This window comes from Rattus rattus, chromosome 11 (assembly GCF_011064425.1).
Source record: "Rattus rattus isolate New Zealand chromosome 11, Rrattus_CSIRO_v1, whole genome shotgun sequence".
Classification (NCBI taxonomy): domain Eukaryota; kingdom Metazoa; phylum Chordata; class Mammalia; order Rodentia; family Muridae; genus Rattus; species Rattus rattus.
The window spans coordinates 33,803,475-33,867,777 of NC_046164.1; the positions used below are offsets into that span (position 1 = coordinate 33,803,475).

At 45.9% G+C, this 64,303-nt stretch overlaps 2 protein-coding genes and 1 non-coding gene across 5 annotated transcripts in view; 2 read left to right on the forward strand and 1 right to left on the reverse strand.

Moving 5' to 3' along the window:
- Positions 1-7,229, forward strand: part of Thegl (theg spermatid protein like) — a 48,638-nt gene extending 41,409 nt beyond the window's left edge. The window contains exons 5-9 of the mRNA XM_032916658.1: positions 89-226; positions 1,679-1,781; positions 3,760-3,891; positions 5,067-5,242; positions 5,980-7,229. Coding sequence (XP_032772549.1) covers positions 89-226; positions 1,679-1,781; positions 3,760-3,891; positions 5,067-5,242; positions 5,980-6,094 — 664 coding nt within the window. The 3' untranslated portion in view covers positions 6,095-7,229. The remainder of the gene's footprint in view (positions 1-88; positions 227-1,678; positions 1,782-3,759; positions 3,892-5,066; positions 5,243-5,979) is intronic.
- Positions 7,230-34,172: 26,943 nt separating this feature from the next.
- On the reverse strand, positions 34,173-60,742 carry Hopx (HOP homeobox). 3 transcript variants are annotated; one of them, XM_032916656.1, is made up of 3 exons: positions 60,418-60,742; positions 41,374-41,533; positions 34,173-34,967 (listed from the first exon to the last, which is right to left on the reverse strand). In XM_032916656.1, exons 2-3 carry the CDS (start codon positions 41,515-41,517, stop codon positions 34,890-34,892), a joined length of 222 nt encoding a protein of 73 aa, XP_032772547.1. In that variant the 5' UTR covers positions 41,518-41,533; positions 60,418-60,742; the 3' UTR covers positions 34,173-34,889. The 3 variants fall into 3 exon arrangements, with proteins under 3 accessions (XP_032772547.1, XP_032772548.1, XP_032772546.1); XM_032916657.1 differs by lacking the exon at positions 60,418-60,742 and adding an exon at positions 42,286-42,310 and having other exon boundaries at positions 41,374-41,530; XM_032916655.1 differs by lacking the exon at positions 60,418-60,742 and adding an exon at positions 41,656-41,783 and having other exon boundaries at positions 41,374-41,530.
- On the forward strand, positions 38,492-38,597 carry LOC116913016. The gene has a single exon (XR_004389568.1). It is a non-coding gene; the product is annotated as a small nucleolar RNA U13 (small nucleolar RNA).
- Positions 60,743-64,303: the final 3,561 nt, after the last annotated feature.

Consider the following 64,303-nt stretch of genomic DNA (forward strand, 5'->3'; position numbering starts at 1 on the left):
CCTGCCTGCTCTCCCAAACCTTGGGATGGATGCTGAAGAATACTGTGCTAATTTGAATCCATGTGTCTCTCTCTTCTGCTCCTTGCAGAATTCAATATTACTACAGCTGCGGAAGAGATTCTGTTATCTGGGAGATCCCTCCTCCTGCACTGATTACCCAGCCTTCCAAACGGATCCAGAAACTGGCCAAACCCAACAGATTCAAAACACAGAGTCTGATAAATAGGTGGGGTATCTTAGACTCTGCAGAAATCCTGATCTATTTGCCTAAGTGTCACAGCTTCAGTCTGAGTGAGTGGGAGCCTGAGTGGACATGGCTATTTTTGAGTCCAAAAACACTGGCTAAAACCGTTGAGTATCTCTGCAGCGGGCGTGGGTGGTCAGAGGATGGACAGAACCCATTGCATCTGACTGGGTACACGGGGGCGAAAAGTCACAGTAAAGCTTCTCCCCGTTAGACAATAAAAGGACTCTGTCAGCCTGGTACGATGGCTCCTGCTTGTAATCTACAGCACCCAGAAAAATCCAGTACGCAATGCAAAAACCACTATCTCCTTCAGTACACAATAAAAGCTACAAGACTACGCTCTCCTGCAAATATACACATCCATGTACGCATTGCAGAATACTAGCAAATCAAACCCAAACACATGTTGAACAATTCGTATCCTTACCAAAAGCCAGTTGACTACAAGTGCAAAACGCCAGCCCTACTCCAGGTCCTAAATGTCTTTATGCAATAATACGCAATCATGGTTGTCAAAGTAGATTTTTAAATCATGAGCTGCCTTTGAATTTTGCTCTTTGTACACGTTATCACTTTATTCTGGGTCTTTGTATGACTATATGAATTTTGGTTTGGGGCTGATGAAAATACCCACAGATTAATGCTGCTGGTTGAACAGTGTGTGGATGTTTTAGGAACCTCTTAGTTGTACACTTTGAAACGCTAAGTTATATATATATATATATATATATATATGTTAATCATCTTAAGTTTAATAACAAGACCTATAGCTCTCCATTCTTGGAAAGTCATCACTTATTTGAGAAACCTTTTTCCATGCTAAGTTTGTAGATTTGTCGAATGACTGGTAGATTTTTGATCAGAGAAAGCCTGTGATAACTGGCCAAGTGCCCGAGAGTTAAGACAAGGACTATTACACACCACACTACAGAGAACGGTGCACAGAGCATCCTCAGTGGGCACTGAGGGAACTAATTATCTCAGGGAACTAATGAGGTGTTGATAGGAAGTGAGGTTTTTTTTTGCAGAACCAATCCAAAATGGGACATTAATTCTAAGGTTTTTTTTTTCTAATGAAATCAAACTTTTGAATAATTAAATCAGAATATGAGGCATAGAAGCAGTATCTTGGAATTTTGTTTTGTACATACGAGCATATTTGCACACACTGTGACACTTAAAAATGTACCTCATACTGTGGCCAAGTGAGAAACAGCAATCTGGTAAACAAACAAACAAACAAACAAACAACACTAATGCGAGTGGGAAAGAGCATGCGCACAGCGGCAGGTGGGTTGGTGGGTTGAGCGAAAGAGCATGCGCACAGCGAAAGAGCATGCGCACAGCGGCAGGTGGGTTGTAGCGATGCGCTCTTACTGTCCTTCCAGTCGAAGGTCACATTTGATTTCTGTTTGCATCTCACCCCTTCAGAGAGAACTTACCAGGCACCCTTCGCTATTCCGATCCCTCTCCCCGGATTCTGCGACTCTCCATAGCCAAAGGCACAGATCCCAACTACATCCCTCCTAAGACTGTAAGTGCTGGCTGACCTTACCATGCAACACTCTCTGGGTTGGTTACTTCTCGTCCAGTAACCAAGTACAGGACAAGAGGCAAATTGGGGGAGGGTTTACTTGGGCTCACAGTTTGAGGCATACGGCCCATCCTGGAGGGGGAGGCAGGCAAGTGGTGGCTCCATGGTGGCAGGGGTATCGTAGGTGGAACTCCTCCCTCCGTCTCCCTCCCCCTCCACATACAGAACACAGAACAGACCACTTCCTGGGTGCCGGGTTCCAAGTCACTTCTCCAGGTCCAAATGAAGTTGTTGGTATTTTGTTGTTGTTGTTGTTGGTTTTTTGTTGTTGTTGTTGTTGTTTAATGTTCTAAGAATAAACACAAAATCTTTATTTAAAGGCACAATTTTCACTCAGCTTCTCAATTATACATGTACTAGACCAAATTCTTTTAACTGTCCACACTTAAGTGAATTGCCTGTTTTGTATTACAGTTTGTATTACTTACTGCAATTTATAAAATTACCACTTTATTCCTTTATTAAACACACACAGACCAGTGGAAATGAGGCCACCAAGAGATAATTTTCATTCCCATTCTCACTTAAGTGTTGGCCGTAGCAGGCCTTCTGCATTCCACAGAAAGCTTAGAGTCCCTTGTTTTCCGACTCATCGTCATGTTTCACTTTATATAATTGACTAATGAGCGATTGTTTTAATCCCCCTTTGATTGAAAGGCTTAATTAAAGTCAGGAGTAGACGTCTTCCTAAAGTTCACCTAGAGCCCTGTACCAGACAAAGCTCTGCTCATACAAGGTGCTTTAAATGCTTAATGAGGTCTTCACGGTGTTGAGACACGCACCATCCTTGGTTTGAAACCCAACTTTTCCATTTCCTAATTAAATAAACATATACTATTGAGCCTCCAATGTCATGGTGCTTCCATCAGCGAAATAGGGACAGAAACAATAAGCCAGGCACGCTGTCTTCATTTTAAACAGCACAAGAACAAATTTGGAAAACAATTTGCTATTTTCTCTGCCTGCAATTAAAGTGTGTTCAACCCTTCGTTTCAGCCTATCTACCACGAGGGAGGGGTCATGCCCCACAGCCCCCCAAGCCTGCTAAAGTCTTAACCAGCTGCCTAGCAGAGACACAGGCTTCTGTTTTCTTCTTGGCTTTTACTGCTTTTCTTCCTTATCCCGATTAGAAGAGAGCCATTTAGGCAAATGTCCTTCGCTGTGGCAGTCTGTGATGCTGAAAGCTCCTTTCCTCAAAGGGTTAAAAAAATCAGGACACGGTCTTCTCGCTTGGGTGTCCACATGCAATACAGCCACACCTTCTCCTGGCCAACTGCATGTTTTATTTTTAACTTTTTATCACATCCATTTACTGACATGTGGGTGCACGCCCACGTGTGAGCACACAGGTCCCAGCCTGTGTGCAAGTGCCCGTGTGCGTGCAACCGTGCCACGGCACACTTCTGGAGGTGAGAAGACAGCCACATGCAGCCGGCTCTCACCTTCTATCTTCATGTGGGCTCTGGGGATCGAACCCTGGTCTTCAGATTGGTATGCCAAGCGCTTTACCTGCTGAGCCATCTCCCAAGATCAGCATTACCACGCATTTCTGAGGTATTTCTAACATCGCCGGCTGTTTCTCCCACACCTGCCATGTAAAAATTAAACCTAGGCATAGCTGGCGTGGAACCCGTACAATCCAGTTTGGGTGAGATAGAAGCCGATCCTGGCCAGGGTTACTGAAGGGCTCCCATCCCTCCTGTTGAGTTGTTGGAGCCCGGTTAAGAGCTCGGACCATGGGGTTGGGGATTTAGCTCAGTGGTAGAGCGCTTGCCTAGCAAGCACAAGATCCTGGGTTCGGTCCCCAGCTCCAAAAAATAAAAAAAAAAAAAAAAAAAAAAAAAAAAAAGAGCTCGGACCATATTTACAATGCTGAACTGGTCACACACTTACGTACTGTTTTCTCTTTCCTTCTTAGATTCAAACTAAGATTTCCTTCTCTACCCTGAGTGCGGTTGCAAGTCCAAGGATTGTAGACCTTGCCCACCCAAGGATTAAGATAGAGGGTCTATGCTATGAAAGAGAAAGGAGTGAATTGCCCATCCGTCCTGTAAGCCATCCCTGCCTCACTTACTGGCTTTCTTTCTGACTGCTCCTAAAATGCTATTTTGCAAGATCCAGGCCGAAATTATCAGAAACGATAGCGTTGAAGGTGTTCTACGGTTGGAAGGGAGGGCTACCTTCATGATAAGGAGGAAGGCAGAGGAGTTGAGGGCGAAGAATGTGGGCTTTGAAGTTAGTGAGGTGGGTACTCGTGTTCACTCTTCGAGGTGAGCACCGGCTGGTTGCTATGCAACAGCCTTCTTATTTTTACCAATAAAGAAACAATATGGAAGACGTGCTTCCTTTCAAAGTCTGACAAGAGGAGAACAATCAGGCAACATGCATTCGTTTGGCACCTATTAGGTGATCGGGCAAACAGTCTCCCCTGAGCAGTTCATATTCTAATGGGAGAGGCAGATGATAGGCAAACGAAGTGTGTTTGTGCTTCAGATACATATTACGAGAAAGATTAAATGAGCCAGGTACGGTGAAACAAATGTGTTATCCCTGTGCCCAGGACCCTGAGGCAGGAGGATCTCAGGTTGAGGCAAAGTTGAGTCATATAGCATGAGCTAGGCACCAGGGCTTGTCAGACTGTCTCAGACAGACAGGAAGTTAAGGAGTGTAGAGAATGGTCCATTAGAAAGGGTGGTCTGTTTCCACAAGTCAGGAATCCCTCTGTGAGGGTCTGAGGTCGGAATGCAGAGACAAGGACAGTGTGTCTCAGCCAAGACTGAGGAAAGGTGTCTCCCACAGAACTAGCGAGTGAAGAGATCCTGAGGCAGAAAGAGGCAGAACCAGAGGCCTTGTGTAGTGGCTCAGGGCCACAGTGTCCTGACGGGGAGGGGGAGAGGATGAGGTCAGAGACGTGGGGTTCAGTGTCAGCAAAATGAGGGTTCCTCAGAGGAGGCTAACACCTGAGGGTAGTGTGCTCCAACTTAGTTTAGAAAGCACTTGCCTGGCGGAGTGCTCTGACAATGGAGTGGGCATGGTAAAGCCAGGTTGTTCAGAGCTGTTCATTCTCCAGCAGCCATCAGAAGAAGGCTGGACTGCTTGGCCCAAGAAGGGAGGCAAGGGGGTCAGCAGGGAGTATGGCTACGGTATTTCAGGGGTGAGTGAGAGGGACACAGGGAGGCACAGGGAAATCTGGGATGGCATTTGTGTCTTTGTTTTTTGCTACAGGTAGCCCCTGCTGCCCTGCTTGCCAATCCTAGTGAAAGAACGATATTTCTAGCAAAGTCCAAACGTGTTCACGAAGACTATCTCCCTATCCGAGATGCTCGATGGCCTATATCTTATGCTGCAACTCATCCTCACGTGTCTCACAGAATCCAGGAACTAGCCAATCCACACACAAGGTACTGAAATTTAAGGTTAAGGAAGGGTTAGGGGTCTGGAGAAAGTTAGTGTGTGTGTGTGTGTGTGTGTGTGTGTGTGTGTGTGTGAGAGAGAGAGAGAGAGAGAGAGAGAGAGAGAGAGAGAGAGAGAGAGAGAGAGAGAGGAGAGAGAGAGCAAAACCTTTGGAACCTGACAGCTTGCAGACCCTAGATCATGGTTATATCATCTTTGACCCTTCATTTTCTCACCTGTTTAATCGATGTTTTTGTCCCCTGCTGTGTCTCGCCAGCAAGAATACGCTGGAACACATGAATCCTTCCGAGCCAAAATGCTCATATTTATTAATAATAGAGGGCCCGGGGCGCCAGCATGGCGCGGCTTATATACACCCTAGCACGGCGCATCCACACCTGATTGGTCGCTTACCCATGATCTCATTAGGCACGCCCCGGAGTGGGCAAAGACCTGGCACGAAGGCACTCTTGCACATGCGCACACAGTTAACTTCCTGAAAGGAAGTCGGATGGCGCGGCAGAGGCCAGCGCCATCTTGTAATGGCGAAAGCTATCCCGGCCTTCCACGAGGGGCGCAGTGGAAGCCAGCGCCATCTTGTGGTGGCGAATGTTATTGCGGCCCTCTACAGGCCTTGAAATCCCAATAGCACAATAATATGCTACTTGGCATGGGGGCGAGGGTGTGCTTGGGTGTCACTGCCTTTTCTGTTACATCAGGTTGGTTTCTCTTTCTCCTATTCCAGGAGTCCAACGCACGTTGTATATTACGACCCGGATGTCTTTAAAGTCAAGCCTTCTGCTTTGAAAGCACATTGTTCCAACAGGGTCAAGGAGCTGGCGGAGCCCATTGTGCGTTAACTGTAGCAGGCCACCCCAGGCAGACACAAGTTATGTATGTGGAACGCGCGGCAGATGTCCTTGTTCCCAGCCTTGGTGTTTACATCTTACCGATCACCTCCCAGACACGCGACTTCCTGGAAACACTGCCGTGAGCATCAGATGGCACTGTGTGTAATCTTGTCTTTACCAAGTTTGGGGACCTCACCCAGCAATAAAAGAGAAAGCAGTGCCTGCCTCATTACCCTCTTCGTGCTGGGATCTCTGTTGGCCCCCGTGCTTGCCGCTCTGCACTGCACACATTCTCTAACGTGTGCACTCTGCTCTCCGCCACCGCCTCTGGATGGGATGACGTGGTTTCCATAGTCCCTGTGAGGGAACAGCCTACTTTAACTTCTTTACCAGTCTCCCCTGCCTCACTCCATGCTCACAGCCACTCACCACGAAGGAGAGAAAAGAGATATCTACATGGTGATGCAACGTGGCCTGCCTCTATAATCCCAGCTACTTGGGGAGGCCGGGGAGAGAAGATCTCCCGAGTCTTGAGAGTTCAAGAGCAGTGGGCAACAGTCACATGCTGTCCCCAAAAGATAAGTTTTAAAAAGAAAAGACTAGTGGTGTGGTACATGTCTGTAGTCCCAGAATTTGGAAGACAGAAGCAAAAAGACCTACTCCGTGTGTGTGTGTGTGTGTGTGTGTGTGTGTGTGTGTGTGTGTGTGTGTGTGTTTGTATGTGCACGTGTGTGTGTATGTGTGTGTATTGTTTTTAATGGCAAGCATGAAAACTCTACCAAATTGTATTTGCTGAGAGTTTTTGAATTTAGTTCTGTCTACCACTATTACAAATTTTAATTTTTCTGGGACATGCCTACATTTGCACGAAGATGAATTTGCTCAAAATCTTAAATTTTACCCTGAAAGAGCTACTGTATATGGCAGGGCGATGAGAGGCAGTATTATAATGGTATTGTTTTACTTTGAGTTTGGAGTTAGAGGGATTTGGGTTTGTATGTCTCCTGGACCATTTACTGGGCATTTGAGCTTAATCAACTTCTCTGCTTCCTATGTCTCAGTTTCCTTCTAAATAAAGTAGGCTCTCCCCACAGTGTTGAAAAGTTTAAATGGAAAAATACATATAATAAAGCACAAATTTGAATTAAAGTGTACTGTGTTCGCTGGGAGGGAGGAATGGCATCATTAATGCTAATAAGGAAAGTGTGTCCTGATTTTTCCATCAAGTGAATGTTCGTTGACTGCTTTTCAAGGCACTGTACAAGGAGTGGGAGGCAGAGTACAGTGAGCCAATCAGACGCCAGTTCTGCTCTTACAGCCTGCTCATCTCCATGACATCCCGTTACAAATGAGGGTCACCAGCCACAGTACTAGCGCTATGACGTAATGTTGTGAAATTCAGGACAGAGAGCTTTCATCAATCTGGAAAGTGAGGGAGGTTTTCTTTAGTGAAGAGACAACTGGACTGGAACCCAAACACTGAGTAGGACTAACTGATTGCAGAGTGAACAGCCAGGGATTCCATAGCGTGGACATGTGTGTTTCAGAGATGCATTTGGTCATCCTGCCATGGTTTGCGTCCCTTTGGAGAGCATCTCCCATTTTCTCTCAATGACTTACCTTCATGTCACTCAAGCTTTACGCGGGTGGATAACACATAGCTTGGGGCCGGGGGCAGCACTTGTCTCACATTTGTGAGGCCCTGAGTGCAAACCCCATTACACCTCAGGGAATGCATGCAGTGGAATGGTTCCCTATGTTACTGGCAAAGCACCCACATGTTTGAAATAAAAATAAATCTTCAAAACAAAAACATACAAACAAACAAAACAAAGTTTTGAGGGGGCTAGGTGAGATAGTCCAGGCCTTTAATTCCAGCACTTGGGCGGTAGAAGCAAAAAGATCTCTCTGAGTTGGAGGCCCACCTGGTATAAATAAGTTCTAGTTTACCAGGGCTATACAAGAGACTGTTCCAAAAACGAAAACAAACAGAAACAACAAACAAAAAAGTGACTTTTCTTCAAGGTGGCCTAGTAAAAGGATGAGTATGTAACTAAGCCGTCTGGGCTAGTGGCCGTTGTCTGAAACTTTGGGTCTTGAGTAGAAGGGTGTAAGAGTAGGACTCTCTTTCTAGGTACTCTGATGTGTTTCCCACCTGTCATGATAGAGCGTCCCTTAGTCTCCTGGCCTTCAACTATTCCTCTGATTCAGGAACTCCTCATAACATTCTAGTAAATCCTTCATAGCAGATGGGAGAGCTGAAAAGAGTCCACGTGGCTCTAACCTTCATAGAGGAAGTGGGAGGGGGGATGGGATGGGGGTTTATAGACAGGAAACCAGGAAAGGGGATAACATTTAAAATGTAAATTTAAAAAATCCATTAAGAAAAGAACAAGGGGCTGGAGAGATGGCTCAGAGGTTAACAGCACTGACTGCTCTTCCAGAGATCCTGATTTCAATTCCCAGCAACCACATGGTGGCTCACAACCATCTGTAATGAGATCTGGTGCCCTCTTCTGGTGCGTCTGAAGACAGCTACAGTGTACTCATATTAAAAAAATAAATCTTAAAAAGAAAAAGAAAAAACAAAGTAACTGAAATTGAAAGAACAAGGAGTCCCCATGTACTCCATGTGCAGGCAGTTATAGTTAATAATTTACATTTTGTTGAAAATTGTATGAGAAAAAAACAAGTTATTTTGACATTATTACATGAAATATGCATAAGTGGGACCAAAGAAAAAGCAAATATCTAACAACATCTGGGGAAAAAAAGAACAAGAGAAAGGTCTGTAGGATGCCAGAGGAAGTTGGGGGACAGAGCCAAGCACTTGGAGCACCAGAGGTCAGGTTCACTATTTTAGTCTCCATCATAAAGGCAATGGAAAGCTACTGAGTTAATTAAAGAAGGGGACAGAACATCTTTGTCCTTTTAAGGCATTTCCTGGACTGTGGACAGAGTACCAAACTTTCTTGCATTGTTTCTTAGTTTCCGCTCAACCAGTTATAAAAGTAACATCCTATTGTCCTTGCTTGGTACATTCCAAGGCTGGGAACATTTGAAACTAAGGAGAGTTCCAAACCATTTATGTTTTTTCTATACATGAATAGATATTGTCGGGGTCCAGCCTCGACAAGATCAGAGTTCTTAACTGGAAACAGGGATATCTGGAAGGCACATAATAAATACACACAGACTACTCTTCAGGTACAAGCGGGCAGGCAAGTTTTTAAGCCTTAAAGTTACTGTCTCTGTCTCTCTCTGCTCTCTTTCCTGCTCGCTCACTCGCAGCCTGAGGCTGCACACACACTGCATTCTCTTGGGAACTCTGCTTTTCTCTTGTGCACTTTTCTCAAACTCCCACAGTCCTACACCTCTGTGGGGTCCCTTTCACTCTCACACACACTCTTCACACACACCTCACACATATCTCACACACACCACATGCACTCTCACTCACACTCGCACACTCTCCATACACACCTCACATTCTCTTTTCACTCACTCTTCACATGCTCTTCTCATGCTCTCTCTCTCTCTCTCTCTCTCTCTCTCTCTCTCACACACACACACACACACACACACACACACACACACACATGCACACAATCTCATGTGTGGCTCACTCTCCACTTGTTCTCCACTTGCTCTTCATGTGCTTATACATGCTCTCACATGCTCACACATGCTCTTACATGCTCACACATGCTCTCACATGCTCACACATGCTCTCACATGCTCACACATGCTCTCACATGCTCACACATGCTCACACATGCTTTCTAGCCTTTCTCTTGCCCCAGTCTTTTATTGATACTCCAGAAGCAGGTAGGAAAAAAAGACATTGTTTAATCATTGCCACATCAAATTCAAAAGAATAACCACATCCGGCAAAGAAGTAAGAATTTCAATTGTTTCCCAAAGTTTCAAGCTTCCCCTAATCCCAGGTCTGTAGCCAAAATAATAATTGCAAACTTACCATTATTTAAACTTTAACTTTTGACTTATTATACTTCAGAGCTCGGAGCTCTGAGGTCAGCTACTTGCATTTCCCTGTGAAGCTCTAGTGATAAATGACATGGGCAAAACTGCCAGGCAGTGGCCAGAAAGAATCAAGTTAACCCTTAACGCAACAGTTCTGCTAGCTTTCTGCTTCTGCACATTGCATACAATGACTCTCCTCAGAGTCCCAGTGTTTTGAGTAAGTTTTACTAGTATATATTTTATATATATATATATATATATTTTTATGTATTCTATTCTATACAAGTATACTTCTATACTATCCAGAAACCACTCTCAACTGTTGTGCAAAACTTATTTCATAACTTCAATAACTTTTTCCCTTCTTGGAATCCCAATGTTGGCTAATAATCTCTTTAAACTTTCTTTGCAAGTCAAGCATTAATCTGGAACTACCATTGTTCAGTTATTACATTGTTTCCAAGGTGAGAACACACAGCATGCACCTGGGCCATTAGGGCTGTGCTGTGCTGTGCTGTGCTGAGCCTCTATGCCTCAATTTTTAATTGTTTAAAAATTGTTACATCAAGGAACATCTAGTTTCACAGAATTCACCAGAGTAGAAGGAGAAAGAAATAGGAAAGTCAGATACAATAGAATAATTATGCACACCGAAGCCAACTTTTCAGTCACATACAAATGAAATCTATATAGCCATCGTGCAGGGCTAAGGTTAGGAGAAATGGGAACCACTGGTCTTTACAAAGTGCTGTTCTCACCTACTGCAGTCAGCCTCTTATTTCAGATGGTGGGTCCCCTGGAGGGATGGGTCTCTTGTGTCTCAGAATTCCACTTAACAAGGAGCTGCTGCAGGCTTCTGAGATGTCTTCATCCCAGCCTACTGCTGGCAGTCCCTGTCATGGTATGCTGTCCCCAGCAAGATATAAAATAGTTTAATTTATGATCAGTATTGTTTTTATTTTTGTGTAGACAGGTTGTCCTGGAACTCACTATGTAGGTAAACTGACCTCATATGCACAATAGCTATCATTGCCACAGAACATTATATCACAAACTGTTGGTGTGACCCCAATATCTTCATGTAGAGTCAGTCGTTCTTCTTGTGATGATGTGAGACAGCCCACTGCCTGCATGACAAGATGGAGCTATAATAATGATAGGCATGTGGCAAAGCATTTGCTGTGTCAAAAAAGGCATAAACTTAGATCATCCTGCATGTGTAGTGACAATTTGGTTTCTTCTAAAAAAAAAAAACTACAGAAATATAAGAATATGTCATCATTTTAATCCCAGGTGTGGGATATGGGCTGCTTCACATTGTCCATAGCACCTGACTGTGATTTGCTTCATGCTGTAGCAGGGGCGTGATTGGGTGGGTGTGTGTGTGTGTGTGGTGTGTGTGTGTGTGTGTGTGTGTGTGTGTGTGTGTGTGTGTATACATACACATAAACATATGCATGCATGCTAGGATCCTAAAAGGCAGTGTGGGTTGGTGGTTGGTTGCTGTGGGTCAAGGCTTGTTAAGTAGTCATGCACAAAGGAGAAAGAAGGAGAAATTAGTATATTGATGGCAAAGATCAAACTTGTCCCAAGGAACTCAGTGTCCCTACTGATCAGGAAATAGTCTATAATGCCCCCCCCCTCCATTTCTCCTTATCCTTTTTTCTCTCCTATCTACTGTTAGGGGCTTGAGAGGGTGGGAAAAGAAAGGAAGAAGAACCCACTGGCTACATGCATGGGTTTTCTTATTAAGTTAAAGATGTTTATCTTTTTGTTTAGAGGGAGCATATCACATATTCTCCTTAGCACCTTTAAATCACCTACATCACTCTTGTATGTTGGGGAAATGATTAAATAAGATAAGAGTTTTCTGAAGACAAATACTCTGATACCACAAAGATATTGTTAACCAACATCCTATCAGTGACTTACAGCTGTGTAGCTTATGTGATTTACAAAAGCAAATCCTGTCCCAGGTTGGAGGAGAGGGGGATTAGGAGAGGTTATTTCCATACTCAGAACAGAAGACAATAGACTGCAGACTGGTTACCTCAGGGACACTCTATTTGATAGCTTCAAAATATGCCTGAATGCAGGCAATTGAAACTTTGCAAAATGAAATCACAGATTACGGAGCTAGAATAAGCTAATGGAAAGGAAGCAGATTGGCTTTGGCTCATGAAATAGGGAAACTGTCGTGGTTTGCCAGCGGTTGGCTGCTTTCCATGGGCTTGTGGACAGGTTTTTTACTTTGGTAAAAAAAGAGCAGGTAACAGTTCTTCATCCAGTCCCCTCTCGGTTTACATATACCCACTCACAGTAAGAACCTGCATGGTTTGAGTAGGGAAGCATGTGGGTCACGGCAGGTCCAACTCCCCCACCTCTGCTAGCTCTTCTTTCCTCCTTCAGAAGGCTGTGAATTCTAAAGGGCTCATCTCAGGAGGTCCTGGCCCCTGACAGTCCTGGCAACAGCTATCCCAGAGGCTGTAAGGAAAGGGCCTAGAGACACCCACTCCTTCAGACTTTGTGAGACTTTTCCCTTTCCATGTCGGAGGTATTCCCAAAGGAAAGAATGTTTCTACTCAACAGTAGCTTGTCTGCCTGCCTATCTGGTTCCTATGGCCAAGGCGTGTCCTGCTAGGACTTCCAGATGATGGGTATCCCGAGAGGGATTGCAAGATAGGGTAGGCATGCAGCCAGGGGGAGAGAAAGCTGGCTGTAGGGAGTGGAGATCGGGGAGAAAGAGCCTTCAGGGTTGGGGCAGTGAGACACACCCAGATGCCAGGAACACCATGCAAAGGGTAGGCAGCTTTGTGGAATGAAGTGTAATGTGTAAGCTTGCAGACATTCGGTGTTACCTGAAGGCTTTGGCAGACTTAAAACATGGTCAATGCCAGGGAGCCATTTTAAGGCTTCTCTGGGATGATTACCGTGTAGTTGGTTGGTTGTAGGTTAAAATATAAATGACTATATCATGTAACTTCAAATGTTTGGGGGAAGCAGCATAGATAGATGACTAGAACTGTACATTTTGGGCACTGTGTCTTTAACTACTACTAATGGTAAAATGGAAGCTAGGGTAGTACTGTTATCAAGTTCGGCTCCCAGAGACCATCAGGTAGCTTTGGAATGAAGCTGAGCTAATAGGTGGGTGAGCGAAGTGCATCAAAGCTGCATTAAAGAACACAAAGATTTTCCCTCCTGGAGCAGTTTAGACCAAAAGGAAGCCCAAATTTGAATTCTCCTTTTATTGTCTCTTTTGTATGTTCCCTGTGGTTTATGCATTATCTGTCTGTTGTATGTGTCTGGTGTCCGTGTTGTTTACTTGTCCCAAACAGCAGGTTTTGCTCTGTATGCATTGAACAACACAGAAAACATAATATGGGAAAGAAATAAAGGCTACTTTATCGTCTTAGAGTTCTACTGTGTGAACAAACAGCATGACCAAGGCAACTCCTGTAAACAAAAACGTTTAATTGGGGCCGGCTTACGGGTTCAGAGGTTCAGTCCATTATCATCATGGCAGGAAGCACGGTGTCACACAGGCAAACATGGTGCTGGAGAAGCAACGGAGAGTTCTGCACCTGACTCTGGCAGGCAGCAGGCAGAGAAAGTGACACTGTGCCTTGCTTGAGCTTCTGAAACAAAGCCCACCCCTGATGACACCCTTCTTCCAATAAGGCCACACCTCCAATAATGCCTCACCCTGAGTCTATGGGGGCCATTTTCATTCAAACCATTCAAATTCAAACCACTCAATTAAAAGATTTTGCTGATTATTAGTATTAATATTATTATTGCCATTATTTATCATCATCATCACCATCACCACCACCACCACCATCACCATCATCATCATCATCATCATCATCATCATCATCATCATCATCATTATTTTGGATCCTGGGTCTCTCTATGTAGTCCTGTCTGACTGGAATTCACCATGTAGACCAGGCTGGCTTTCAACTTATTGATCTCCCTTCTTCTGCCTCCTGAGTACTGGAATTAAAAATGTGCACAAGCTCAGAAAGATACTTTTTAACAGAACTCTTAACAGAGTTTTACAAGGAAAGAGACTGGTTTACTGGTTACCCAGAATAACATAGTTTCTTTAACAGCTGAGTAGTTTAACAGATTGAGTAGTTTTAAATGGTCTTAAAGAATATTATCAATATCCAGAGGTTGGGCAAAGGTACATGTTTCTGAAAGCAGGACATTTTCAGGAAAAGTTAATCCCAAAATACGGCAGCTGGCTTTTGTAGCATCTACCAAGGGGAGGGCAGAATGTGATATTTAAGAGATTCGAGGGGTCTGGTCTAAAGCAGATCTTTCAGGAGGAAGAGCTAATGTTAGACAGAGGGCGAGATAGTGCGAGGCGGCAACAGGGAGCCTTCGAGAGCTTTTGTTACTATCCTATATTTTAGAAGAGTAACAAAAAGGGTTATCGACAGGGTCATCTTTGTGGGCAAGCTTCCTGGAGTCATTTTCCTGAAGGGAAAAGTGGAAACCATGCTCACGGGGACAGTAAGCTGTGGATGTAGGTGGTTTGAGCTCACATTCTCTCTCCATCTACCCTCAGCACTCCTGAGAAGATGAAGCAAGACAGTGAGGATGCGGTAGGTCCAGTTGTGCACGGTAAAGCCTCATGTTTATTCATACTGCTACGGTCCTATCCAAATTCCATCTCTCTTACCAACTTCCTAATGCGTGAAGCTCCACCTCCAGGGCTACTTTCCCATGACCTAAGGATTTACCTCTTTCAAGGATGCAAACACATTCAGAAAAAGGTGCCTTATTACATGTTAAAAACATTTGCACCTCAATAGGGTCTACAAAACCCCAAGTGGAGAGTCTAGAAGCGTAGAATATAAGCCTGCCTAAGCCAGTAGGAAAGACAGCACCAACAGTCCTTAAACCATCCTGGAGGCTACTTGTCCACGCCCACTCCCAGGCAAGACAAAAGGACAATAGCACCAGATCCAGAGCCTCTGACTCTTACTTCTTAACATTTATTTTTACTGGGGCTGGAGGTTTGGCTAAACAGAGGACTCACGTTCAGTTCCCAGCACCCGCATGACAGCCTCCAACCTCTGTAACTTGGGTTCTAGCAGCTCCAACATCCTCTTCTGGCTTCCACAGGCACTGCACACATGTAGTGCACAGAAACACATGTAGACAAAATACCCATAAACATAAAATAAAAATAAACAAATCTTTAAAGCTAAGATTTATTCTCATTACTTTCTGTATATGTATGGACCTATGGTGGTTTGAATGAGTGGCCCCCATTGAGAAGGATTAGAAGGATTAGAAGGATTAGGAGGTGTGGCCTTGGTGGAGTAGGTGTGGCCTTGTTGGAATAGGGTGCATCATTAGGGGTGGCACCGTGTTCCCTGCCCTGATGAGAATGGACTAAGCCTTCGAAACTGTAAGGCAACCCCCAGTTAAATACTTTCATTTTTAAGAGTTGCCACTCTTAAAGTAATAGAACACTAAGGTGTATGACTCATGTATGCAGTTACCCACAGAGACTAAAAGTGGACATCAGAACCCCTGACAAGTATGAATGGTTTTATACTATGTCATCCCTGACACTATATGAATGGTTTTATACCATGTCATTTAGTTCTTCAGGAAACACACTTTTATTTTTCCTCAAAAACATTTTCAAACTGTGGTTGACTGAATGCATGAATAGGGGATCCAGGATCCAGGGGACTGACTGTATTTGCAAACCATGTAAGGTGACCTCTTAAACGACGTGAGAGACTGCTTGCTATAACTGACTTGTTAAAAAGCAAAACGGCTCATCTCATAGCCTTGGTATCTAGGAAGCGGCTGCTGCAGGCTTCTCATGAAGGAAACTGTTTGCAGTGCTAGTGGGCTCTGCAGAGCCACAGCTCAGACTGCATAACTAGCTTTCTGCAGCCTCTATAAGTTTCCCTCCAGCCTGGAGGCTGTAAGTCCTACATGGAAAGTGGCTGGACAGGGCCTCAGCATTGCCAGTCATGTAGGCAAAGGAAAATCTCCCAAATAAGGGCATAGACCCTGAGAACCAGGCTGATTCTCGCACGGCTCAGAGGGAACCCCGTTTAATTGCTGCTGCCCAACCCCTTGGGCCTTTCCATAAAGGGTGGGGGAGAGAAAACGTCAAGCTTACTTACATCCCAAAGGAGATTTTTTAAAAAAATATTATCTTTATTATCTTTAAGATAAGGCTGTAGCTTAAAGGAGCAAAGCATTCTCACGGTGTTTTTTTAGATATTTGCATTTCGGGTGGGCTGGCTGGGGACTACTGTCTGCTGTGGACAGACATTCTAAGTAGATATAACCTGCTCGTTTAAAGTAGTGTGGTATAAAACTGCCCTGCGGTGCAAGCTCCTACACATTCCTGCTGGCATCCAAGAGGTTCCCCCTTAGCTTGTAAACTGTGACAGTCTTCTTCACGCTCCAGGTCAGGGCTCTGGTATTTGAAAATGACTGAAATTTTCTTAGTTTAGTGTTCACTCTGCTGTTTGTTCTAGTGCTATTACTCCGTTGGAAAGATCATGTAAATCCTAAAAAGGTAGCATTCCAATGATGATGTGGACAAAACTTTTGATGAAAAATGGGATTGTGAAGGGGAAAAATTCCAGAGTAAAAGTCTGATGTCATCAAATGTTTTGCACAACGGGAACTAAGACTGAGCTCCTGGCTGGCTGGAGGGTGGTTTAGTCTCAGCGCTCAGGATGCAAAGGCAGACAAATCTCTGAGTCTGAGGACAGCCTGCTCTACAGAGGAAGTTCCAAGACAGCTAGGGCTACACAGAGAAACACTGTCTCAAAAGCAACACTGAACACGTTTAGTTCACAAGAGGGAAAAATAAATCAAGTTGCGTTCTAGTGTTGATTGTTTCTGTTGAAGAGCTAGGTCATTTCATGCTGTCAGAATTCATCCTTACACATCGTGGGAGAATGCGTGTGTGGACTTTGCTCTGACCTGGAAACAGGGCTAAGATGGGCCCAAGTCACTAGACAGCAAAATAACACACATGGCTGCGGAAGTGCATCCCCTGGGCTGCTGGTAAGGACCAGAGCATGAGGGCTGCAGAGATGGCTCACAAGTTAAGAGGTCCTGAGTTCGGGGTTGGGGATTTAGCTCAGTGGTAGAGCGCTTGCCTAGCAAGCGCGAGGCCCTGGGTTCGGTCCCCAGCTCCAAAAAAAAGAAAAAAAAAAAGAAAAAGAAAAAAAAAGAGTGCTCACCTAGCACACAAGAGGTCCTGAGTTCAATTCCCAGCAACCACATGGTGGCTCACATCCATCTATAATAGAGTACTCGTACACATAAAATGAATAAATCTTTAAAAATAAAACTGGAGCATGATCGAAAGTGATCCACTGAAAGACTGGGGGTGTGGCTCAGGAGTGGAGCCTTGGCTTCCCAGTGCCACTAAATGATGTAATCCACAAAGGATGCCGGGAGTCATTGGATTCCCATGATCTCTGGAGTAGTGTGATTAATAAAACCAAGTTGGAGGTTTTCAGGCTGGAGGGATGAGGGGAAGTGGGACGAGGGAAGGAGGGATGAGTAGGGGGAACACAGAGGACTTTTAGAACAATGACCGCTCGCCGTGATTCTGATGGACACTTGGCTACTACACAAAACATACAACACTGAGAATGAAAACCACAACAACTATGAACTTTAAGAATAACCTAGCCATTTTGGCTCATCAATTACTTACCAATTGTACCCCACTAATGTAAGATGTGGTAAGTTTTGCCCAGTTCTTCCCCCCCCACTCTGTTAACTTAAAACTTCTCAAAAAACAAACAAACAAAACAAAAAAACAAAACAAAACAAAACAAAAACCTTAAAACTTCTCCAAAAACAAATCTTGACTTTTTTTTTTAAGTAAATGGGTGGCAGAGAACACTGGCTACATTATGGCATTTCTGGGGAAATCCTGAATCATCCAATCAGGCTGAAACAGGCCTATTTGCAAGGCGTGAAGATTAAGAACCAGATGAGAAGGAGACTTTGTATCTGTTGCCAAAACCAACGCACTCCTTTAAGTGACTCCCATGAGTATCCTCTCGGCATAGGCAGATGAATCAGTTTTACCTTTTAGAAAAAGTTCCACAGCTCTCTCAGCTTGTTTGTTAAATAAACACCGTGTCTTAGCAATGCTCACCATAGGATCCATCCCATTAACAAACATATGTGAAGCTACTTAGGGAGCCGCTTTAAGTGACGGCAACTGTAAGGTGATTCATGCTTTTGAAGGCAGCGGCAAGATTAGCAGCGAGAAGCAGGCATCCTTTTGATCTGAAGCAACTCGTTTTTTTGCACATGTACCTGACCTTGCTTAGACAGAGAAATGGCTAAGTCTACAGGTCCTTCTCTGTGGTGCTAGTTTGGTCAATCCAGGAGACTTCAGACTGGCTCTCCACAATCAGATCCCAACCCCCTGCAGCCCTGGGCCACCTGCATCCTGTTCCCTCAGGCCGCTAGACAATTTCTGGGTAGTGAAACCTGGGCACAAACTCAGAACTATGAAAAACAGGACTTTAGAATTCTCCATGCTTTCTGACTTTGAGCATTTCTCCATCCAGCTAGTGGGAAAACGGCTTCACAGTTTTCTAGGGTTCCAGAAGTTTCCTCAATGCCAAGATAACGTGTGATGGGAATGGGGGGGGCGGGGGGAGGCCTATGGAATTAGGAAGACCTTTAGTCAGGGTCCACACTGGTTACTGTGGAGACATGCTGTCCCCTTCCTGTGTTCTTGTCACGTCCTCTAGCTTTCTCGAATTCTCTGCCCTGCCTGATACATGGGATGTGTGCCAGGCTGCCGCCAACCCTACCAGCTTACACACAACTGCTTCTCTCTGGGGCTTTCTGCCCTTCTTGGTGACTGGGTTGCCAAGCCAGACTCATCCTTCCTGTTCTTAGAACCACAGCCTATCACCTCCCCCTTTTACTCCTGCTGTGGATGTCTCTTCCCAGTCTGGAAACGCTTCTTTTGGTCTCCTTCACAACACCTCAACCCCAGAATACTCTGAATATTTCAATTTTTGGAGTCAGGAGCAAAACCAAGCTGCACCCATTCTCTCTTGCCTCGTTCTTTCCCTGACAGTTGAAGCTGAGCTTGGTGGGCATAGAAGGGATGGAAAAGGGAGAAAAAGGAAGAAACTCATATTTCAAAGGACCACTTGGCCACATATTTATAATTGGCCCCTCTGTATCTACAGATTCTGTAACTACAAATTCAACCTAAACAGGTAAACCCATGTGGTAAAGCCAGGGGTCTGCATGCATAGCCAGTATCTGCTGGACACGCACAGACCCCTTTTGTGATTATTTCCTAGACAACTAAGTATCGCATTCACGTTGTATTAAGAATTGTAAGTAATCTAGAGGAAGTTTCAAGAATATGGGAGGAAGTACACTGGTTATATGCAAATATCTTAGCATCCATTGGCTCAAATATCCACATGGGTCTTTAAAACCTAGCCCTGTGGATGCTAAGAGGCAATTATGTCATCGGTAGTTCTTTTTCTTTTTCCTTGCTTGGTATATTTAAGCCATCTAATAGTCGTTGTTGTTGTTATTGTTGTTGGTGGTGGTGGTGGTGGTGATGGTGGTAGTGGTGATGGTGGTGATGGTAGTGGTGGTGGTGGTGGTGGTGATGGTGGTGATGGTGGTGGTGATGGTGGTGGTGATGGTGGTGATGTTGGTGGTGGTGGTGGGTGGTGGTGGTGGTGATGGTGGTGGTGGTGGTGGTGGTGGTGTTGGTGGTGATGGTGGTGGTGGTGATGGTGGTGGTGGTGGTGGTGGTGGTGGTGGTGGGTGGTGGTGGTGGTGGTGGTGGTGGTGGTGGTGGTGGTGGTGGTGGTGGTGGTGGTGGTGGTGGTGGTGGTGGTGGTGGTGGTGGTGGTGGTGGTGGTGGTGGTGGTGGTGATGGTGGTGGTGGTGGTGGTGGTGATGGTGGTGGTGGTGGTGGTGGTGATGGTGGTGGTGGTGGTGGTGGTGGTGGTGGTGGTGGTGGTGGTGGTGGTGATGGTGGTGGTGGTGGGTGGTGGTGGTTCCACAGCAGGGTAGAGTTTGAGGCATGTCCTCTGACAGTCTTGGTGTGTCCCTCCCCGAAGCCTTGGTCCGTTCAGAGGGAAGTGTGGGGTCACCCCATGGGTCCTAACAGCCACACACCTGCTGCTCAATCCTAAGACTTTCTATCCCGGTCTCTGCCAACTGCTGCATTCCTGGTCACCTCTGGAGACACTGGGTACCTCGGAACAAAAGTTCACCAGACTGGATGGAATTTTAAAATTGTTTTTCATGAAACGGAAAGATTCTAGTCCAAGTCATTAAAAAGGGTGGCAGATATTAAAGCTCACAGGACCACAAGGCGGGAATTCCAGAGTGCGCATAGCATGTACCGCTGAGCACAGGCACCAGATGCCCGTCTTAAAGTCCAAGTGCTCTGCTTGCTGATGTCCTTGTGTGAACTTGGGGACTGCTAAACAAGTGAAAACCCCTTAAGGGATGGGATGTGGGGCAGGTAAGTTTCGATGGGAGGAAGTGGGAACAGAGGGAGGAAAGGCAGCAGGACTCCCAGTGGATGGGGGATGGGATATGATTCTTAGGAACTCATCCTGAAGCTCAACTTTGCCCAGTTCAGCTCTGCTTCTGCAGAAAGGCAATACTCTGGAAACTACCGCAATCTTTTTTTGAGGGCATTAGTCATTCCTTGCTCGATTGGGCACGGGGCCCAAGGCTGCATATTTATACTGGCATGCAGTTCCCTGGGGTTTCTGCTCACTCCGTGGGACAGAATCTCATAGCCCAGGCTGTGGCCCATGACTGGGAGGAAAGACCATCTGCTCTTTGCCCAGTCTTTCTGCCCCTGCCCACCCGGGGCTGCCGGTGTTCTCCATACCTTCAGCACGGCCTTTGAAGGGCATTAATGCTTTCCTTCTAAAGCATCTAGTACCTTCCAAGGGAAGCACGGTATGTAATCTTAACTTCACCTAGACAAACTTGCGCTGCCTGCTGGAAATGAAAACCAGTTGTGCCGTAGCCACGGCCCCTGCACCCTCTAGTTGAGAGGCTCTGGGATATACGGTGAGACCTGCCCAGGAGACTCAGCACACGTGAGATAATGCTCTTCAGTCCTTGTACCTTTCAGCGAAAAAGTCTGAGGCCCTAACTCAAGAGTTCTGCATTACACTTTGTTCCATTCTGACGCTGCGTGCACACCAGAGGAGCAACTGTACTATTCAAGGCACGGAATACGGGCCTTACATATTAAACTTCAATACAAAGGCCAGACACATGAGTGTGCAGTCCTACATCTCAGTGTCCAGCTCTGAGTCTGCCACATTGAAGCAATCCTGTCAATGCTTGCAGGAATAAAAAGGAACTACATTCAATCTGTTTGTGGCCTGTGGGTATCACTTACAATGACCCCAAATAAGTCTCAGGCTCCAAAGAGATAAACTAGCGTTATTAAATGATGTCGCAGTCCCTGGTGTTCTGCAGTTGGATTTCTCCTGTTCTTTCTTCTCCAAGGGCACAATAAGAGTGCAGAAGGCAGATTAGACGTTAGAGGGAGAGGTCCTTAATGTCAGATGCTCCCGTGACTTTTATGGGATAACTATTTCACACCAGGCCTGACAGCGCAGTAGACGGCTGGCGAGAGAGGATGAAGGGACGAGCAGGAACGGCTCGCTTCCACAGACAGCTGCTCCGGTGCTGGCAGAGAGTCAGCTCCACCTGGGGCTGTGTTAGCGCCATCCCTGCTGGGGCTTTTCCTCTAGCAGTGCAAGTCAAGAGCTCTGAATCAGTTTCCGGACTAGAGTTCGCCACACCCAGCTGCGGGAGCTCACAGGTTGCTTCTAGTGTTTTCGAACTCCCTTCAGGGATGATCTATGACTTCTTTGACCAATGGCAGAGTCTCCAATTGTAAATAGAATTTCCATTCATTAATGCTTGTGCTCCCAATTATTGATGTATGACAAAAGTCAGGCTGACGACAAGTTTAATTTAAAGATTTATTTTGGTGGTTGCTGTTGTGTGTTGTATTGTATCAGTCTGCAAACAGAAATATGCATCTGTGGTCATCAAGCATCAACCTGAGTCAGCCCAGTAGGGAAATTCCCTCTTCTTTCAGTTTCGTTAAGAGAAACCAGGGCTTGGGGGTGGGGCTGAGGCTCAGGGAAGAGGGGAATGGAGACAACAAAGAAAAACACATAAATTGGATTTAAAAACTTTTGTGCTTCTAAGGGCAGTAGCAAAAAAGTGGTTTGGGGCTGGAGGGATGGCTCAGCAGTTAGGAGGACTCGCTGATCTTCCAGAGGACCTGGGCTTGACTGCCAGAACCCACATGGTGGCTCACAACCACCCCCAACTCCCGTTCCAAAGAATCCATGCCTTCTTTTGGCCTCCACAAGCACCAGACATGCTCATGATGTACAAAAATACATACAGGTAAAACCTCATATACATAAAATTAATTAAAATTAATAATTTTTAAAACGGTGGTTGGGCTCAGAGTCGGGGAACGTAGTTTGCCAATGATACATGGGATGAGGAAAACTAGCCAAAAAATTCTTACAACTCAGCAAGCCAACAAATGATTGGATTTTAAAATGAGCAAAGAAAACTCATGGCTTGGTCAGAGACCATTTTGGATTCCAGAGCTTGGTGCAGGATAGGAGGAGAGTAGTGAATTCAAGGCCAACCTGGGCTACTCTAATAAAACCCCATCTCAAAATTAGAAGAAGAAGAAAAAAAAAAAGAATTTAAGTTGGTTTTTCTCCAAGGAAAGTAGGCAAATGGCCAACCAGCACATGAAGCAATGCCCCTCAGCGATTGTCATTAGAGAAACGCCAGTCCGTGAGTGCCACACTGCGGCTGCCAGAAAGGCTTTGATGCATTTTTTTAAACAGAGAAGGCCGACCCTCTCCAGGTACAGAAGGATGCGGCTGAACGTACCTGGCCAGCTCCCCAGAAAGCTACATGAAATTACCAGGGGCTCCAACAAGGCCACTCATTCTTATGTATCAGAGAGCGGGAAATAAAACACTCGGGTGTGGACGTTGGATGCGGGAGTTCACCACAGTGCAAGTCATAGTCACGGAAGCAACACAGATGGCTTTCAGATGCTGAGCAGGTAAAACACTGCAGACGCCACACACCACATGGTGAAAGAGAACTGTACAAAGAAATCACTTTTAATTTTTGTTGCTTTGTTATTTTATTGTGGCATTTAGGATTTCGTCCTTGTGTTTTTGTTTGGGACACAGGGTTTTACTATGCAAGACTAGCTGGCCCCAAACTCACACTCCTTCTGCCTTGGCCTCTCACGTGCTGCGATTACAGGTGTATGCCATCCTGCCCAGCCCCGGAATAAGACACTGATCTATGTCCAACATAAGGGATATACCTTGAAAACATATACCAGGAAGGGAAAAAGGCCTCCTACCATGTCTCTAAGATGTTCAGACTAGGCTGGGCACAGTGGCTCACACATCCACCTAGAACTCAAGACGGTCGAAGCAGGAAATCCTGGTGAGCTCAGGAGGCCAACTGGGCTGCGGATTAAGATCCTGGCTCAAGAAAGAAAGAAGCAGAAGGGAAGGTGGAGGAGGAAGGGAGAATGGAATGTAGACGCCATGTTCCTGATGGGCAGTTCAACAGAGCTTGGCAGTTTCCGGGAGCTGAGGGATCGATAACAAGGATGGAGACCGACTACCATGGCCCTTGATTTCTCTGGGAGGGTCTGATAGCTGAGGTGTGTAGTGGATTATTATAAACAAGATGGCTTCTGTAGGTGATTGTTCCTCCGCTCTGGAGGTGAGGAAGCCTGTAGTCAAGGTGCTAACAGGTCCCATGGCTGCAGATACCACTCTTTGTTTTCAGATAGCTGTCCTCATTTTAGCATGGTGCAGAGCAGGGAGCTTTCATGGCACTAATTCTCTTCTGTTCTAGTCGCAAAGGCTCTAACTACTGTCATGACCTAGGTCACCTTTAGGACACCACCTCCATCCCCCCACAATGAAGACTGGGGTTTCAACATATAAGGATCAGGAGGATGAAGTAGAAGCTTCTGGTTGTGCCATGTGATGCAGACTCACGTGGTGCTTTGCTAAGGCGAGATCTGTGAGAGGACACGTGAAGTTTGGAGGGAATATAAATAGGACTCAGGGGCCAGTGACTGAGCGCTTGCATAGCTAGCCTTGCAATGCTTCGTTGGCCTTGTGTCTTCACTGATCTTCACTTTGTTGAGAGAGGCACAGCAGAGAACTTCTCCTGGAGTCCTGGCAAGTTCTGGTTGCTCCCACTGACTCATGTCCATTTGGCAGAGGCTTGGGGGTTTCTGTTGGATTGTGCCACAGCTGTGGATTCCGCGTTTGGTATTCTGACACTATTGAATTGGACTGCTGGTATCCTGCTAAGTGGAGATTGGAATTGCTCCAAAGAACTACTTCTAAACAGGTCCACATCCCCTTGTCCTATTTAACATCTTTTCTCCCCTACCTTTGGACCGTGGGCTAGAAGCGGTGTTGAAATGTTTGAAACCCCTTATTAAAGTAGGTTTTAAAAAATCTAAGCCCACAAGAGGACACAAATATTCAGTCCTTCCCTGAGTGCCCTGGAAGTAGAAAACAGTGATCGACATTGATGAATAATAGAAGAGAAGCCACTAACTTATGCTTTTAAATGGTGAATTTTATGTGAGTTACATCTCACATAAATATTAAGTTACCATTACACGTGCAACAGATAACTTGTTGCATGCTTAATAGCTCTCTGAATACACTTCTGGACCTAGCTTCTAGAAGTGAGAGCCCTAGTTCTTAACTTCCTTTACACATTAACAATCACAAGCGTGCTTTAAAAAAGAAAAAGAAATCCTGATCCCGACCCCAGTGGGACCTGAATCTCTACAGTAGGGTCCAGACCAAGAGTGGCTTTGAATGCATCCTTGTGGTTCTGTTCTGCAGCAAAGTTGAGCGTCACAGACCTGGAGCATCACAGCCTGCAGGTTGTACCCATTATGGAAGTGACTTCTTGGTTTTGTTTATTTCACTGTGGTTGTTATTTTAGACAGGGTCTCATTATGTAGCCCGAGTTGGTCCTAACCCTCCTACATAGCCCAGACAGGTCTGGATTGTGTGAGCCTTCTGACCAAACTCTGAGTGCTGCCATTACAGATGTGTGCTACTTCATCTGATGAAATGACCACTCCTGCTTCCTGTCTACTACTTCCTGTCCTCTCCCAGCAGTGCAGCACCCACAGCTCAGAGTCAGAATGGGTCCCTTCAGTCCTGCTCATTCGAGTTCTAACTTTCGTGGGGACCCGGGGATTTTCAATTATTTTGGAGGAGCTGAATTTTAGGCTTTCCCTTGCCTCTTTGGATTCAGTTACTGTGATCCAACTGTGGGCCAACATTCATTTGTTCCACATTAGAGCAAAAGTCGGAGTCCGTCTGAGTGGTCTGGAACCCTCTGCTCTACAAACCCCAGATTTTATAGTTTGTGAAATTCTAGGCAGAAACTCAAGATCTAAAGAGCCAGGAACATGCTAGTGCAACCGCATGCCTGCCTGTGCCTCCTCTTTAATGCTCTGACTCAGACACCCTGGTGTGTTTAATAAGACCCAACCTTGGCCTCTGTGGTCTTGGCCTCCCGTGTGCTACATCCTCCCTTCTCGACAAGCCTGTTGGCTGCCACGTCTATAGTTTGGCAAATGTGGCTAGGCTACTCTTCCAAACCACAGGGTCCTAACCAAATCCACCCACTAAACAAGGAACTTTTCTTATTCATTGTTCCCCAGAAGCCAAAGCCAATTGGTGGGAAAGATTTGAGGGAAATAAAAAAAAAAAAAAAAAAAAAAAAAAAGAAAGAGGAGGTCAAGGAACAACATGGAGAACAGAATAAGGGCGGCTTCCACTATGAGGAGGTTTAGGGAGCTGTGCTTACCGATTTTGGCGAACCTTTGTAAAAAAAATACCTCATTCTCGGCAGCTTAAAAAAAGTACTCTTGCATTTCATCTCGGTTGGGTTTGGACTGGTGGGAGGACAGATGCTCTGTTCATGTGATCCTCCCAGGGTGCCTTGGCAGTCCTCTAGATCCACGGCATTATCCCTTTTGCTGGCAGACTAAAGACAGCCAGGAGATTGGTCTTTGTATGTAGGAGTAGGAACTAGGGTTTGTTAAGCCTTCTATCACTTGAGGGAATAAACAAGGGTTTATAAGCCAGCATGGTAAATATTGTAGTACTCAGAGGAAGGGCTCAAAACACACAGGAATGATGTCTACTCTACGTTGACTACCAATCCAGAAGAGCTGGATATCTAAGGTGGGGTTCCAAAGCATCCTTGTATCTCTCTTTTTTTTTTTCTTTGCTAATGGGATAATCTTGCATGAATAGTTTCTCCAGCCTTCCATTATTTTAGATTTATTTTATTATTTTATGCGTTGGAATGTGTACCTCCCTTGTGGGATAGGAATTGGACCTCTGTCTCTGGAGAACAGCCAATGATCTTAACCACTGAGCCATTTCTGCATGACTTCCTTATAATCTTAAGCATTTTATTAACCTTTAGGAAACAGTAACCTTTTTCCCTGAGCCATTCCCTGCTTTAAGAAACAACAATGTTGCAAATGACAGTAGTCTCATTCTTTTAGTCCTCCTTGGGAAGAAAAAGCCAGTTTTCTCCAGTTATCAAGCAATTGAATATCTTAGGAAGATGGGCCCCAGGAACATGCTGTCTAAGCCAACCATGTGATCCCACGTGCTTTTTGTCTATTTATTAAATATTTAATAAGTTCCTGCTATTAACACCAATATTCTGATTTGCCAGGTAAGCATGGAGAGTGGCACATAGCCTGGTGCCTAACAATGAGACAGAAGGAGGAGACTGCCGGGGAGATGCTGGGAAAGGCTCGCCTTCTCTAGTAAGATAAGTGAAGAGACATCTATGGAGGAAGCTGGGCTTTTCCTTCAGTGTTTGGACACTAACTCTGGGATTTGGGATGCCATGCTGGGAATGAAAGTTGTTATTTTGAGACCATGAGGAGAAAAGAAGCATCTCAGGAACATGAGTTGAGAGGCCTGCTCTAGTCGCCTAACTAAATCTGGAGTCACCTGCCTCTGCTGTAAAGGAAGTAGGCGTGGGATTTGCCATTCTCAGCTAGACATTCAGCCACTGGTAGTCAACAGCAGTCTGACAGACATGTACTATTTGTCTTCATTATCTCTTTTGGGTAAGAATGAGTAAATCTGTAAAGAAAGAGAAAAGTTGACATTTTATTCCATCTCCTTCCTAGCTTTACATGTAGGGATTTCTGTTCCAAGATCAGTTTGTGGACAAATCATATCTGAGCCCTACTCTTTGTGGCTATAGTGACTGGTTGACTGTCCGTTTTATACAATGTAGAATAGACTTGGAATGGAGTCTCAGTGAGGAATTATCTGGACAAGGTTGGTCTGTAGGGCATATCTTTGAGGGAACGTGTTGATCACATTAATTGAGGTAAGATGACACCCCTCATTGGGTGGCACCATTCTCTAGTTAGAGGTTCCTGGGTGGCATAAGAATTGAGTGACAGCTGAACACCAGATTGCATGAATTCATTCTGTTTCTGCTCTTGACTGTAGCTGTGATCAGCTGCTTCAAGTTCCTGCCTTGACTTTCCTGAAATGAATTGCAACTTGGAATTGTGATCCAATAAACCTTTCTCCCTAAAGTTGCTTTGATGAGATTCAAGCACAAATGTATGTTGGCCCTGAATGGTTAACCCAGAAGATTTTTATCTCTTCCCATTTCTCATGTAACTGGTTGTTTTTACTAACAGTGAGATATGGCTGTTCGCCTCACTTTGGCCAATGAGATGTTGAGCCCAACATCTATGTCATGGAAATGACTGGTTGCTGACCCAGGCCACTCACTTTTTCCCATCCAGGAAACTTTGTGAAAGTACTTCAATGTGGAGGAAGATATACTAAAAGTTACTAAAGAGGGCAAAGGGTCTGTGGGAGCAGGGAATATAGTGCATAAGCCACTAAGAACTGAGGTTGGGGGTTAATGCAGCTAACACTGGTGTTTCCTGAATACAGAGCCTGAGTTCTTTATGCATGGTTATCCTCCAACCCTGAAATGTCACTGTCATCCACGTGCTCTCAGATGACTCATTTTGACTTAATATGACTGTATTCTAGCTTAGGACACAGGAACGAAAAAGAAGAATTCGTTCTAGACTAAGTGTGGGAGCAGAGCTCCTGTAAGCCCAGCACTTGAGGAGTTGAGGTTCCCTTATTAGAGGCTGTCATGGTTTGTAGAGTCTTAGCCCAGGGAGTGGCACCATTAGGAGGTGTGGCCCTGTTGGAGTGGGTGTGGCACTGTAAGTGTGGGATTTAAGACCCTCATCCTAGCTGCCTAGAAGCCAATATTCTGCTAGCAGACTTCAGATGAAGATGTAGAACTCTCAGCTCCTCCTGCACCATGCCTGCATGGATGCTGCCATGTTCCTGCCTTGATGATAATGGACTGAACCTTTGAACCCATAAGCCAGCCCCAATTAAACGTCCTATTTTGCTTCTCTGTTTCTGTAATAAAATTCTGACCCAAACCAACATGGCGAATAAAAGGTTTGTCTTACAGTGTAAATCATTAAACTAAGGCAGGAACTCAAGCCAGAAACCTGGAGCTGGGAACTGAAGCAAAGACAGGCCATGAACCTGCATACAGGGCCGCTCAGCCTGCTTTCGTATTCAATCCAGGACCACATATCCAGGGGTGGAACTGCCCACAGTGCCTTCCCACATTAATCATTAATCAATACAATGGCTCACAGACTCGTCCACAGGACAGTCTGTTGGTGGCAACTTCTCAACCGAGGTTTCCTCTTCCCAGATGACTCTAGTTTGTGTCAAGTCATTATGAAACTAACCAGTACAGCCTAGTACAAGTTGAGAGGCAACTCTGCCAAAGTGTGACTAGGAAGTAGATGTCATTAGAAGCATCTTGGGGCTGCTAGAACCTCTAATGGAATAGAGCGTGAGCATGCAGTCTCCAGATGGGTGGCCAACTCCTAGGCAAAGCTCAAGGTGGGAGAAGGGCCAGGGACCAACCAGAATTCTCAGCCTCAACTCTCTCTACTGGACACATAAATACTTCTCATACATTGTGTATTCTGATTTTTGGATCATAGTACCTATACCTGCCCCTAAGGGTTTAAGAGCATAGTACCTATAATCCCAAGTATTCTAGATCATTGTACCTGTATATCCCCAAGGGTTCTTCCTCTTAGGGGAAGTGTCAAATTCCCATACAGAAAGATTAAAGGAAAAAAAAAAAAGGAAGAGAGGGAGGGAGGAAGGGAAGAAGGAAGGAAGGAAGACAGGAAGGAAAGGGAAGAAGAAGAAGGAGGAGGAGGAGGAGGAGGAAGAAGAAGAGGATGAGGAGGAAGAGGAGAAGGAGAAGGAGAAGAAGAACAAGAACAAGAACAAGAAGAAAGAGAAGAGAAGAAGGAGGAGGAGGAGGAAGAGGAAGAGGAGGAGAAGGAGAAGGAGAAGAAGAAGAAGAAGAAGAAGAAGAAGAAGAAGAAGAGGAAGAAGAAGAGGAAGAAGAAGAAAGAAAGAAAGAAAGAAAGAAAGAAAGAAAGAAAGAAAGAAAGAAAGAAAGAGAATCTTCTATGGATGACTCATGAAGTAGAGCCAGCTCATGGCTGCTTGGCGTACTTCTGAGAAGTGCTAGCTAAGTCGAGATTCAAATCTATGCTTCTTATGTTTTTCCAAGCTTAGGCAGCGGACTCTGACCAGAAGCACGGGTGACCTGAGACTAGAGGAGCAGCCTCTTCAGTCAGGGCCTCTGTGTTTGGTGCAACCCAGATGATGAGAGGAAGGAAGCGGGTCTTAGGAACTGGCGTCTTCGTTCGCATGCTTGTTTATAGAGAGCAACACATCACAGCTCCAGGCATCGTAACATCTGTCTGGCCAATGTAAGCAGCGGTTGCTCTCCTAAAATCCTGGTCCGACGTGTTCCCAGGCCAATTCCTCTTACCACTCCCATCCCAGGAAGAAAATGCAAAGCTTCCCTGTATTTCTGTTACTCTCAGGGTTATGCATCGTTTGGCACTGAGTTTAGGCAGGGGTGATGTGAAACAGTTGGTGTAAGGGTTGTTTGTTGTTGTTGGGATTGGTTCTAATGCTTGGTCTTAATGCATGGGAATCTGCGTGTCCAGACACTGAGGGTCCCAATTGGGTTTTGATTGATCAATAAAGCTACTAACAGCCAATGGTTGGGCAGGGGGATTCCTGGGCAAGAAACACAGAGGAGGAGGTAGGAGTAGGATCACCATGATGGGGGAGAAGAAAGATCAGACTTAAAGACTGGCTGACATGGAAGAATTCGGGAAAGTGGCCCCAGGAGCCACTCCCCCAATTGGGTCTGGGGTAGCAGAGATGAAATCGAGATTTAGCAAAGTATTAATTCAAGAATACTGGAGGGGAGTGTGTGCTAGCCACAGGGGGGTTTAGAAGTATCTAGCCATTGAGCTAGTCAAGGCGTATCCAAATATAAAGGTTGTCTGTGTGCATAAGTGTTTACAACACTTTTTAAAGATTTATTTATTTTATTTATATGAGTACACTGTAGCTGTCTCCAGACACACCAGAAGAGGGCATTGGATCCCATTATAGATGGTTGTGAGCCACCATGTGGTTGCTGGGAATTGAACTCAGGACCTCTGCAAGAGCAGTCAGTGCTCTTAACCATCTCTCCAGCCCACCACACACCACAACATTTTTTAATTCATTTATATCTATATGCATGTGTGAGCCTGTATAAATTTGTGTAGGCCACATGCATGCAGGTGCCCTTGGAGGGCACTGGATTTCCTGAAACGGGAGGGAATTGAACCCTGGTCCTCTGGAGGGATATACATATATATATACATATATATATATATATATATATATATATATAGAGAGAGAGAGAGAGAGAGAGAGATGCATACAAACACACACACACACACACACGCACGCACACACACACACATTCCTAAGTATATAAATACCACCTGCTCAGTCCATGTAATGCTACTTGTATGTGTATTTTGTATGTGTATGATGTGTATGTATGACCACCTAACATTGAGTAATCAGTTGGGGGTGTGGCTCTTCCTTGGGGAAGACCATTTCTCCAGCTCTCAGTATCCTTAGTTGCCTGTAGTTCTTTGTCAAGGGTTGAGGCCTTGTGAGCTTTTCTCCTTCCCCCTGGCTCAGGTCTCATTTAGGCGATCATGTTGATGAGACTCCATGGGTCTTAGGTTCCCTAATATTTCTCAGAGACAAAATATCACAGCAGGTTCCCTATTCCTCTGGCTCTTACAATCTTTCTGCACCCATTTCCTTGACTTTATCTTCCCTGAGCCTGGGTGCAGTTGTGGGTCAGTAGGAGCTCTAACCAGGAACTCTTGAGGTACAAGAGTTCCTAAAATCTAGTGGATGCTGAAGCCAAAGAGAGCCAAGAGAGAGGCAGTGTGAAGTCCCTGAATTCTCTCTGGCTCCCTTTGGTGGGAGGGGGGGGTTGGGGGGGAGAAGTTGCTGAGTCAGCATTCCTTCTTTTCCGACTCTCACCTTTCTTAAACCTTTCAAGTAGCCTAAAGTTCCCAGGACCAACACTATAGTCATTCAGCATCTTCCTCCTCTCTGCCTCCCTCTCCTCACTCCTTCCTCCTCCCCACAGTTCCCCGACTATATCAAACTGTTTTCTTAAACAAGAGCCAATCCCCCACCCCCACCCCCCAATTAGGAAGAATCTTTTCAGTCTCTCAGGACAAAGGAAGGGTTTGAACTGCATAGCTTCTAATACAGCTCCATGTATGTTATCAGCTCATGCCCCATGTCCCATACATGGTACTAAAACACTAAGGTTAGTAAGAGGTTCCCTCTGGATGATGAGATCCTGGGTTGTATTGCTGCTTTTCCGGTTTTGTGGGTTTTTTTTTTTTTTTTTTTTTTTTTGCTATCTTTGTTTCTGAAGTCAATGTTATAAGGCAAAGGACAGGGCGGTCCCCATGTGACTCTTTTAATCAAGAAACATGAAGTTGTTCTTCCAACACCCCAATACCCCCCACCCCCACACCCACTGCCCCACACACTGGCTTCCACACTCTGACTTCTCATCAAACCTCATGTAGCAAAACAAGCCATCCCCAGTCTTCTCTAGGATGATAATTGTTGCTTATTCACACAACGTTTTTAAAAATGCATATTGTTTTTACATTTTGCAGTTGAAAGGGGGGGATAAAAAGACAACTCAAGTTGAATGGAACTTGCAACAAATTTACTTCTGAGAGGATCTTGTTACCTGCCAGCATATACTGTTCAGGGACTCTGCCTGCTTGGGTCCCAGAAGCCGTGGTCCTTCCACCTAGCAAGACATACTCTGATTAACATTTCTGGTCCTGCAAGACATACTCTGATTAACATTTCTGTCCTGAATTGTTATTGTTTGCAGTGTGGCTCAGACATACTTGAAAGATTTCTGACTTTCCACTGGGCACTGGCTTGGAAGGTAAAGGTGATTGCATTCAAACCAGTGACCTGAGTTCATTCTATGGTGGAAGGAGAAAGCCTGAAAGTTTCCTTGTGAGGGTCCCAAGAGCATGGTGACCACCCTACCCACCCCCACTCCTGCCTGGAATACATAAATGCAAACTGGTTTCTGGCCGGAATCTTAGACCTTATTGAAGTCCTTCTCAGCCCACGGGCAGATCTGAGCAATGTCTGCTCCCCCGCTGTCCTTGGGGCAGTCTGACTCCTCCCTCCGTGCACAGACAGCATCTAGGAGAATGCTTTGAAAAGGGAAACTTGTTCTCAGATGCTCTCTGTCACGTGTCTGCTCCTGCTTTGTCCCCGCTTTTGCCCTTCTTGTTTTCCAATAAGATGTCAGAATTTAGCCTGGGTGCTTGCTGATGGCTGTTCAGAACGTAGGTTACAGAGCGGTGCACCAGATGCCCGGCCGTTCTGCTCAGGCTCATGGTGTATTTGGGGCTCGCGGTGTGTTTGTTTACAGAGGGACTGTTTTAAGGTAGAGGAAGAGGAAGCTGGCTGAGGATGTTTAATGGGATGTTGTAAACATTTGTGTTAGCAATGAGTCTTGGTGTTCTACTCATGGACTCTGTTTTAAAGAAATGGAAAGGCAGAGCCGGCACGGTAGGTAAGAGTTCAGAAGCGCGCCCAGCGTCACTCTTGGATGGTCTAGCATGAATTTCAGAGGACCTTACGAATCTCCATCCTTTCTTATTTTCTTACCTTTACCTTCACACCCCTGATTCTGCTGGCCATGTGACCCACTTCAGCCAATGAGGTATAGGAGGAAGTTGCCAGAAAGTCTAGCCCTTGGGGGTGGAGGGCAGGAGGACCTTAGTTCAAGGCCAACCTTGGCTACTAGTGAGCCTCTGTCTCAAAACCAATCAATCAATCAATCAACCAACCAATCATAGCAAAGTATGTAGACAGAATGAACTTATATCCCCAGTGACTCTAAGGAGCTACTCTAACAGCCCCGAATTTCCAACCAGCTGGTGAGCCGATGCCTTCGTTTGTTTTGTTTTTTTCAAGACAAGGTTTCTGCGTAGCCCTGGCTGTCATGGGCCTCACCTCGAACTCAGAGCTCCACCTGCCTCTTCCTCCCGGAGGGCTGGGATTAAAGGTGCAGTGTGCACCGCCGCACTGGGCTCAGTGCTGCACCTTCGTCCCCTATGTGTCTAATCCACGGCAACAAAATTACTCTTCTGTGGGATGTGACACACACTCGCTGCGAAGGCATTCATATGCTGAGGTAGTAAGCGGACAGTAACGGGGGGCAGGGCTCGAAACTGTGTGGCTCATGGGGGAGAGAGGACCTTGTGAGAAATGCAGACTCTTGAGTCTGCAGGTCAGGCCTGTGACCTGAGATCCTGCGTGTCTCAGAACGCGCCCTTTACAGCTCAGGCTGATGGGGTAGATCCTGGACCACACTTGGAGATTTGGAAAATGGAGGCGCTTTCAGCCCTCATTTCTTCGTAAACAGCCTATTCAGCTACAGAAAGAAAAAAATAAAGACTCCATGGATTCTCAAAGTTTTTTATTTAGAATATAATTTTTGAGACAAAAAAAGCGGTTCATTTTATTCAGCAAAATAAATTTAACAAGTTCATTTAAATAAGGTAAATTCTAGACTCTGTAACTTTTTTTCCCTAGCTACCTGCTTTTCTGCCCCTTGGAATCTGTAGCTGCTAAACGAGGGTGCTTTCCAAGGTAACACAGCTATAAGAGAAGGAACTGTTATATATATATATATTTCAAATATATAAAAATTGAATGACTCAAATACACCCGTGTTCTCATCCAACCACCAGTGTGTTAAGTGAAGCAGAGGAAAGAGGCACAGGAAGGTGGACTGAGGTGTTTCCCCTGCCTGCCCGTTCCTTTATTTTCTCAACAGAAGCCAGGCAGCTCTGAAATGCTCTGAAATGGATGGTGGTACACACGGATTGGAAAGTGGCGGTCAAGGGCAAACAAAAACTGTTCCCACATCATCTTTCATTAAAATCCAAAGGGAAACGTAAGCCACGCCCCTTTCCCAGCCAGACCATCGCTTTACACAGAACTGCATTTAGCTTCCTGTTATTTTGTTTCTTTAGTTATATACATTCAAAAAAACACATTGTGTTAAATAGCCGGACAGCAAACAATGAGACATTCAACACTGCACTGAAACATCAAAACAGCCTGGGTAAACTGAGGCAGGGAGGTTCCCGGAGCAAGCTCAAGGGCCTGGCTCCCTAGTCCGTGACCGATCTGCATTCCGAAGGCAGGCCTTCTGACCGCCGCCACTCCGCCAGGCGCTGCTTAAACCATTTCTGAAAGAGAGATGCGAACAATTATCTGTCGCATACCGAAAAGCCAAAATGTCTATTTCATCCCGGGAGTGTGGGGGAGTCTGTGTGGCCCAACTGAGGAGAGACGCAAAGGATGCTGGGATGGTTCTCGCACCTTTACGCCAACCTTCCTTCCCCCGGGAACTCTGTGCATGCCGTATATTCATTCGATCCCCTCTCCTTTCGGTCTCAGCTTAAATGGGACCACTCTATTAGAAGCAGGTTCACCTTATTCTCTGTTCTAGTACTTTGCCAAGTTCACACGACTTTCTCTATCACTGCTTTAATTGCACACATGCTCGATCTTATGGGATGGAAGGTCCAAAGAACACCCAGGCTGTCCTCATCTTACCGCCATTGCAACTTACTCCTTGACACAGCATCTCACAATCATTAATCATTGTTTGTTGACTGAATAAAAGAAGCCGAAGTAACTCTTTGATACCCCTGATGATTTCTAGTCTCTGGGTTTGATATTTTATGACTGATGCTGATGTCGGCGTGGGCTTTGCTCATTAGCAATATCCTGGTAAAACGTTGTTCAATAAAGGACTCGCAGCTAAGCACTAAGTGACTTTGGACCACGACTCCTTAGGAATCCACAGGGTGGAGTGTTGAGCAGAAACAGAAGGTGGGCAGTGGGTTTTACCCGTGAGTCAGATTCTCTAGCTCGGTATCAATATTTACCCACTCACCAATGTCAACACCGATTTTGGGGAGACCTCATTGAGACGTTTCAATGAGATGCTCCTAGAATGGTGCTAAGGGAGGTACCCGACATTTCTATAAACTGCAAAGCAGGGTGGCACACACGATACAATCAGGCTGCCCTTACAAGATTACTTCTGGTTGAGGGCCCCGGGGTGATAAGATTAGGAGAACTATGCCAGGGGACTAGACTAACTCTGAACCAGGTCAGAAGGAAACTGGGGTTTGAAGAAACCAGCTTGGAAGAGGCACTGTTGCAGAAACAGAAGCAGCAGGCTTCTGTTCTCCGGGAAAATGGGATGGACAGTTTCCCCTGGAGCTGGCACCTCACATGTCGTGGGGTACACCCATAACGGTGAGGCTTTTGTAGCCATGGTCTAACTGACCAAGCTGCTAGGAGAGGTGAGCAGTGTAGGCACAGGCAACAGTCAGTCACCTCTATTGTCACTGACTAGCTACAAGAAGCCCCTAAGAAGAAATCAGTCACTCAGCTCATCTGTAGAAGAAGAAATACGCTTTGGCGGTCTCTATTGTCCTTTGTGCATGTCCTAAGGTTTGCCTGGTCTAGGGATAAGGGGGCGGAAGGTCAGGCAGAGAGGAACAAGAGACAGTAGTGCTGTGACCGCCACTCTGGGGGTGTGCTGTACTACTTGGGGGTGTAGTACAGATGGAGGTGGTCTGGTGGGAAAAAGCTATTCAACATTCACTTTCAGCCTCACAACAGCAGGCTGGGCCCTGCTGGAGGAGAGCCTGGTCTCTCCTGAGAGCTAAGGAGCTAGAGGGAAGTTGAGCATATGCCCAAGAAAGGATGTGAACCACAGGACAGAAGAGCCTCCAAAAAGCAAGCGCTCGCTGTCACTCAGGAAAGGGCCTGAGGCCCCGGGACTGAGAAAGTCTCCTATCAATGCCTAGTGGGCTGAGCATGGGCAGTGTGAGGACACCCTCCCCACTGCAGACCGGCATGTTGAGCCTCACCCGGGCCAGGAGCAGCTGTCTTTCCACCCTTATCCTGGGGGTGGCAGCAAAGCAAAACAAGCCCAGCAAAACCCAGAAAACCAAGGGGTCTTCCCACCAGAGGAAAACCGGTGGGACTCGATCCCTAGATCACACCCCATTTCACTCTTGGAAGAATTATTCTTATTCTTATTCTTATTCTTATTCTTATTATCATTATCATTATTATTTATGGCTCCTCTCTTTTCCCGTTACTGCTTTTTAAAACAGACCCAAGTAGCACAGGCTAGTCTTGAATTCTTTATGCATCTGGAGGAGCTTGAACCTCTGGTCCCCCTGTTTCTACCTCCCAGACACTGGTGTTACAGCTGCTCACGGTGTCTGGTTTATGCAGGGCTGAATCCATATGGGCATCACTAATCTTCAGGAGAAGGAAGGGAGGGCTCGTGTTATGGTGACCTCAACTCGACTCTGATTGTGAAGACCGGGCCCATTTTCTTCTTTTCGTCTGTATGTGTGGGTTCAGTCAAGCCTGGGTCTGGCTCGAGAGCACGGCGCCAACTTCATTAATGAGGTAACTGTGGGGGTTTCGAAGCTGCAAGTGCTGATTAAGTAGGATTTCCAGGGACCAGAGCAGAATAAATGGCAGCATTTAAAGCCTAATTAAAACCTCGAAGAGGGAAAAAACCTTCACTTTCTATCAGGACTCATGTAGGACAAAGTGGTTAAAGTTGGCCTCATTCAGAAGAGCCACCCGCATCTTCACATGCAGAATATTCACAGGTCATTACCCAAAATAGCTTCGACCTAGGCCACGTTTGTGAATTTGTGAGGTACAATCTAAATGCTTAATAAATTGAGTCCTGGCACTGGGGGTTGGGAAGAGGCATGAGAACAACTCAGCTGTTTTCTGGGAGATATAAAATATATATCTATATCTATATCTATGTCTATCTATCTATATATATATATCTACATATATATGATATATACATATGATATATATATATGATTATATACCATAATTCATCAGACTAGCTGCTAGTGACAAAATGCACACTTGCTAGCTTCTTTCCCTGGATCCTGTAGCTCCTGGCTCACTAATTTTCCACCTGGCTTTGTCTCTCCCTTCTTCGTGGCAGCCGTCCCCCGGAAAGGCATTCATTCTTCCTTGCTGATGGATTGGCGCTCTCATTACTCCTGCTCACTGACGGACACGCATTTACTCTGAGTGAACACGTGATAATTGGACACTGGGGTTGGGAGGGGTTGGGGCTAAACAGCATTGTTCCTGTCCCCTTTCTCTTAACAACTAGCACTTCATTCTTTTCACGGGGAGAACTTTAGAGGTCTTATCCCACTGATAAAAACATCCAACAGCTGAAAACATTGGACTCTGGGAACAAGTCCAGAACACCAAAAAGAGATAAAAATACTGGGAACTTCTTCAAGAACCAATGCCAGCTACACTGTGTGTGTGTGTGTGTGTGTGTGTGTGTGTGTGTGTGTGTGCGTGTGTGTTCCTGAGGGTATATGAAGAATACTGTATTATCCCAGACTATCAGGATGAAAAGGAGGGAGTGTTTCCAGCCCCCTTTACCACTTACAATGACTTCCAGACAGTAAAAGTCACAGGCAGTGGGATTTTGTAGAATTTCATTTAAAACTGATGTAGGAAACAGACTGAATACTAGTGATGAGGGAAAATCCTTTGGGGATCAAATAAATGCAAGTCAAGCTCTCTGCCTGAGAGGCTCTCACTGCACTGAGTTGCTGCAGGCGCCTCCCCTCCCCCTAGCAGAGACATTAGTTGAACAGTAAGACAGTTACAAGGAGCTCTACAGATTCACCCGTGACTCATAAACAGGGTGACTGGCTTTTCACACCAGTCTGAGATGCGCCTCCCTCAAACCTTATTAGGATGTTGGTTTATCACCTATTTCGTGGACAGTGACAGTGCAGAACACTTCTGCCTCCAGTGTTTCTCAGCTTTGCGCCAGTGTCAACGGTGTGAATTAGTAACAGTCTCTCAAGAGTGAATCGTGAATGTCTCTTTTAGCAACACGATACCTGTTTTACGGAAAGAATGTGATGCCATGTGTTCAGTTATCATCTGCCTGTAATCTCAACAGTCAGCAGGCTGAGGCAGAAGGATTGTGAGCTTGGACTACATAGGAAGACCCTGTCTGTCTCATCTCTAAGAAAGGGGAGGGGGTGTGGTTCTATCCCTGGAGGTGGCTGGTGGTCAGGATGGGAAGGGGATTCTGGCGTATGTGATAAATATCATTTTGGCTGGAAAAGGGCCACACTAGTAAGGAAGAGAGACAGGGGGCTGTGACGACGGTAGACATCACAGATAGGTAAGAACTCAGCCTCCACGGAGTTCTAATTAAACATCCTTAAAGACCTACTTCTACAGATGAAAGCAATTGTCTCGAGATCTCGTTACTGGACTTTGTATCTGCAGGCCTTTCTGTTTGTAGAAGACATCTTTAAAAATGTGAGTGTTAGAGTAGATTACGAATCACTTTCATATGCCGTGCACATGAAGGTAGCGCATGGAGTTAGGATGGGGAGATGGGACTGGGTCCAGCAAGAAATGACGGGGCAAGCAGAAGCCTCGTTCCTGAAACTTGCTCTGCTGAGACTCTGAGCTCTGGGTTCCAGGTACTTTCCTACAGGTCTGGACAGGAAGGTGAGGGGACTGAGCTGCAGCAGGCCTCTGGAGGAAGAAGGTGTGGGCCTATGGCAGGAAGAGGAAGCCAGGCCCTCCCAGGAGGCTGACTCACCCACACCCACTCTTGTCAGGCTTGCTACATCACTTGTTCATTTGAGGATGGCGGATAGCCCTGTCACGCAGATTTCTGCACCCATTGATCCTGACCACTAAAAGGTAGATGACCTTTCTTCCAGCCTGTGCTAAAGTGACATTTCAATTCTCTGATAGCGGGTAAATTCAGAGGAAAGATTTGCAACAGCCTGAAATGACTGTTGATTAATGCTTGGGTAAATGGCTCTTTCTGCCCTTCCTTCCCCTATCCCCCCATACAGTCGTTTCCCACCTTCCTCTGTGGGGGAACAGCTAGAGGATAGGCTAGAGACTAGGATAGAGGCCCAGAGTCGAAAATACAGAGGCAGGCTGTGCCCCTGCTGCAGACTTAGTAATTCGAGCTCTCTGGTCCTTTGTTGAGCTGATGGTGCTTTCTCGCTAAGAGAGTGACAAAATGAGCAAAGATTCAGCAAGTATCTGAAACAATAAATGGCATTTATCCCTCCCTCCAGAGGTCAGCATGGAGCCGGTGGCACAGCTCAGTGCAGTGTGTGCTTAGCACGCTCAAGACGCTAGCTTTGATGTCCAACACCACACAACAGAGACAAGCATGACTACTCTGCTTTACAGGTAGAAGAGTCTTGGAGGCTGCGTTACGGTTGGATTCCCTAGCTGGTACTCCATCCACGATATCCAATAGCCTCGTTCTCAGAACACGAGACATCTCTATATCATTAAATATAGCATGGGTTTTAAAATGCTAATACTCCAACAGCTTGCCTTTTGATGAGTTGCAAGACTTGGGTTACCATAAATCGTCTTCTACTGGGTTCTGGTTCTGGTTAGATGGCCTTTCTATTTGATCTGGGACCGGGAGGATTATCTGTGGTAATTTCTCCAAGTTGTCCTGGCTTAGCAAGGATCATCTAGGACTTAGGGCTTAGGATTTTGGTTCCAGGATCCCAGGGAGCACTCGTTACAAGGTTTTAAGCTTTAACTGAGCAGGGTGAAGAGAGGACAAAGCCCCTCCTCCACCTCCGGGCTATTAACTGGAGGGATAAGAATATCCCAGCTTCAGAATAGAATCGAAAGGTGTGAAATGCTCTGGGAGATCAGGATGAGCTCTCAAATAGTTTAGCATGCAGAGCAAACCATCTTTCCACGACACCGAAGGGAACAAGAAAGAAGTCAGAGGTTAGGCTGGACTAGAGGAAGAGTTGGCTAAAAGCGCAAACCCTGCACCAGGCTGCACTGCGATCTAAGCAAATTTTCGGGATAATGGGATAGGGAGGGAACCTTTTACGAACAGACAAATTATCATCATAATAGGGGGACGCGTGCTTCGGCCATAGTGACAGAGGGCTGGTTACTTTCTTGGAAAACTCCAGAGAAAGACTCTAAGGCAGCGCAGAATCAGGGGTTAATCATAAAAACAGCAACAAGACCTGAATCACCAAAACATGGCAACGTGGGGAGGTTAGGTGCAGCACCGAGATGTGGTGATGTGGAGGGAAGATCAATTTAACGTCCCTGTCAGATCCAGTCCTGGACCCCCATCCCCACGCCTGTACAGCACCAGCCCTGCCTTAGTTTCGCCTTTTCACGACCTCGAGGATCGAATTTATAGCTGATCGCTAACGTCCCTTTAAGCCGTGACAACCCTGATGAGAATAATAAACCTTCCTGAAACTCTCCAGCACAGCGGCGAGAGTTAATGAGCTGGGAAACCGAAAGGAAAGCAGATGCTCCCACCACAGGAGGAGAAAGCAAGGGGCCAGCTCTGGGGAGTGGTGGAAACTCAGAAAGAGGGTGGTGGTGGGATAGGGTAGGGTGGAGACGGACTGGGCGCCCAGGGAGCTGCGGGGTGATTTAGGGACTGGGATACCTGTGACGGAGGCCCGCGGGAGGCATGGGGACCCGCCAGTCCCCGAGGATGCTATAGGCTTGGGTTCTCACCTGCGTCTGCTCCTCCGTGAGGCCCGCCTCGGCTGCGATGAGGCACAGCGTGGTGGGGTCCGGGTGCTTGTTGACCTTGTTGAAGTTGTACTCCAGGATCTCCACCTGGTCCTCCGTGGGGCCGCTCGCAGTCTGCGCCGACATGGTCCGTGAGCGTCTGCAGGGGAAGCAGATGCACAGGGTGAGCGAGGCCCTCCTGTCCCCTTCCACCGTCCCACCGAGGCGCCCCGAGCTGCAGGCTGAGAGAGTTTGGGGGCCCCCTTCTCCGGGACTGTCCCCAACCTGGCTAAGGATGGAGAGCCTCTCGCCTGCCTCTCTGAGGGGACAGTGGAGGAAGCTCCTCAAGAGCTGCCTCCGGAGGTCCGGAGCTGCCCTAAGGACTGAGGACACACGCAGGGCTGGACTCCGGACGCCGTGGACACGCCTCCCGGGTCGCCACACCCCGCCTCCGCCACGGGCTAGCACGTGGGGGACCTTGCCAGGGAGCACTGGGTGCCGCACACTTTGGGGAAAGTCGCCTACTGCCCAAGTTGGGGAAATGGAAACCCATTGTTGTTCAAAACAACAACGATACCACCAATAGATATTTACTCCCCACCCCATTACAAAATAGCACGTACTGTAGGAAATCTGAAGTACATTAAAATCACAGAGGTAAAAATTAAATTGTCTGCTTAGTCACAAATAACGGCTATACAATTTTAGGTGGTATTTTAAAGATCTTTCCAATGTACATGTACAGAGATGGAAATGTAAACAACGATAACGATTTACAGCCCGGAGGTGGAGTGGAGGAGGCTGAGCCACCAGCATGCGGAAGGCGGCTGAACCCCAGATTCCAGACCTCCACCCCAAGAGCCCACCTACCTCACTGTGTTCTCCTGTGTGGGGGTGATACCTTTCAAAACCTTCCCAATTAAGCAGGATCAACATCAACTGTCGTTTAAAACCTCAGACTTCAGCAAAGAAAACTAGGTCCACCTCGAGTTTCAAGTTCCCTAGCACGCCTTCGCTTTAAAGACAAATGGTGTTGGCGTATTGAAGCAAAGGCCTTCCTGTCTGATCGTGCCACACCTATGCAGCTTCAGACTGGGGCTAAGAAAACTAGGGGGTGTGTTCCCCTTCTCCTGTGCTCCCTGTTGAAAACTGGGAGGTAAAGAAGGTTGGTCTTGGGCTGGAGAGGTGGCTTAGAGGTTAAGAGCACTGACTGCTCTTCCAGAGGTTCTGAGTTCAAATCCCAGCAACCACATGGTGGCTCACAGCCATCTGTAATGAGATCTGATGCCCCTTCTGGTGTGTCTGAAGACAGCTACAGTGTACTTTATATAATAAATAAATCTTAAAAAAAAAAAAAAAAGGTTGGTCTTCAAGATATTCTTGGCTGTAGATTCCCTGAAGGTTTAGCCTTTGCTGAGGGAATCACCCTGGCTTAATAAACACCCTGCATTAATAAACACCCTGCATTAATAAACACCCTGCATTAATAAACACCCTGCATTAATAAACACCCTGCATTAATAAACACCCTGCATTAATAAACACCCTGCATTAATAAACACCCTGCATTAATAAACAATTGCAGAAAGTCTGGAGCAGGTTTTGATGTGGTTTGTGCCTGGGGGGTGAACTATTTGCTCAACGCTTACAACATTTTCACCTGTGACTTACACCTCCTACTTCCTAAAGCTTTTACCTCTCCTCTAGTTCCCTTGAAGAGATTTCAGACAGGAGGAGCTTTTTGACTACGTGGGACTGAGGTTCAAAGCATCTGCCAAGTCGCCAGCAAATCATTTTCAGGGAACTAGATGTCCCTCTAGTTAAATTTGTACCAAAGGATCCTTGTCTCTGTACCAAGGTGGTAGTGGTGGGAGTGTGGGGTCCATCAGGTCAGAAATACCTTTCTGTTAGCACTTATCCCCCGCCCCCTCTATGACAAGCACTCTCTTGAAAGTCATCTCACGGCCAGGGACATTGAGACAGAGGACCCAAAGATTTGCTGATTTCCAACAATGGCCAGAACTCTAGAGTGGAAACACTGAGTGTTGGTTCCAGGCCAGTGGTCTGCTAGCCCCCTTACAGTAAGGCAGTCTGTGTTCAGTTTAGTGGGAGAAACTTAGGAGGGTAAAAGCGTGAGTGCAGGGACTTGTTGCCATTTTCAAAGGGTGTGGTGTCTCTAGGTAGACCCTAATCCCAGCCTAAACTGTTCACCAGGGCCACCACTGTTCAAGCTGTCAACAGAAAGAACATAGCAGGGGTGACAGCTGCCCCTGGTTTCACTTCTTGCCTGGGGAAATGTTGCCACCCGTTCCATTTTATACCGTCCTGCCAGAACCTTTATTGATGCCTTGTGGAATCCTCAGGCCTTCAGAAATATTACACTGCAGGAATGTGACTCAGATGTGTGCACTAAGGTTTCCCGGTTTTTTTGTTTGTTTGTTTGTTTGTTTGCTTCTTTTGTTTGTTTTTGTTTTAGTTTTTGTAAGTGCAGGTGTACAACTTATGGGTTGCTAATGTTGCCATGTGGAATCAAATGCATTTTATTTTATTAGATTTCTGTGGCTTTCTGTTACCAGAGTGAGTGGGGATTATATAGAGGAGGTCCTGGTTGATTTTAAAGGACTGGTGAAGTGAGTTGGCAGAGGACCATTGGCCTTGGTTGGCTGCTAAGGAGATTGTCAGAGGGTCCTCTGACAGCGCCTAGCTTTTCAAGGTACACTAAACAAGTACACTTGGCTTCTAGTATGGGGATGCAAGCGCTCTACCATCGGTTTTTTCATTACTGCTCTGCAGAATTCAGGCACTATTATTTCAACCTTTCCTGGTAGGCCAATGTTTGCTGTTGGTTTGTTTCTTTCTCTCTTGCTGTATGAATCAAACGGCCCTGGTAACAGTTGACCTTGTAAAGGTCCTCAACTGTTTCCAGTAAGGAAATAAAGTTGCCACTGGGAGTTTCTCTGAAGGTAGTTTAAACAATTTCAGATACGAAGAACTAAGAACTATTTTGAAGCCTTGTAAACTTTCATCTTAACACCAGTGTTAACTGCTGCGGTTGTTCACATCTTGTGAAACACCTCGAAGACAATGTGTCCTGTCATTGCGTTCTTCTTTTGTGGTTGGGGAAGTCATTGCACAAGCCCCTTCGAGAGGTTAAATGAAAACAGCTGGCTTTTTTTCTAAATCAGTTCCAAAGCCTGGGCTGACCGTTGTGTGGCTCAAACAGCTTTCTGCCCATGAATGAGCCCATGGTCCTTTGCTTGGAACAGATCTACCTATATTAACTAGCTCATACAAAGGGCTATGAACTCTGTAAGCTTTGGTTATCTTTTAAAACATCTTCTCCCTCTCCCAGAATTATGACTTTTCTGTAATGCCACCAACATCCAATCAAGAAAAAAATTCCACTCCATCCCACCCCAATAGACCTACTCCAGTACTTTGGAGTTGGCCACAGGGGTAAAGCAGACTTTTTTTCCCTGAGACCAGGTCTCAAACTTGCTATATAGTTAGTTAAGATTTTGAACTTCTGAGCTTACTTCCCCTCTCCCTCTCCTTCTCCCTCTCCCCTTCCCCCCATATCTCTCTTTCTCTCTCTCTCCCTCCCTCGTGTGTGTGTGTGTGTGTGTGTGTGTGTGTGTGTGTGTGTGTGTGTGTGTGCACCTGCGCCCATGTGTGCATCCTGGGAGTGTACCCCAGGGTTACATGCATTTTTGGACAAGCATGCTACCAACTGTCAGCCGCATTGACAATCCAGGTGAGTCATTGCTTAGAAACATCTCCCAGTTTTCTTGGCCTGTATTTTTCTTGTGTTCACCGTGAGCTGCCTGCAAGCAATTGACTCTGCAAACATTTTGTATTTTCCCAAGTGAGAAAATGCTGTGTGGCATTTTCCAAGAGAAGTGATGGGTTGGAAGACGGGGATCTTCCTCTTCACAGACTTTACAGAAGATGAAGGGACTCACCCAAACTTGCAGTGTCTCTTAGACACTAACAAAAAGGAAGACTGTGCTGGTTTGAATGAGAATGTCCCCCTATGGGCTCATACAAATGAATACTTGGTTCCACATTGGTGGGTGGCTTAGGAAGTGTGGCCTCATCAGAGAAAATATGTCACTGTGTGGAGGGTTTTGAGGATTCAAAAGCTCACACCAGGCCCAGTCTCTGTCTCTGTATCCCTCCCTTTTCCTCTCTATCCCTCTCTGCCTTCTGCCTGCTGCCAGGGTTTAAGCTCTCAGCTGCTGCTCCAGTGCCACGCCTACTGCCACATTCCCAACCAGGATGTTCATGGGAAAACCCTCTGAAACTGTAAGCAAGCCATCAATTAAATGCTTTCTTCTATAAATTAGGTTGTGGAGTCTCCTCACAGCAACAGAACAGTAACTAAAATATTTGGGGTATAGCTCAGTGGGTAGGACACTTACCTAGCATGCACAAGGTCCTACGTTCTATCTCTAACCCTAAATGGAACAATTGAAAAGAAGAGCCAGGGGGCTGGAGAGGTGGCTCAGTGGTTAAGAGCACTGACTACTCTTCCAGGGTCCTGAGTTCAAATCCCAGCAACCACATGGTGGCTCACAACCATCTGTAATGGGATCTGATGCCCTCTTCTGGTGCAGTGTTCTTATGTATAATAAATACTTTTTTTTTTTTTTAAGGCAGACTATTTACCTGCCTCTACATTCTAGTACCCATGATAGAAATGCCAGAAGAGGCCTTGTTATTACCGCCCTTAAGAGAAGGACAGTCATTGTCAAGCCTCGCAAAGTCTCAGGATCATCTGTAGCTATGTCTAGGACTACTCCACATCTCCCGAGTGAGAGCCACACTTTACGAACCCAGTGTGGGAGATTCAGGGGTAGCGTTCCAACAACGGTCATACCTTGCAACTTAATTACCGAAATCAACTGTGAGCGTTTAGAAGCTCTTACTGCTTATCTACCTGTTCTTGGCTGTGTATCCTCTCAACATCCGAGTAGGCGGTCAGCTGAGATAATTTTAAGAAGAGGTGAGTTTTAACTTTTTAAAATAATTTTATTTCTTTGGCGGTGCCAGGGGTTCTGAAACCCCACTAAGGGAGTTCTCTAGCGTGGTTATGAGGGCTGGACCTGTGGGCCTACAGGATGCACGGTCGTTTCTCGTTACAGGGCATTTGCAGCAACACTTTCCTCCAAAGTTCTCTAGTAAAACTCACCTGTGAGCAGCAGCGTCCTGCCCCCTGCCTCCTCGTCAGCACTTGTACTGTCGACCTTAATTCTTGCCAGCGTTGTATGCTCTTGTCGTCCGTGTGTACTATCTAAACATCTCTAGGCTATTCTTATCCACAGCCTCTGTGACCTCGTCGGGTTAAAGACTCCATCTGATGACTATTTACTGTGCTAAAGCACATCCTGTTCCAGCCCAGCAGGGGATTGGAAGTATTTTTCCTTTCCAGAGTTTGGACTTCGTCTCCAGGCTCTGTCACTTCCATCAGTCCCCAAAACAAGGATGAACAGTGGCTGGAAAGCTAATTACCAGGAACTTTCATCCCTGGCATGCTCCATGTGACTATCGTGTTTCTCTGGAGCTCTTGGAAGTCAGACCCCGATTCTGCGATTTAAAATGGGTTGGCGAATTATGCATGTGAGCCATAGATGTGCATTCATGTGAGCCGCAGTCGCTCATGCATTCGAGCACACCCACACACTCCACCACAACGAGCAAATATCAGTCCCCAGATGGACACTCCAAGTTGGATGGAAAGAGTCAAGACAGGAAGTGGGCAAGGTTATCAGACCATGGAATATGCAATGGTGATCACGGTGTCCTGAGATCTGGTTTTCCTTTGTTGTTATAGTTTCTCTCAAAGCCCTCTTTTTGAAACCATAGTGGAACTGATCTTGTTTTGCAGACAAGAAACGTTAACTAACTTGTCTGTGGGGTCAGGGGAGGGCCGAACACTCTGCCTCTTATTCTAGCTACAGGAAGGAGTAGGGGCATCAGGGTCGATCTATGCCTCTAAATATATTCTCTGTATACTGTGTGGACATCACACGTTACAGGCCATCACTGGATCATCCATTTGAGTGTTTGACTCCAACGTAATCATCCATCACCTTTGGTGAAGAATTAGTGTAGGGAGAACTGAAGAGCCTTGTTTAAGTGACCCGGGTCATTGCTGACCTCCTCTGGCCTCATTCCCCTGGCTTCTGGGATGACGTTCACACAGACTTCTTTGCCTTTCTTTTTAAAACCCTCGTGTTTACTTGACATTAATCAACGGAGGTAAAGGAATGTAGCCATTTAAAGCTTTGTTCTGACACCATTTGACATATGGAGAAGCTAAAGTTCGGGTCACTTGGGGATCTTACCCAACTATATCCTGTAAGACAGGAGATCCTCTTCACCTTTGACCAGTGTGACAGCTACAACACAGGCAGAACCACTAATTCACAATGACAGGAAAGCATGCACACTATTCTAAAACACGCATTAGATGACTCAAGGCAGAAAGACTAGGGACCAGATCAAGAGCCTCATGCCTGCAAGGGCAGAGATGACATCATGCTGGGACTCTGACATATTGGACTTGCCACAGAATTGGGCATATCATTGAGTAATCCAAGTCTTAAAAAATATGTGAGGTGCTGCCTTTTTCTTTGTTAGTTCTCCATTTTCTGAGCCTTCATAAAGGTCCTGTGATGTTCTTGATTCAGTTTGCTGCTTCTCAATATTTTCCCCTTAGGTTTGCTTTCTTCTGCCTTAGAAATCCCACTGCTCTCAGAAACGTAGCAGAATTAAGAACAAAATGGGGAGATGACTCTGTTGGAAATGTGCTTGCTGCAGGTTTGAAAATCTAGGTTCGAATCCCCAGAACCCATGTAAAAAGCCGGATGTTGTGGCTAACACTTGTGATCCTGGTAATGGTGAGGAGGGAAGAGGAGACGAGGAAATCGCTCTATGCTTGCTGTGAGCTACTCTGGTCTGCTTGGTGAGGTTCCAGGCCTGTGAGCAACACTGTTGCAAACAGGAGATGCAAAGTTCCTGAAGAATGTAACCTGAGATTGTTCTCCAACCTCCACATGTACACACAGGCACACTTGTGCACAGACACACACACACAGAACATGCACATACACATGCATGCAAATGCACAAACACACCAATTTCAAAATGAAATTTGAGTTAAAATAGTAAAAAAAAAAAATCAAATACTTTGAAATCTCAAGTGCTACTCAGTGAAAATTACTCCATTCGCTCCCATAAAGAGGAGACGCGGCAGCGCACAGCTTACCCAAGTCAGTGTTGGGCTAACCTCCCATGCCATGTTCAAAGGCATTGCTCACAACTGTAAAGCGTTTCCTGTGTGGTGTGCAGCTGCTCTTTAAATGGATGGGAACTAAGGAGTCAGCAAGCATCTCCTGATTGGACACCTGGGAAGAATCATTTATAGTTTTCACTCTCTCTGGACTACAATCTCTCTTTGTCAGTGTCTCGGGAATGGTAAGGCCCAATGCCTTTCCTCAAAACTCAGATGCTGTGGCTGTAGCTTCGGTGTGAGAGATGCTGATGGAAGGTGGCCGCCTTCAGGTTACCTCCTGCCCCTTACACATCGGTTGTTTGCTGGACAGCTGTTCTAGTCTACTTGGTGAAGAATAAAGAACGGATTTCCACTCATTCCTCCCCACCATTTCTCTTTCTTCCCTATTACTAACGAGGCTCCATTCATAGGATGGAGAAGAAGTCGGGGGAGGGGGAAATGGATTAAAATGCTGTCTGACCTAAATTCTATCCCCACGCCCCACTTTTTACCCCAAAGGTTGAGGTGGCGACATACATCTGTAATTGCAACAATTCTACGGCAAGATAGGAAACAGAGACGGGGAAATTACTTGGGTGCTTCAAATCTCAAGTCTTTTAACTGACAGAGTGGAGCCTCAAACCCACTTACACCCATAACTACCACACCATCTTTCCTCCATGCTGAGTAGCGGAGTGAACAGATGACCATTGCTGGGAAATTGTGGAAAAGGCAAAGTAGGGCTGTGGGATGCCCACAGGATCACGTGCGAGGCCACACCCTGTCTGCCTGTGACATGTTTCTTAGCGAGCAGACACAGCTTTGACCCAGCCTATTGGACAAGCCAGGAAAATCAGCTCACACCATCAGGTTCTCCTACCTCACATGCTCTTCTCTCATTGGTGCAGAGACGGCTGAAAGACGCCATTGGTGAAGAACATGACGTACAAATGAGAACACGTTGCCGAGTGGAACGCTTACCCTCGGCAAGAGCAGCTGGATGTGTTTGTCACCGCCATGTCATAGATTGGGCATTTGGGCGGAATCAACCGCGGACGCTCCTGCAACTTATGTTGCAAGGGTTTAGATTTTTCTATATTCTCTTCAGAAAACAGGAAGAGGTTATGAAAAATCTACCAGAGGGTGTCTGGGAACGACTTCCAGCCGTGAGCTGATCATTAGTTGACCCTTAACATACAATCCTTCTCACAGACACCAAGTTCTTTTCACTGAGAGCCTGCTGCCTGCCTGGCTGTTTCAGTCTCCTGTGTGGAGCATGGGGTCCTGTGAAAGATCATAGCTTTAGGCTCCCCTGAGCCTGCTGGGAAGCAAGTGATGAGTTCAGCCAATCTTTTTTGGAAATAAGTGGGCAAAGGAGGGTGGTATGTGTGTGTAAGCAGTCTGCTTTTTATAGTGATGTTCCTGAATTCAGAAACGTTTTTCCAGAAAGAATATGAACTGTGGATAGACGCCCCCCCAGGCTGACTCACAACAGGAGAACAGCTAAAATTCAACTCTAGCTATCCTTACAGCTAGCAAAGAAAAGGATCCTGCTAAAATAACACCCAGGGAAGCCGTTTACTTATTTGGAAAGCAAATGTTTTTCTAAAAGACCACTTTAATTAGAACTGGCTTGGGAAAGGAGGCTTTGGTTCAGATTATCAGTGGGACTTGCAAGAAACTTCTGAAGACTTAGGGGTTTAGTGTACAATTCTGATTACGCCAATGTCTAGACTAGTCCCTGACACGTTGTCAGCTGTTTTGTGAATTCTTACTGGGATTTATTTGCACTTCGAGAAGTATGACGTCCCTTCATCCTGACATGGAAGCATAATTGTTAAGGCTATGTCGCATCACCAATGGAATAGAGGGGCAGAGGAGGAGGAGAGTAGACACAGGCTGCCTGGGACCGGATTAATGATGCTGTTAATAGCAGGTGATAATGAAAAGGCCAGCAGGTATGCCAGGTCCAGAATGGCCTTGGTAGGGACAGAAGGACATGGTTCCTGCCTCTGGGACAGGGCCAGCTGGGATGGGCCTCCAGGAGTGTCCATGGCTGCTATAGGCATAAGGCTTGTTTATATAATAATGTGCATATATTTTCTGTTCCTCCTTCAAAGAATGTCCTCCCTGTTAATATTAATGACTCCACAATGATCAAAGACAGCAGGAGTCAGGGAGGCGCAGTCGTGGCAATGTCTCAGCAAAATGGTAAATGCTGGGACCTTCAGGACAGCTCTTAAGGCTGTGGAGAAGAACTCTAAAAACATGAGTTCAAAAATATATAATTTCTCAACTATGCAAAATATAAGGACGCGATGTGGATTGTAAGGGGCTTCACAGAGCTAACGGACCAGAGGCAGAGGATGAGACGTTTTGTCTTTTAGGCTGGCAAGGGAGAGCTGTGTGGGAGAACTTGCTGCTTCAAACTGCAAGTAGCAAGAGAGAGCTGCAGCGAGAGCTGTTTGGAGATCTCCAGAGAAAGCAGGAGAGAGAGGAGGCCGTCTAGAAAGCTATCTCCAGCAGAACATGGGCTGCCGGTTTGGACCCACAATTTGTCATTTGTTTTCACCTTTCCCAGACACCCCTTCTCCCAGAACCCCTCTCCAATCCTTTGCAAGGAATTTTTATATTTGTCCTTTCCTTCTCATCCTACCCAAGATATCCAGAAGAAAGGCACACATTACCATTTTGTGTCACATCCTCTTAGCAAGCGGCCAAGTGGCACTATCAGATTAGGACAGTTTAGTCTCCGTGAGGGTTCGAGGCAACTAGAGCAAAGCAGAAATTAGGGGCTTTTGATTCCGTAGCATGCGTTACAGAGAGAATGTTTACGGATTTGGATTGGATACACTGTAGAGGATATATTTAAATCCTCCTTACTAAATGAAAGAGTAGCTAGTGTGGAGTAGTGGGCAGGACGCTGACAGGGATCCAGAGATCGATTCCATTTTAAACTCTCCTTCAGGTCCCCACAGACCTTACCTGGGTCCCTTCACTTTTTTGAAACTTGGTTCTCTTCGCAGTAAAGTGTGTCTAAAAACTCCTTGAGGGTATGCTCCAGTGACCAATGGTGATCAGCTGCCCATGAAACCATTCAGAATAGTGTACACACATTTCCACGGGATTGGAATTATGTCCTCATCCACAAAGGCAAGGTTTGGGGCCAGAGGATTCTGGGATGATCTCTATTCTAAATTCCTCGTGATCAGAGTAGTATAGCCTTGGAATGGCCGTGGTCTTCCTCAACAATAGTTTCCTGGTGCCAATCCTGGGAGAAAGAGGCCTAGTGTGACGCCTACAGAGGCTTTGATTTGATGACTATGCTGTGCAAAGAACTGCTCAGTGTCAGTGGCCCATGGAATGCCCTAATACCTGGTGATTTTTAATATTCCGCCTGTGAAATTAAGGCAGCCATATAATTTGTCATGTAAGCTAGAACACGGGTGTGAAAGGGATGCTTTTAATAAGCACAGCTATACAATAGGCCACAGCAAACTGGCGTCTGACCCTCTTATTATCTGTCAGATGTGTCACTTAGGTATGAGACAGGAGCTCCCATGAGACTTCATTGTCTCTGTTCCTTTGGGGATTAGAAAGATGCAGGCCACAGTATTAAGGATGAGGCTTGCTCTAACCCTTAAAGGAATGTAAGACTGAAGATCTGTTAAAGGTAAGGTGATATTCCATGGCTTCACACCTCCAGAGGGTTTGCCTCTTTTGCAGTTTATAGGCATTTGTCTGGGAGGAAGAGCATGACTGGCTCAGGGCCTCAGCTTGCTGTAGGAAGGAGAGCATGGTGTGCTAAATCCATTATATTGCAGAGAGTTAGTCCTGCCACCAACTATAAACAAAGGGCCTTCATCTAGGATTCTTCATCCTAGAGAATCTTACGGGCATCCAGGTGGTCAGGGAACTACAGACCAGAGAATCTGAAAAGGAGATATTTGTGAAATACGCAGAATGATCAAATCTTGTCTTTACAAATATTTGATGTTTAAGGCATCAATCAGAGATTTTTCATGGAATGAAATTCTCGTATTTCCTAAAGAGAACTATTAAAGCTAAAAATATTTGTATGACCAAGGTTGGAAACAAAGAACATCAACTTTCTGTAGTTTGTAAAAAAAAGAAAATTGTCCCCAGTACAACAAAAGGGCAGTTAACGAATTTCTTTATATGTTTTAGAGTATATTACCAAATTCGGTTGCTTGTTTAATTCTCAAATTAAATTGGCTTAGAAAAGTATTAACTAGCTTCGTTAGATCACTAGCTTGCAAGTAGGGTGGTGTATTTGTCAACGGAGCGTGTAAGGATGGTCAAAGAGTAAATGTAAATGACAGAGGTCAGTCTGGTAATTAAAGATACATAATAAAGGTGAGTTATACGTGAGCTGTGCAGAAGGAAGTCGATGCGCCTGTCTTGGGTCCTGCACCTGCTCGGTCACTGTTTTTCACTTTCAAATATTAAAATTAGAGCACATTTCTGAAAATGTTCTCAGTCTCATTGCTTGACCCTGGAAATTGTTGTGCATTTTGTTATTCTGGGGCTGTGGCGCCGTGACTTATTGATCTGTCCTGAGAATCTATATAGTGGTTCTATGTATTTTTTACTCAACCCACATTACATGGTAAGAAGCAGTAGTTAGGGAACTGTAATGCTGCACGGGGGTGGTTATCAGGCGGTTAGGCCATTGTGGTCCGCCTGAAGGAAGCAGGGACGCTTCCTCAGATGGTTCGTGCGCTTTAAAAAGTCCATGGAAGACTCTTTGACAAAACCGAGTTATCACTTAGTTCAAACACACTTTAATCAATTATTACTCTTTATGATCCAACTACCATGCTTATTTTATGACCAGGATTAGGCAACAAAGAAACCGGCACACCGCCGGCACTTTGTACGATGCCAAATTGTGCCGAAGTCCAACCACCCAGGCTGCCTGTTGCCAGGACACTCAGTTATAGGGGACTTACATTTTTCCACGGTTGAGCTGCTTTTACGAACAGGTGTTCAGCTACTGGGACAAACAGCAGACGTAAAACTTTAGCCTGGTCCTTAGCATCACCGAGAAACCTAAGAGGACAGGCACACTGGAAAGGTCTGCTTGGGACAGAACGCTGAACCTGGACTACTTCTCTAACCCTCAGACATGTTGCAGAAAGATACTAGATGGAGCACCAGGAAATCTGAACTTTGAGCTCTGTGACTTAATCTCCATGTGACTTTGGACAGCGTACACTTGGTGTGGCCCTCCATACCTCTAACTGCCATTGCTACCATTGCTACAGTGGTCTCACGTCATTTTTGTAGGATTCAGTGACTATCTATGAACTACAAACAACAAACACTATATAAAATCAAAATACTGATCCAACTTTCCCAAAAGACTCAAGATGCTGAGTAACTGAATGACATCAAAATTTGAAATCATTAAATATTTTTTTTTACTCAAAACTAAAAAATAACGACTTCCTATAATACATTTTTTTTGTCTAGAAAACCTCTGCCCCATCCGGAAATATGAAATGTTTTTAGACTCTATCAGGATGACTGTCACTCAGCTTCTTATTAGAACACTAGGGAAACCCCCAGATGTTTGAAATACTAGACCAAAATGTATTACATCATGTTCCTGTTTCTTCTAGTGGGTTCCACATTCGACACTACTCTAAGGAAACATGGGAATCTAATGTTCCCTAGTCTCCCAACTGCAGGAAACTTGAGCGTGCTTGAACATATCTGCCAGAACATACACTGGAGGGTCATTACAGAGTCCTCCGTGAGAACTAGCATCAGGAGAGATGGCCGTGCACGCTGTAAACATGAACTATGAATAAGCAGTTACAAATCTATATTGAAAATAGAAGCAGCAGACATAGTGCCTATCAAGAATACCATTTGGGAGGCTGAGACAGGAAGATCCTGAAACCGAGGTTAGCCTCTGCTATGGAATGAGACCCTGGCTCACAGAGGGGTTGGGGAAGGAACAAAAGATAATCATCAGAAATAAGGATTTTAACAACACAGTTCTGAGTTAAATACAAGAAAAACAGGAAACATAAGATATATGACCTAAGGAAGGGCTTCGTGTGCATGAGTCAATGGATGGCTGATTTTTATTATTTTATTTTGTGTGTATGGATGTTTTGCCTGCAAGTCTCTCTGTGCACCATGTATGGATCTTGGGGCGCCCGAAGAGGCCCCAAGAATGAGTTGGATCGCCTGAAACTGGAGTTATAGACAGTTGTAAGCTCCTGTGTGTGTTCTGGGGATTGAACTTGAGTTCTTTGGGAGAGCAGCCAATGCCCTTAACTGCCTGCCTCTCCAGCCCCTAGCTAACAGATGTATTACCTCTTAATATAAGGCCAGATTAAACAAGCAAATGAAGGAAGACATAAGAAGTGAAAGACTGGTGGTCAGTCTGTCTTCCAGAGCTCGCCTGTGCACCTCGCTGTACCTTTGTATTGATCCAGGTTCTTCATGGCATACAAAGTAATGTGCTTTGTGCTGGGGCCTGCAGCCGTCCCTGACACTTTTTCCCCTGAAGGTCAGAGTGGGTAACTGGCCACTGGCCCCCATGCCTTCCTGCAGCAAATAATTAAATGCATTTTAGTCTCCTCTTAGCCAAGTTACATAGCATCAGGTCCTCTTGCAGCTTCTTACAGATCTGTCCCTGGGGCTGTCTGGTCATCCAGAAGCTCTTTGGAGTCTGAACTCTGACCCAGTTTGAGCGAGCAAATGAAAGAGGGCCTCTTGCCCCCTTCCCTCCTACATCAAGATTCCTGGAGTTCTCAGCTCACCTGCAAAGGATGAGGACTAAGAGGATTGCTTAATGAATGACAGGTGCTTCCAGAATTACTTCTTTTTTTATATAGCAAATTTCACTCCCAGCCACCCGTAGACTAGGAAGTTGGACACTAAACTTCCTTAGGGAGGAGCCACACACATGCAGGAAATGGAACTACATCAACAAAGACCACATTATGTAAGCGAATCTGTGATGACCTTAAGAATTCCAGGAAATTTCTATCTAGATCCAATGGTCAGAAGGACTATCTTTAGTTTCCTGCTTAGTAGTCTAAGATAAGAGCTGACTCCGGGGCCTATCTTAGAGTTTGTTAGTTTGTTTCCACCGTGTGAGGACAGACCCGTTCAACTGTAAACAAACCGACAGGGTTTTCATGTTTGGTCACATTTTCTGAGAACCACTGGAGTGAAGTCTAAGAAATGCGGAGATGGGGAAGCCTAACTTCCCTATGTTGGAGAGCGCTCACCTGAAACAGACCACCTCAACCGTGTGAGGAACAACCCCGTAAGCCCCCTATGTTTATTCTGAACTCCTTTTGTTAGGGTGATGCATATATCAGTTCTCTTCCTCTCGGTGCTAAGTACAACACTTTCTTCCGGGAACCTGTGTTTAGTCTCCTCTTAGCCAAGTATCAGGTCCTCTTGCAGCTTCTTACGGATCTGTCCCTGGGGCTGTCTGGTCATCCAGAAGCTCTTTGGAGTCTGAACTCTGACCCAGATTGAGCGTGCAAATGAATGAGAGCCTCTTCTTGGATTTAAGAGCCTCGGCACAAACAGTTGGGAATGGAGGTGGGGGTTTGGGGGGGGGGGCGCCGGATGGGTCCCTGAGCCTGCTTGGTGGAATGCTAAAATCGCAGGGAAATTAGTTTGCTCTCTTGAACTCTCGTGGGTTTTATTCAACGATGATCAGATCATTTATTGCTCCAGCCAGGCATTTTCAACAGGGAAGGAAGAGGCAGATATTTATAATCTCCTGTAAGCCTTTGAGATGGCCCAGGCAGCGCTTGCTGACAAGTCTGACTGTGTGGATTGAGTCTTCAGAACTCCATACTAAGGCTAGAGAGAAGCAGTTTCAAGGTGTCTTCCGACCTCCACACTCATGCTGGGGCATATGCCCCCCGCCCCGGTAAATACATGTAAAAAAAGAATACATGTAAAAACCCAATTAAGACGTCTAATCTTCGGGTCTCACTCCTGCCTCACTGTAGTTGAGAAAGTAGGTCCCTGTGCCTCTGTGTTCTGCTCTGCTCCGTGGTCTGCAGTGCCTTCTGCCAGGGCTAGTCTGTGCTGGTAATCTGATGAGGACAGATGCAGGAACAACTGAAAGGGATGGGCAAACCTACAGCTGCTTGGTCAGACCTCACTCATTCCAAATCTCACATATGCCCGGGATCAAAAGCATTAGAACAGCAAACCTACCTAGGTTCTAACTGAAATCCAGGGGCCAGGAGCCTGTGGCATCTCCATCAGGACACACATCTTCCATTTGCACAGTGGGGCTCATTGTATCCTTAGGGAGCCTGTTCCCCACCAGCATGTCCTGGGTAAGCAGGTAGGAAGGTGGTCCTTCCATGCTGGTTTTAACCGGATGGGCTAATACTCTGTGTATCCCGCCAGGCCACAGGTCACATTTCTACCACCCACTGCCCTGTTCCCTCAGCATTTTGGAAGTCTGAAAAATTCTTCAGTGTTCAAATAACTTAACCCAGCTTGCACAGCATAGCCATTAAGAGCGAAAACCCAAGTGGCCTTTGAAATAAGCCGTTCTACACAGCATTTGGAGATAACGGTAAAGGAGATGTTTTCAAAGAAAGGTCACCTAAGGAAGAGACTCTGTCACATCTACAGACAGGTTCTGCTGCCGTGTGAACTCACTGCTTGTCTAAAAACATTTTTCATGAACCGTAAATGTCAGGAAGTGGTTCTGGCTGCAGATCAGCAGTGGTACCCAGAGTTGGCCTACCGCCCTGATGCTCACAGCCTAGTCTTTTCTGAGAGGCTGTTTTCTGGGGTTCAGCATGTACGTGGAGGTTGGAAGACACCTTGAAACTCTCTCCAGCCTTAAGGAGTTCAGCTTCACCTCCGTTCAGAAAAGGCAACTTCGAAAGACCCAGTCTTAGACGGCGACTTAACCTGAAAACGTATAATCTTGACATTCTTTCAGTTGTTCGGAATAAATTCTGACGAATGGGGATTATATATTCTTACCCGAAAGTGAGTTTCCTAATTGCTAGCTTTAAATTAAAGCGATAATTATATTAATATAGCATTTCGAAGCTGGCATAATGGCACAAGCCTATAATCTCAAGACTCAGGAGGCAGGGGCAGGAGGATCAGGAGTTCAAGGGCAGCCCCAGCGACATTGGGCTACTACGCAAGACTCGGACTCAAGCAAACAACAAGACAACAACAGCAGCGAAAACAAGGAAAGAAAGAAAGAGTTCAAAGAACTCCTAGATAGGTTATCTCGTTAGAACGCATTTAATAACCCAGGGTTCATTAAGCAATTACTGTCTATTAAAATCATAACTTTAATTAGTGTGCGAAAGATAGGTAAACAAATCGCTGAGAGAATGAGACCTTGGAACTGGTGCACAGATGGTGGAACTCTAAAACACAGGCAGCTGGCCGGGCAGGCTCAGTAGCCAGGGCAGGCTCAGTGGGGCCCTGTGGCCCCATCCCCACCCCCACACAAGCACCTGAATCCACACAAGTGGGAGGAGGAGAGGGAGGATAGAAGGATAGAAGGGATCGCAGAAGTCAGGAAGACAAATGTCACCCACTCATGCTTTTGCCTGGGGCTGCTAGAAAACTCGGTGTTTCCTGGGTGGGGGGGGAGGCGGGGCTAGAGGATGGTGCAGGAGGATTGCTGTGAGTTTGAAGCCAGTCTGGGTTTGAAAAACACCAAGAGGAAGGGAAGTGAAAATATCCATCACTCAGATGGATTTCATCCATCTCTTGGTAACACCCACACCCCAAGCCTCTTCTCCAGGCCAACACTGACCAGCCTTCTCCCGCTCCAGATGGGTTCACATATAATAACCTCTGCTATCTCTCACTTCTCCTCCCCTTACACACCCTTGTAACTCGAATCTTTCCTCATTCCCAGGCCCCAAATCTTCGCTCAGAGAACCCCTCTTGACTGGAACACGACCTTTACAAACATGGAACGCAGCTTCAGTGTGGTGGTTAGACAGTGCCTGCAGTGGAAAGGGTAAGCCCATCCCCTGCCTAACAAACCCGTTAGCTCCTTATTAGTGGCTTTAAGCTCCTTAAACACAAAAGAAAAGAAAACAAAAAACCACACACGTATATACACAACAAACACATGGCACAACTCTGACTTAGCATTCATGGATTTCCCAGGGGTTGAGAAAACTCGATTCACAATGTGTGTTGGAGGCTGAGTCCCATTCATGGTTCAGAGGTCAGCCTTGAAACCACATACACACCACCAACCAAAAAGGACTCCGCTTGCGTGTGTGTGTGTGTGTGTGTGTGTGTGTGTGTGTGTGTGTGTGTGTGTCATACATATGGCAATAATAAGCAAAGAAAAAGAGGCTATCAACTTGAGTGGCATGGGAAGGGCTCAAGGGAGGGTAGCTAGGAAAGGATAGAGGGAGGAAAGAGAGGAAAAATGTGATAAAATTCTATTTCAAGTAAAAACATATTTTTTTTAAAAAAAAAAAGACCTTTTTAGAAAAATGTGTGTTGGAGTTGAGCATTAGCTTGGCACTCAAGGGAACCTGGGCTTGCAGCTCAGCCTGGTCTACTATCCAGGCCAACCCAAGCTACATATTGAAACATGGTCTCAAAAAATAATCGTTGGGGTGGGGATGGTTGATGGCAAGTACCTGGGAAAGGAAACTCCTGTGACTGCATCGCACTCTAAAGCTTGGTTTGTTTTGTTTATTTGAAGCAGGATCTTGCTCTGAAGGCTTAAACTCGGGGCTTCAGAGTTTAAACTCTCCTGCCTCAGCCTACCAAATGCTGAGATTACAGGTATGAGCTATCACATAAGCCCCCATCACCGACCTCTCCACCTAAACAGACAGACTGGGTAGTTGGTAATTTACTAAGTAAATTGTCACTTTACTTCCTTACTGTGGTTTGTGCTTTTTTTTTGCAACACGGCGTTTAGTCCTCTACGAGCGACTTTCCTTCTCTCTCACCTCCCCAGCCTGCGTGTTTTCCTCAGTACCTGCCCTGGATATAAAACCCCTGTGCTTAGACAAGGTGCAGGGAACTGGCACCTCTCTTCAAGGCCTTTTTATCTAAAACAAGCGGTACCCGGTCCTTTTATTCAACGACTCTTCCCCCACCTAAAAATTGACCTTGCAAACCTGGACACCATTTGAATTAAAAAAATCACAAAATTCTACCTTCTGGAAATGCATGCCAGAGGGCAGCGCCGTCTCTTTACCTGACCGCTGTTTTCATTATTGTAAATAATGAAATGGGAGAAGGAGAAGGAGCATGTAAGCAAGCGCAAAGACCAGTCGCCTCTCCTCAGTGCAGACATCGAGTTCCCAAACGCGTACGGACCAAAAATACAGATTTTACTGTGTTTGATTTTTAAATAGAAATCTGAGATATAGGGTGACAGTTATTGGTATTTAAATGATGAAATGATAAATAAGTTCCCCCGGTGATGAAAATAGCAACAGAATCAGTAAAACAATTACAAGCATCTCCCTGCTTCCCTGCTCCAAGTTCACCACGATTTGGCACACACACTTTTTGCAAAAGACCTGTTTCTAGCCCTCAGCAGCACTCTGACTCCACGCCACAGGGGCAGGCAAAAGGGTAAAAATTAATTTTTTCTTTTAATTTTCACTTTCATTTCCACCGTTTTCCAACAGAAAAGCAAAAAAGCAAATGTTTTAACTCTAGCACTTTAAGCTCCTCTCTAGACAAGTTCATTCTCCGCATTCAAGGCCGACCGTAGAGAGCTACTTACGTGGAAGACTGGGCGAGCGCTGGGCTGGGGAGCAGCGGATGCTGGTGCCTACCGGCTTAAATAGCCTGCTGGCTGGCACGGCTGCTGATCGCACGTTTATTTACGCCTGGGAGTGACGGTCAAGCAGGGACCTGAAAAACCTGCAGCGTGGGCAGGCGGGAACCACTGAAAGTCGCCCGACCTTACGTCTGTCCCGGTTATTCAGGTTTGCTGTTCAGGCGGTGACTTCTGAGAGTCTTGCGGAACTTTTCATTCAGCCCTGTCCCCTTAGCCACCAAGATCCCATGCACCCAAGGTGCTGCTGAGAGACGTGGAGCAGCAGCAGGCCCCTGGCTCTGTCCCCAGCTTCCTTATTTGGACTCGCCTCTCAAAGCTTTCATCTGCCAGGCTGAATTCACAGCTCTGTGGGCAACGCGCCCAACAGACCTCAGCGCCTGGACCAAGGCCCAATTCATGAAAAGCTGTTTTCTTTCGGACACAGAATGTACAAACAAAGAACAACTAAAGCGGAGGGCCAGGCCGGTATGAGACAATTTTAGGTTCCCTTCGAACACTCTTCATGTGTCTTTCTGCATCTGCCCTTTGTTACTGAAATTCCTATCTCAGGGTTGAAAGATGCCCGGCTGAAGTTCACTCTAAAAGGCAGGCGTGTGAGCGAGGCTGTGCGAGGACGGAGACGGGTGACAGTGTCCAAGGGCTCCTGTGACGGGAGATACTGGAGTGTGGATGTGGGTGTAAGGACCCCACGGGTCCAGGTTTATTTTTGTTTTATTAACTAGGTAGGCTGTTGGTAGTTGCAGCAATGAACCCACGAGACTGTGATTCGGAGGGGAAGGAGGAGACGACTCTGGGCGACTGAGATCATCTATGGGAGTATCTGTGTATGTAGCACAAAGTTGATCCACCCCAGGTACCGGCCCTCTGTGCCTCACCTGCCTGCAGAAAGTAAAGCCCACGGATGCTCCTGGGAACTGGAATCACATTGAAAGAATAGCAGAGACTGTTTGAGACCACGGGACATAACGGCTGCAAACCGTGTGTAGGAGACAGCAGAGACCCAGCCAGCCCGGTTCCCGGAGGAATTCTCGTGCTTCCTGTCTCTTGGTTCCGTAACTTCTAATTCTTCTATGACCACATCTGGACTCTTCCTTCCAGGTTTCTTTACGACATGGTCTATGTCTCCTAACAACCAGAGCTATAGAAATGGTCATGTGGGGGGTGGGGGGCGTGTATAGCCCAGCATGTCTAAGGCTCCATGTTTGATCCCCAACGGGGCAAGGAACAAACAGATAAAACAAGTCTTCCTGGGTGATGACGTCAATCCGGATCTAGACTGACTGTGTGTCAGCCTCTGTGTGCATCACTTCACAGAGTTTTCCTCCTTAGTCAAATCCTCGAAACCTCACTGTGAACTGAGTCCTTTCATTATTTAACCTGTTGATGAGAAAACTGATACCAGAAAGATTAAATAGCCTTCTCGGGGCCGCAGGACGTGGTGGCGATGAAATCTGAATCCAGACCTGATTTCAGAGTCTAGGTCTACATTTAGGAATGGCTCAAACCTGATATTTAGAAAAGTTGCCAGAGAAACTTTTCACTTAACTCTCATTTGACTGTTCATCATGGATCTTCCAGAGTGTGACTCCCATGACCACAATGACCTTGTCTGCTTTGTCCGTCCTTGTACTCTTAGCACCGACATTGTACGCAGCACATAGTAGGTCTTCAGATATGTATCATTTGCTCCATTTCTTAATTCTTTTGGGAACCATTGGGCAAGAGCAAAGACTCATCTTGGGCCAGGCCTGCTTGTTTTGGTCTTGTGTAATATAAAAATAGCATCAAGCTGTTTGCTGTTTGCTGTTGCCTAGGCATGGCCGAGAGCAAGAAGCAGTTTTTATATCACCTGAGAATTCTGAAGGCATGTGGTTTCAGTGTTCAACGATACAATGGTCTTCCCAGAAGCCCTCGACTTTTTTCCTCTTTGGGCTGCCCAGTGCAATGGTGTCATCTCCTGTCACAGTGGCAAGGTGGCTACCATAGCTCTGTGCATTGTGACTCTGAGGGAAAGCCATGGGCATTATTTTTTCAATTCTATGTATTCCTTTGTTGGCTTAGAGGAGAAAATTTTCCAGAGACCACGTGCAGACTTCTATTTAGGGCACCTGGGTCAAATAGCTGCCACACTAACTCTATCACTTGCAGGGAGGAATGCAGGCAGGCAGACCGTGATTCATCGCCCACGTCCAAGGAAAGGATCCATGTTATCTAGGCATACTTTTCTGACCGCTTAACACAATAAGGACTCCAGGGATCATGGCTACCAACAATTCTGTCAACCTAGGAGATGGTTTAAGTGATAATCTGAGCTCTATTCCTGCTTCGGCACCAGCTCAGGCAAAGGAGAACAGCTCTCTCTGTCAGCTCTCTTTGGGATTTATTTTATATCATTTTATATTATTCTCCAGTGAGAAAAGCCTTCCGGCAACTTAAGACTATTTCAACAGCTCCCAGCCAGGGAAGATGCTAGCCACAGTGGTCCTTCAAATGCACATTTGGATCTAGGTCTTTTATGAACACTGGATCCCAGGGACCAGCACACGATCATCCAGTATTCTTGTGGACCAGATGGGAATCTGGTGCTGCTGCTGGTGTCTTAGAATGGTCCCAATACTCAACAGACTGTAAGAAGATGGGAAAGCAGGCTCTGGTGCTTTGAGATGCATTTTCCTAGTCCTCCTCCTTTGTTGTTTCAGGGGAATTTCATCGTCAACACTTTGCCTCTGCCTGTGAGCTCCAGCCACCACTCGGGACACACGATTCTGCTCCCCTGGCAGCTGAGGTGTGCAAGGGAACACAGGCAAATAGGCTCTTCTTTTTCTTCTATTTACTGGGCAGGTCTTTTCCTTGGTGTAAACATTGGGAACCCCTTTCTTCATGACCACAGAGAAAAGAGAGGGGGAAGAGTGAGAGTCAGGGCTCCAAAGAAGAGGAAGGACATCTGGGAAATGGTTAGTATTGATATTTATTTGCTGAGTTACCAGACAGGTGGTTTCTGGGAACGAACAAGTCAGGGCTTTTGAATCACACAAGATGAGCTCAAGTCCTACCATTTCTATTTATCAATTCTGTGATACAGGAAAACTTATGAAACTTCTCTCTTCCATTTCCTTATAGATAAAATATGAGTGATGATATTTGTTGCATAGATTATGAATACTAATGGCTATATGTTAGTATTATTGTATATTAGTATATATGGTAATAATATATATTGGTACTTAGCAATGATGCTAGAACATAATATAAGAGGTGGCAACAATAAATATTTACAACCTGCCTATAGTTGTTTCCATGAAACTCATGCAAGGTAGATGTCACGTGCCTAGGTGCCACAGCAAACATAGTGACGGAGGGGAACAGCTCCGCTCATCTTGCCAGAAGCTCGGGAACTCTGATTGTCAGGAAGCTAGTTGACAAATGGAGAACTTTTAGAACCAAGGAGGTGTGGAGGCAGAGTATTGGTTCTTGGAGGAAGACTTCAGACAACCCAGGGAAGAAGGTAACCCTCTAGATGCTCAGTACTGACCCACACTAGGAAGCACTTCTGTTTAGGAACGGAAGCACACACCCTCGGTGTTCTACCCCCAAGCTATAAACTTGAGCATGGAAGGGCCGGCAGCCCTCCTGCCGTGTGCTTATTTTCTGAGGGGAAGGTCCTTCTGGGTCTAACCTGGCTGGGACTGGAACAGTGTGAGGAACAGAAGAGGAACTGGCAGTTGATACTGGATCTGTACCAGGAGGATGGAGACTGGCCAAGGGGAAGACATTTCCCTTGGCTCCTGGAAGAAGAATTTTCCAGTTCCCTGGGGGAAAGTAGGGGGGTTCTA

Excerpts from the sequence above, each read along its gene's own strand:
- Hopx (XM_032916656.1), bottom strand. The coding sequence starts at position 41,517 with ATGTCGGCGCAGACTGCGAGCGGCCCCACGGAGGACCAGGTGGAGATC. Across the intron at positions 34,968-41,373 it reads TCACGGAGGAGCAGACGCAG|AAATGGTTTAAGCAGCGCCT; the intron begins GTGAGAACCCAA and ends TCTCTCTTTCAG.